General features: G+C 36.1%; 5 protein-coding genes across 10 annotated transcripts; 3 read left to right on the forward strand and 2 right to left on the reverse strand.

Moving 5' to 3' along the window:
* The first annotated feature begins 8,704 nt into the window (after positions 1–8,704).
* On the forward strand, positions 8,705–11,948 carry LOC107855500 (cyclin-B1-2). The gene is made up of 4 exons (XM_016700519.2): positions 8,705–8,995; positions 9,092–9,192; positions 10,751–10,848; positions 11,703–11,948. The coding sequence occupies exons 1-4, from the start codon at positions 8,870–8,872 to the stop codon at positions 11,801–11,803; spliced, it is 426 nt and encodes a 141-aa protein (XP_016556005.1). The 5' UTR covers positions 8,705–8,869; the 3' UTR covers positions 11,804–11,948.
* A 1,084-nt stretch (positions 11,949–13,032) lies between these two features.
* On the forward strand, positions 13,033–17,623 carry LOC107855494 (translation initiation factor eIF-2B subunit delta). 2 transcript variants are annotated; one of them, XM_016700511.2, is made up of 7 exons: positions 13,033–13,854; positions 13,947–14,069; positions 15,301–15,650; positions 16,000–16,744; positions 16,857–16,953; positions 17,045–17,099; positions 17,210–17,623. In XM_016700511.2, the coding sequence occupies exons 1-7, from the start codon at positions 13,392–13,394 to the stop codon at positions 17,270–17,272; spliced, it is 1,896 nt and encodes a 631-aa protein (XP_016555997.2). In that variant the 5' UTR covers positions 13,033–13,391; the 3' UTR covers positions 17,273–17,623. The 2 variants fall into 2 exon arrangements, with proteins under 2 accessions (XP_016555997.2, XP_016555998.2); XM_016700512.2 differs by having other exon boundaries at positions 13,140–13,734.
* A 2,167-nt stretch (positions 17,624–19,790) lies between these two features.
* LOC107855486 (nuclear matrix constituent protein 1) lies at positions 19,791–26,989 on the forward strand. The gene is made up of 8 exons (XM_016700501.2): positions 19,791–20,263; positions 21,155–21,364; positions 22,295–22,548; positions 22,665–22,935; positions 23,018–23,101; positions 23,522–25,560; positions 25,809–25,974; positions 26,349–26,989. Exons 1-8 carry the CDS (start codon positions 20,120–20,122, stop codon positions 26,637–26,639), a joined length of 3,459 nt encoding a protein of 1,152 aa, XP_016555987.2. The 5' UTR covers positions 19,791–20,119; the 3' UTR covers positions 26,640–26,989.
* Positions 26,990–27,464: 475 nt separating this feature from the next.
* On the reverse strand, positions 27,465–39,963 carry LOC107855498 (probable histone acetyltransferase HAC-like 1). 5 transcript variants are annotated; one of them, XM_047407430.1, is made up of 17 exons: positions 39,790–39,963; positions 37,758–37,975; positions 37,537–37,636; positions 37,083–37,308; positions 36,674–36,916; positions 34,056–35,365; positions 32,571–32,858; positions 32,213–32,485; positions 31,980–32,108; positions 31,487–31,687; positions 31,238–31,380; positions 30,210–30,513; positions 29,739–29,878; positions 29,135–29,213; positions 28,433–28,675; positions 28,063–28,277; positions 27,465–27,979 (listed from the first exon to the last, which is right to left on the reverse strand). In XM_047407430.1, exons 2-17 carry the CDS (start codon positions 37,952–37,954, stop codon positions 27,922–27,924), a joined length of 4,149 nt encoding a protein of 1,382 aa, XP_047263386.1. In that variant the 5' UTR covers positions 37,955–37,975; positions 39,790–39,963; the 3' UTR covers positions 27,465–27,921. The 5 variants fall into 5 exon arrangements, with proteins under 5 accessions (XP_047263386.1, XP_016556001.2, XP_047263384.1 ...); XM_016700515.2 differs by having other exon boundaries at positions 37,083–37,311; positions 39,790–39,962; XM_047407428.1 differs by having other exon boundaries at positions 39,701–39,795.
* Positions 39,964–63,919: 23,956 nt separating this feature from the next.
* Positions 63,920–66,521, reverse strand: LOC107855506 (cinnamoyl-CoA reductase-like SNL6). Its single transcript, XM_016700527.2, has 5 exons — positions 65,800–66,521; positions 65,366–65,535; positions 64,806–64,991; positions 64,488–64,641; positions 63,920–64,369 (listed from the first exon to the last, which is right to left on the reverse strand). Exons 1-5 carry the CDS (start codon positions 66,008–66,010, stop codon positions 64,062–64,064), a joined length of 1,029 nt encoding a protein of 342 aa, XP_016556013.1. The 5' UTR covers positions 66,011–66,521; the 3' UTR covers positions 63,920–64,061.
* Between the last annotated feature and the right edge of the window lie 5,568 nt (positions 66,522–72,089).

Raw genomic sequence — 72,089 nt, forward strand, 5'->3', positions numbered from 1 at the left:
ATTCTACCGAATCTACAATCAACTAATAACTAACATAGGGTGCTCTGCCGCCGTTATCACAATATCAAAGTACCAAATTATATTTAAACACAATCGCATATATTTTTCAAGTAAAATGCATACATACAGTGCACGTCCATCTATACCATAATTCTGTTCTTCCACCTAAAGTAGAAAAACAGAAATTAATGTTGAAATTAAGAATTAGATTCATGAACTTACCTTAAGCTTCAAGTGGTTGCTTCTGATGAGTCTCCTTTCCAATGTTTTAGATAGTGTTAAGGACAAAAAGATGTAGAAGTTGCTAGTAGTAGAATAATATGGCAAATTTGACCTGCTTGAAGTGTTACCTTAAGTTTTTATTAACCAATATGTTAAGTCAGCTAGTCAGACTACCCCATCAGTCACAATCATTCTTATTTAATTATCCCTAGCTTTCACTTGGGTCAAATTAACGCAAATATGTAATGAGTACTCTAAGTACTACTACTACTACATTTGACATAAACAATATAATATACATCTGCAAGTTATATATTTTAATATATAATTAATGACATCTCTGTACAAATACGAGTACCTAGTTTTGATCTCTAGAGTAAATCCTGGAAACGAAAGTGACAAATAAAAAATCATTAACTATCTACTCGTATTACTTGAAGATGTAAAAGAGAAGCAAACACAGAAGATATATTTATATATTTCTCTTTGGTTTTCCACCCGATATTCGATATTCATATTGAAATCCAATTAATTCATATTCACTTGTCTCTCAGCCAATTCCTAGGGGCAACTCTCCCAACACGATTTTTCCATGCTCATGCTCAAACTCTACACTTAATTAAGGATAAAGAGATCTCAATCATTCCACCACAACCCATATTGGTCAGAATTAAACGAATTAAATGAGAAACAATTAGTTTTCTTCTTTTTCATACTAATTAAAATTAGAGGTATTTACTTCCATTGATCACAAGTATATGTAAAAATCTGAGTTCGAAGCAACTCTTAGTAAGAGAAGGAAAATTATAGGCCTTTCCAGTACTCAGAAGATTTAGTAGGCCTTGGGACAATATCTTAAATGAAGTTCGATACAAAAAAAAAAAAGAGTATTTAATTTGAAGATTTGGAAACTTTATGAATTTCAATTGAAAAAATAGAAGTTAATTTTTGTGATTAGAAGTCATTTTGAGATATTCATTAGATTAAATATATTTTTCAGACTTCAATTAAAATAAAAATTTAACGCTTCACTGTAACTATGCGCTCCTTCTTATTTATATATATATTCAACACGTACGTCTGCCATATACTTGTATGATTGACTCTTTTATAAGCTAAGCAAGTGAAAATATCTAATTATAATGATTGTCAATAAGTTTAAACTCAAGAGTAGATACCATATTGAATTTTGTAATCACTTTTCATCTTGAAGCTTATAATTAACTTGTTACCATAATAAGGTCTTCTTGTAGAACTAGAACAAAAACATAACTAGTATGTATTTTGTAGGATATAGGATTTAATTTGATTATTTTCATAAAACCCCAACCTTGTACAACATAATTGGATTTAATTTGAAGCGTGGTTCAGAAAGCAGATCAGATGGGACAGGCTAGATTTGTTTAATTAGTTTAATTTGATTCTGGATTTTGTTGAATATTTAATTCTACTCTGCAAAATTTGACCAAATACTTCCCCAAATATTAACGTTGGAGCTGCTTAGGTTAGCCATCAATGGTTATTCTTTAAAAGATCCCTGCATACTCTACTAATTTACTCAGGTCAAATCATACAGTATTATTTTATGTTGCTCTATATATACATAGCTTTAGGTTTTACAGATGAATTTAAAATGTCTTACTCAGACCTATAAGAGATATTTATGTACTTTGTTTCAATTTGCTTGAGTCTTATATTTGTGTACTTTGTTTCAATTTGCTTGGTTTGATTCAGAGTATAAGAATCGAACTAACAAATGTACCGTATATACCGTACGTATTCAAACTAGACTGGAAATTCTAATTACTTTTTAAAATAAAAAATTTCAAAATTAAAAACTACATAAAAAATAATAATAAGTCTTAATAATTAATAATTATTTTTTAAAAAAAATCCTTCATATAAATAAATTAAAATGAAGGAAGTATATATCTTTTTTTCTTTTGGATTTTTAGAAAAATCCGCAGTCGCTATCCTTCGAATGTGCAATAGCTCAAAAACTACAATAGAGATGTGAACCACACGGCCAAGTTCTTGCAACGATTTCGACTGAGAAGGAACCAGGTAGGTGGGGGGATGCCCTAGCGTAAACATTCCTTTAAAATGTCACGCCTGCAACACCAACTCAGATGACTAAGAAAGGAGTAATTAAATGAAATTCGATCTCTAATCTCCCTCATGAGACATTCGTGCAATATTAATTCAACGTAACCACCTTGCAGGTTAGCATATTATTTTACTGGGGTTCACTATATAGATGATAGATACAAAGAAGTTGTACCCCCATATATCTAATTAGCTAGTAGAGAAGCACGAAACCCAAACTATACTTTTTACTTACAAGATTCAACAACTACTAGTACTAAAGTAGTAGTTATAGTACAATTCCAATTCCAAATATGTTCCTGTCATGTAATGCGATGACAAGGCTCAATAAAATTAGGAGGATATGCATGATTTACGGGCACCCAAGACACTGTAGAAATAATGGATGGTTAAGAAACTCAAAAAATTGATAAAATCATTCAATTAATAAAATATCCCCAAATCATAAAATAGTTTGAATATGCATGTTAATTCCTCATTTCAATTTATATAGACATATTTAAATGGATCGAAATTTAGAAGACCTTTAATTATAATTGTGGAGTTTTGGTCCTGAGCAAGACAAAGAGCTTGTGGCTATAGATTTTTTGTAATTTATGATCTTACACATATCATAATATTTATGTGATTCTATTCATTAAATGGTAAAATAAAAAGTTTAGATTAGATTAATTCCAAATTTTAAAAAATGTTTCTTTTACGTGTATAACAGATTAAAAATCAAATAGTCACATAAACTGAAATTAGTGGAGTATTTAGGATGATATGAATCAATTTTGCTTTATTTAGGTACACTAAAGATAATGATCATTACTTGACACGACATAGCAGCAACTTTGATCTTGATGCAGGATCTAATTCACCCTCTCTTACATTAAGCTAGCGTTTGATTCTAGATTTTGAAGATTTATCTTCACATATTTATTTGACCATGAAATTTGATAAGTCTGATCTTTAAATATTTTCAAGTTTTCAAAAATTAGCTCAGACCAGCTTTGGATTTTTGGAACTTTACCTACAAAACTTCAAAAAAAAATAAAAAAATTCAATACAAATGTACGCCTAACTCAACTTCAAATTTCAAAAATAACAATTTCACAAACTCAAATTTCAAGTTTCAATTTCAAGATGTTGGAGCAAACATTAGCTAAAATATGAGAAAATCTAGTGTACTAGTAGTACACAGAAACTAATAAGTATTATATAGCACCACATTAAATTGCAAGATCCAATTTAGTGCATTCATCGTATATATTACATATAGATATGTTTCTATATTTTGCAGTCCAAGGGAAATTTGTCAAATCAGTGACAAGAGTATATTATATTCACCACAGGGCATATCCCCATATCCATTCCTTCTCAAAATAAAAAGGAGTTCAAGGGGATTAAAAACTACTTCTAGATTAGTCAAGAATCAAGATAAATTTTGGAATCATTTCATCTAATTATTTGGATCATCCATATTACCTTCAATCTGTGACTATTATAGGAGTATAGTTTATCCGCCATTAATATCTAACCATGTTGTTTATTTTTATTTTTTATTTTTAAAAAAAGAGTTTGTTGCAATGGTTGGACGAACACATACATTGTTTATTGATGGATTTAAGTTAATCATATCAGTTTCCTTCTAAACTCCTCAATATTACACCACCGCCATATATATTCTAGCTAGTACAATGCCAAAGTTGTTGCTTCATTAGCTTGCACCATTATAAACTAAGTTAACTTATTTGTGCATCGTGCGGTTAGCGATCCAAGAGTTTATGAAATACAACAACAACGACATACCCAGTATATTCCCACATCGTGGGTCTGGGGAGGACAGAGCGTACGTAAATCATACCACTACCTCAGGTGAAATACTATTTTTAAAATATAAGTCGAGATTGAAAAAGATTTAAAACTAGCGTTGGAAACAAAGATGGAAAAATTCTGTCATTTATGCACTTGACCCATGAAAATATGGCCTTAAACTTAAAGACCCCAAAATCAAAAGGTTATAGGAAGAAGTGGACAAATAATCGCTTGAAGAATCGTTATTTAAGATAGTTTAAATTTTCAAATTATTTGAATTCTTGTCCTTTGAAATCAAACTTGAAATCTCAAGTTCTTTAGTTCTTTCAGTCTGAAATTTGAAACTTGCCAAATCAAATTTCAGATATCAGGTTTAAAGTTAAGAATGTTAGTTCGAACTTTGCATAGTTAAACTTAGATAATTTTCAACTTAAATTTTTTAATTAAAATTCAACTTTGAATTTTAAATCTCAGATTGTCAAGTCCAACTATTTGAGATACAATCATAATTCTTCTTGTATTTGTTATGAATTTTGTCATATAGCAATAAAAGAAATCCTTATCATATCCTGTTTTTTTTTCTTTGTGAATAAGTAGCATTAGAGAACTTGCGAACCAGTAGTATGAAGTTTGTCTTCATCTAACTTAACTTTAAATTCATTAAAAACCGGCTATGCTTTAAATAGACCGTCTAAAAGCCACAATATGTGCAAAACAAAAAGACCCTACCAACTAAGAAGCACAGCTACACCATAACAACTCTCTTATTCTAAGTTCGAGTGATCAAGAGCAAAAATATGTTTACCAAGAGCAAAATAAGTTGACGGATGTACTGGTAAGAGCGAATACAAGTATTACTATATAAATATTTTGGGAACCGCCTATATCCACAAGGATATTTTGGGCGCCGATAAAAATGGAGAATTAACTTGTCGTAGGGGCAGTATAGTGACACGTACTATTGTCAGTAGAGGCGGATTCAAGATTTAAAATTTATGGGTTCCTCATGTTAAATAAAACTAAAATCAAATAGTAGCTAAGGATATTTGAACTTGTAACCAAGAGGTCAATAAAAGAACTTGGAACCAAACTATGCCATCAAATTAAAAAAAATACCAAACTATGCCATATATTTTAAAAAATACCAAACTATGCTTAACCCACAAAAATTGTGAGTATGCACAAATATTTTAACGAAAGACAGCTCACAGTGTTAATTTTTTTTAAAAGTGCATAACTCACAATTTTTGTGAGTTATTCATTCTTATTTTAACATAACTCACATTTTTTTCTGAGTTATACATTCTTAATTTTTAACATAACTCACAATTTTTGTGAGTTATTCATTCTTATTTTAACATAACTCACAAAAATTGTGAGTTATGTATTTTATTTTAACATAACTCACAGTTTTTTCTGAGTTATGCATTCTTAATTTTTAACATAACTCATGATTTTTGTGAGTTATGCATTTTATTATAACATAACTCACAAAAATTGTGAGTTATGCCTTTTGTTTTAACATAACTCACAATTTTTGTGAGTTATGCATTCATTTGTGAGATAATGAAAAATGTTTCCAAAATTTTATTTAACATAACTCACTCTTTTTGTGAGTTATGCATCTGTTTTATCACAACTCACAAAAAAAGTGAGTTATATACTTTTTAAATTCTCCTATTTAAACACCCGTATGCATTCATTCTTTGTATATGGTTTTCAAATTCTTCTTCTTCTTCTTCAACTTCAATTTTTTTTTTTTTTCAATCATTTTCAAACTCAATTTATCTTTTCAAAACTTTATCAAATTTTAGAGAATGAATTCTGAACGTGTTAAAGTTGCACTTTTTTGAGATGACAAAATTATTCATGAGGGAAATACAACTTATTATAGTATCTCCCCCAAGTCCAACGGGAAGTATCCAATTTCAATTGGTTACAGAGAATTTTTAGAATCAATTTTTAGAAGAAAGAAAATAAAAAATAATGATTTTGATTTATTTATAGTCGGACAATATCCAAATTCCTTCTCATCTCAAGAAATGGTAAAGTATGGAAAATGAATTATTAGTGATGATGAGTAGTTGACTGAATTTCTAAGGGCTCCTTGTGACTATGCTAGTCAAATAAAACTAAACATTCTTCAAGTTTATGTTAAGAAGGAGCGTAAAAATCATCTTGTCCAGTCTCCGATACAAACAAATGTGCATACGCAAACGTGCATGTGACACACGTGCACCACTATCAAACAAATTTTATGTCACGCTTTCAGAGTCTTTTTGTACCTTTCATTCCTTCATTAAATAATCTACATAGCTCAGACAAAAATGTTTAACTAGATAGTTATCAGTACTGTTGTTCCTCCATCTTAGATTAAAGATATTTAAATTGTTTTAAAAGTTTTATTAGTGCAACTTATAAAAGGGATATCAAACTATGTGAGAGCACTTTGAGCTTTCAAAGAGTTGTTCACATCTCATCACATCAATACTTTTGTGACGGAGTCACTTAGAGTTGTTGTAAATGCTTGAAGAAGTTTCAAAAAAGCAAAATAACTTTCAAAAGTTCCATTCGTGTGAGTCCTATAACCTCAATCATATATATCATTAGTTAAGCCATTAGTCACAAGTAATTAATCAAGAAAAAAAAATCAAGCAATTAGTCACAAATAGAACAAAGACAAATCTAAATACTTGTTAAATGATTGTTGAAAAAAGAGGGGACCAGTGAAAAATCGTTCACTTTTTCTTGTTTTGAAGCAAAATCGACGGACACAATCAATGGACAAGGAGGTGGGGGGACCAGTGGAAATTGGGTAGGGTTCTTTAAAATTTGAATCTCAATCGCTAAAGTGAAGATTGGGAAAGAGAAAGGTTTTATTCTTTAACACATAACTCACAATTTTTGTGAGTTATGTTATAATAAAATGCATAACTCACAAAAATCGTGAGTTATGTTAAAAAATAAGAATGCATAACTCACAAAAATTGTGAGCTATGTTAAAATAAAATGCATAACTCATAAAAATCGTGAGTTATGCTAAAAAATAAGAATGCATAACTCACAAAACTGTGAGTTATGTTAAAATAAAATGCATAACTCACAATTTTTGTGAGTTATGTTAAAATAAGAATGAATAACACAAAAAATATGAGTTATGCACTTTTCAAAAAAATTTAACACCGTGAGCTACCTTCCGTTAAAATATTTGTGCAAATTGTGAGTTACACATAGTTTGGCATTTTTAAAAATATATGACATAGTTTGGTGTTTTTTTTAGTTTGATGGCATAGTTTGGTTCCAAGTTCTCAATAAAACTTATAAAAGTATCTCTACTCCACTAGATCAATAATACACTTTGCTTATGATTTTCAACTTACAGTTCTTATATATTTACTAGATTTCTCTCTATAAATATAAGATTCGCACGAAAGTTACTGAGTTTCAAAAACCCACACCTAGACTCCTAGATCCGCCCTTGACTGCCAATGTTTGTACAGTGGCTTGTCCACAAACTACTCACCTACAGACCTTGAAGCATGTATAATACTATATCTTTCGTTTTTACCAAAATTAAAAAAGGAGAAAAAATGGCAGAAGTTTTTCAGGGAAGGGTTAATTTATTTTTTTTCCCCTTATCCTAAACTTTAAAGGGGTCGTTTGGTAGGAATATAGATAATACATGGATTAGTAATATATGAATTAATAATGCAGGGATTAGTAACGAGGGATTATAGTGGTTTGATTATTTTTTATAAGTATTTGGTTTGTTGTATTAAAAATAAAATATACCATGACTTGTGTTTGATTTAAAACTCTAAAAAAATCTTCTTTACATTTATACCTTTGAATTTTTGTGGGATTTTTTGCTACATTAAATTAGTCAAGTTAAAAATTTAAATATTAATAAAAATTTGTTACTAATTTTCAAGTATGATGTGTTACTGCGAAAATCCTTAATAGCATGGTATGCTTTCAATATCTTTTTTATTGATCACATATGTCTTAAATTATAGATTTAAGGCTACATAAATATTTAAATACCTAAAAATTATCTTAAAAAAAATAATTGTTCAAGTCACCAATTCATGAACTATTTTTTTTTTATTTAAAAAGCCTCCTCCCCCACCAAGAAAAATTTAACCAAGTAAGTAAAGCAAACCAAATATGTTTAAACAAAAAAGAAGCAAACATTAATTATGAAATCATAAAATTACAGTGAATCAGATTTGAAAAAATAAATAGGACATTTATAATTAACTCAATATAGAGAGGATATTAAATTATAAAAGAAATTTAGAAAAAAAATTTGAGGAATAATTTGGTCATTTAGGGGTCTTATCCATGGATTATTAGTCTTTAGATAAGTTATCCCTTCATTTACTATGGATAAAATAATACCACCTATGTTGTATGAGCAATTTATGTATTAAGTTAAAAGAAGTAACCAAACAATGTATTAAATGGGATTAAATTTTAATCCAAGAATTATTCTAATTAATACGACCTACCAAACGGTCCTAAATTTATTAGAATGGCTATGTTTTAAATAGCATGTCTAAAAGCCACAATATGTGACCATAATAGTCCTTTAATTCCCCGAGAGGCCCAACTATACCATAGCAAAAGGTTATACGCTGTAAGCCCAGTATATTTTCTCTCTTTTCTTGTTCAGGAAGATTTGTTTTTCTTCGACTAATACTCTTGACAGAGCAAGAAGAAGAAGAAAGTAGTAAGAGCAATGGAAGATTCAAAGAAGATTGCACACGAAATCGGTGGAGTGAGAAACGATGCGTTTCGATTTGGGCTTCATGGTGTTAAGAGCGACATCGTCGGATCTCATCCTCTTGAGTCTTCCTATCACTCTGTAATCTCCTTTTTCCATTCTTTTGCATCATACATACATATGTTGTTTCTTCTACTTGTTTGGTTCTGATTCCGTAATCTCTACTTTGGGATGCAGGCGAAGGTTAAGGAACAGGAGATGAAGAGGAAGATACTTGCTAACACTTACGGGTCGGCTTTCCCTATGAAGTTAGAGCTCGATCGACAAATTCTTTCCAGGTTATTGTTTGTTACTCTAGATGTAGTCTTATTTTGGTTTGTATTGTATTCTCTGAAGAATGGAGGGTTTTGATTGCAAAAGCACCCTTTTTTTGTGCTTAGTTAGGGTTTTCCCCCCTATTTTCAGTTTTTTTTCTTATGTAAAAGTTGAATTGGACTTGAATAGAGAGAAACTAATTGATATGCTTCAATCTTTTTAAATTTTTTTGTATTATGGGCAAATTTATTGGGTCTTTTATGTTCATGGTTTGTGACATGTTATTACTTTGTTCTTTGGATTTCGAGTTTTAGACTAACTAAACTGAATTCCCTTGTTAAGTTGATTTGAGTTTATGTTGAGTTAGGAGCTCTCGTCCGTTGTATCGGTGGGGAAGTTTGTTTGTATTAATTGAGATGTATTTGCTGTTCTTCGAGCAATTAAGCATTGACTAAATGTTAAAGTGAGCTGGGTGTGTTTCTAGAAGCATCAACTGTTCGTTCATACTTCTCCTATGTTTCCAATGCTTATATTAGCTTCAAGTCCTTCCAACACGGATATAAGAATTAAGAAACATGCTTTCTTGTTTTATCCCACATTCATCATCATGAATATTGCACTAAGTTTTGATCACTTTTATGGGGTGGAATTAAGTTTCGCACTTTATTATTTTCTTGATAGTTGTTAAAATGGGAAAACAAGTTGACTTACTGATAGCCGTCTTCAATTTAACTAAACTAAATGGTCCTCTGTTATGGTTTAGGTGATATACCAAAGGCCACCTCTCTGCTCTAATGGCATTGCAAGAATTTCCCTTGCTAGTTGCCTCCATTACTATCGTACTTAAATGGCCGTTATGTTGGTTAAAAACTCAATTTGGTTTTCAACTTACACTTGTATAATTTACATATACAATTGTATGGAGAAAAGGAATAGGCTGTAGGTGTTCTAATCTGACCCATAAGATACGCCCCTGGGCATTACACTTAGTTCCCAGCCTTCTTCACTTGCGCCTCTATCCTGCAATCTTTCCTTCACACAATGTTTTCTAGCATGCGTAGTTCCCAGCCTCCCTCGCTTACCCCTCCACCCTGCAATCTTTTCTTCACACAATTATTTCTAGCATTCTTGTATATTTCAATATCTTCCACCTTGAGTATTTGGTTTTTCTTGATTGAGAATGAGGGCATTTGGTCAAATTGTATTCATCATTTATGCAGTAAGTGAGGGAATGAGGGAGATCTCAATTATGCTCAAATTAAATAGGAGGTCAATTTAGTTGCCAAACTGGCAGAGGCTACTAACTCAACCAGTAAAATACCAGTCGACAAAGGCCTTTAATTTCATCTTTTAAGTCTGTTAAGATTTCTTTTAGACTAGATACAGAAAGCTCATTAGCAGATTCTGTATGTAAAATTCTTTCTGGAAATTGTTTCTTTCTCTTTTTTGGTGTAGATGTTGAAACTTTACATTCTTTTTGGGTTCTGAACATTAGTACATCTGCAGGATCGTGTTTCTATTTGACCCAGAAGTTGTGGGTCTCCATTTTTCTGAATTTCTTTTCCCTTCTAAAATTTGCAGATTTCAGAGGCCACCAGGGGCAATACCATCTTCAATGGTTGGGTTAGAATCCCTAACCGGAGGGCTGGAGGACTTTGCTTTTGAGGACTACCTGAATGGTATTGAAATCCTTATGACATACTATCTCGTTAAAATTACTTTTAGTCTGCTGCTAACTTAATAACCTGTCAATTTATGATGAATCCTCATAATACCCCAACTAGTTTGGGACCAAGTTGTAGTAGTAGTTGTTGCTGCATGTTGACCATGCTTTTCCATGAAAGCTTTTGTTTGGTTGCCATTAGCTCACAAATATTGGAGTCGGTGTTGCTTATGTAATAAAGCTATTTCACTTTAATGCGAGCAAGTTTGAATGGACCAAAAAGAAAAAGAGTGTCATACAAAATAGAACATATGGAGTAGTATTTCTCATCTACGGCCGTTTTTGTAAATACACGAAGAAATGTTCTTGTTTTTCTTCGGACTAATCCAAGATAAGAGTTGCTTCTCCAGAAGTAGAAAGTAGACAATCTGTTCAGCCTGATTAGACCGGATACTGCTTAATTCAGATTATTTGACGTCGGATTGGATAAGAGCTGATTCTCTTGAAAATAATGTATTAACTTGTTTCATATATTTGCTCCCACTTGCTAGAACTTATTGATGCTACACGTAAAATTTCCATGGTTTTCACTAAGTGCATAAGAATACTAGTTTCCTTCTATTGCCGTCTAATTTGATAGCGTTAGTTTTAGGTTTCCGTATGTTTCTTGTGCCAATTGACTACTGGCAGTAAGTTCTGTTTCTATCCAGCTGTGCGTGAAGTTTTCAGAGACATATCTGAGATGTAGGTGAAAAAGGGGGTGCAATTGGATGCCATCAGTTGGTTTACTTGTGTTTTTAATTATGTCTGTGTAAATGTATATACTTGAGGTGTTTAACTTGGTATATGTTTCTTATCTGCTTCTTGCAGATCCTAAGGATTCTGAGAGCTTTCGTCCAGTTGACATGCATCATGGTGTGGAAGTGCGCCTTGGGCTTTCTAAGGCACCTGTGTGTCCCAGTTTCATTTGAATCATTTGCAATTGATTGAGAAACTGTAACTTGTGATGCTGCTGCTGCTTTGTACTTATTATCTCCTAGAAACCTTGTGTGTTGGGTATTTTTAATATTAGCTGGATTTGGAAACGCATGATTAATGTTCTTTTTTTCCTTATCAGTTTCTTGCAATTCTCTCTCTTTTGCTTTTATTACCCTGTCTTCTGCTAAGCCGACCATCAGCTCCAGCTCCTCTCCTTATCTTTCGATGTTTGATTTAAGAAGGCGCTTGTGATTGGATCACCAAGGATTGATCCTCCTCCTTACTAATATAACTTACACCTGGTATTTCTGTCAAATCATATGTACATGATTAGGGTAAAAGGAAGCAGCATAAGCAATATTTTTGATATAGAAAAGGATCATCTAAAGAACATGACGAAGAGAGAACTCTGTATGTTCTTCTACTCCAAACTCAACCTACCTACCTAGTAGATCTCTAGAAACTGGTCTTCCATGGTGTATCAACAATGGCATTAAGACTTATCTGGAAGTTGAAATTGATTCCAAACTTCTGGTAGACTGGATACTTCATGGAGCCTACTGAACAAGATTAACGGCATAGATGTTTCACCAGTTGGACAATTGGAGTGTTTAACATTGCTATAGAGAAGGGAATAAGGTCGCCGTCTGCCTTGCCAATTGGGGACTTCAGCGCGCCAACACCAGTTGGATCTCACATCACCAACTTCTACCAAGCTAGAGGAGAAGTGAATATGAACAGGATGAGTGTACCATCAATTAGAATGATTACCAGGAAAAGTTTCTTCTCCACGGACACAGACTTGTATAGATTACTAGTCTTTTGATGTTTCCTTGAAGTAGTTTTGTATAAGCAAGGTCTAATCCTCTTCTTTTTTTGTGAGCTGATTAGAAATCCTACTTTCTCATAGAGTGGTGATGTCCCCTTCTGAGTAGGTATAGGAGGTTTGTCTCCTTTGGTACAGTTGGTTTTTCAATTAATAAATAAAATTTGAGTTAAAAAAAATCTTTGGTTACAACACATTTAATCTAAAAAATGTGTGTACATGTGATGTGATCATATTGATATTACTTTTTACAGACGTGCAACAATAAATATAAACCTTTAAATACAAATTAGAATCGTGAATTCTATAAATTACATTAAAAAATAAAAAAAATAAAAAGACGAAACAAATATATTCGGCTTAAGGTTATCAATTGACTTCATAGTTGCCCTCGTTAATGAACAATTGATATGAAACAAAATAGGAATCTTAACATGCAATTATGACAAATGAAGTAAATAATTTATTTATAATAATGGCTCAAACTTCTTTTTTTGGTTATCGAATGGATATACATTGCAACTCGAAAGAGAGGGAAAGAGGAGTGTGAGATGGATGAAAAAAAGAGTTGATCTACAAAGCATCCACTGCTTAATAAAAAGGGAAAAATAATAAAAAAGTTACGCCGTTTTAACACTGCGCTGCCAATTCCCACTGTAAAATTGGCGCAGCGCACAAACCCCCCATTTCTGATTCTATCCCTTCAACTAAACCCTAGATTTCTCCTTCTTCCACCCCACCCCAATTACCCTTCCATGGATTCTCGCCGAGTTCCTCGAACCGTGAGCGACCCGAAAGTTCGTCAAGTCGGGTTCTTCGCCCCACCCGACCGGTCCCAATCGGGTCCTCAAATCCCGTATTCCTCTTCCCCTCCTATTTCCGAGATCTCCCCTTCAGGTAACTCTCTTTCCCCTGTTATGATCCCTCCTCCACGTCATCTCGCCGCCGCCGGTAATCTTCCTCCCCCGCCGTTGTCCCCTCTCCACCGTGATTCTATCCCTGTTGGTAGCTACAATCCATCGGAATTCTCTTCTCCTACTACCACTGAAGTACCTGATGATTCCTCATCCCCTGGATGGCATCGTAGGGGCAGTTCCGGTAAATTTGCTACATCTCTTCCCTCTGCAGGATTTGAGTTGCCTCCAGCTAAGCAGAACAGCTTTACGGCCTCTAGATTGACTACTGTATCCAAGGTGAATGCGCCTGTGGGATTATCAGGTCTCTCCTCTATCCTGTATGTCAATACTAGTACTTTTTTTTTCCTTCAATATTGCAGTCATTGATAAGATTATCTATGTTTTTGAATTTAGATAAGGATGGGGAAGTGCAAAAGGAACGAGCTACTAGTTCGAAACCATTGAAAGAGAAAACAACCAAGGCCGAGAGGCGTGCTCTCCAGGAAGCTCAAAGAGCTGCAAAAGCTGCTGCCAAAGGTTTAGTTTTTCCGAGATTAGATTTCTTGGCATTTTTTGTGAGGTTCCTTGTTTTTTACAGTGGACTATGGTGTGTTATTTTTCTTATAAATGAATAACCGATGTTTATATTCTGTGTTGATGCCAGTTGTTTGAAGTAGAGGATCTTAGTCCTTTGTGAATGTGTTAAATCTGTTTATATGCCAGCACGTGTTATAATTCGAAGTAATTGGTTTTAAGAAATTTACAGCTTATATCCTTGCTGGGGATATATGTTAACCTCTTGTTAATCATTGTTTTTTCTTTTCAATCTGTTAAATGTAAGTTTTTCCTTCTCGGAACATATGACACTTTTGGGAAATCAAAAGGTTCCAACGTGGTGGCATTTTGTCTGAGAAATATCTGGAGCACATCTATACAGGTTTCTCTTGCAGAGTATAGACAAAGCCCTGGAAATTTAAGTATCTTCCTTATGTTTGTTTATGGGGGGTTAAATGAGGGTAATAACTGAAGGCTGTTGTTTTGCATTGATATTGTTGATTCTACACGATGTCTCTACCTGCAGCTGCCAGCAAGCTGGCTTGTTTTTGTATTGGTATTCTTTGACAATTCTTGGAATGCCAGATGTATATACGTTAAAGTGCACTTTTTAGTAGGGATATCTTCTGAATATTTTTTGGATCTGCAGCTTGAAGAATTTGTTCTTTCCATATAGTTGCAGCCATGTGAAATTTGTTTTCCTCGTGTGATTTCACAGTTGTCAAATTATCAGATGCGTTGTTTCTTTTGTGGGAGAAAATATTTTGAGGGAGGGGGCAGTTGAAAGACAGATGTTAGTGTGTCTTGGACATTTCCTTCCATGTAAATAGACAGTTGGCTTCATGTTAGTGGTTGAGGGAGATCGTACACACACCATTTGTTACAGTATGGGGTACCTCTATGTACTGCTCTCCACAATCTTGATATTCTATGGCATCCAAATTCTCTTTTGGCATTTCTATGTGCCTTTGCTCTGCCTAGCATCCTCACTTGTCCGGATTACTTTTCCTTGCAGTATATTTTATATATTTTATCTCATTTGGATTCGACTCGTTGAAGTTGAAAATCATTCTTTGTGGGGGTGTGTGGTGTATCAAAAATATTACTGCAGGGAAATCGTTTTTCTTTTGTTCTTTGATTCAGATTGAGTCGTGTATCCATTCTACAGAATCATAGAACTTATTAATGGTTTGTCGTGATGATTATATGTCAGGTGAAGGAACTAAGACTGCCCCTGTTGCTTCTGAAAGTTCACACCCCGTAAAGATTGCCAAGGGTACTTCACAAAAGAAAGAAACCCCTCCTGCTGCAGCTGCTGAAAAAAAAGGCAGTGATCGTGCAACAGATAAAGATAGGAAAAAAGATGTTCCTCATCCGCGGATGCAATTTGATGATAAGAGTCGAGTGGAGAAGGCAAAGAAGCGCTCAGTAGTGAAGCAAACTGAAGCCAAAAACAGAGTTGAACTTTTTAGGCATTTGCCTCAGTATGAACATGGAACAAGACTTCCCGAGCTTGAATCAAAATTCTTCCAACTAGATCCAGTTCATCCTGCTGTTTTTAAGGTATACCCTGATTAGATTATTTTTCTCGTTCCATCTCTTTTTTTTTTTTTTGGGCATTTTGGGTTTGTGGTTAGGTCTTTAACTCATTATTGATGTTATGCTGCTTAAAGTAACCTGTAGTCCCCCAACCCAACACACAGACACACACACCCCCAAAAAAAAAAAAAAAAGAAAGGAGTCTGGGCAGTTGTACTTTGACCATCTTTGTTAAATCTGGAAAATGTAATAAGAACAGTGTGGCGTCAGGACTCCTGAAGAATCAAGGAGAGCTGCTGTAGATTCTTTCTTATGGTGACTAGGAGCTAGGATCCTGCTAATACTTTATCTTGGATTTTCTACTTGGTATTAGGTTGGGCTTAGATATTTGGCTGGAGATATATCTGGTGGGAATGCCCGCTGTATTGCTATGCTTCAAGCTTTCCAGGAGTCCATCAAAGACTACTCAACTCCCCCAGAGAAAGCTCTTATAAGAGACTTGACTGCAAAAGTTAATTGTTATGTTTCATTTTTGATCGAGTGCAGGCCCCTCTCAATCAGCATGGGGAATGCTATTAGGTTCCTTAAGACTAGGATTGCAAAATTGCCTTTGACTTTGTCAGAGTCAGAAGCTAAAGCCACTCTTGTAACAGATATAGATCGCTTCATAAGTGAAAAGATAATACTTGCAGACAAGGTGATAGTCAAGCATGCAGTAACTAAATTAAGAGATGGTGACGTTCTTCTCACTTATGGATCTTCCTCTGCTGTTGAAATGATTCTGTTACATGCTCATGAGCTTGGCAAGGATTTCCGTGTCATAGTAGTCGACTCACGTCCAAAGCTTGAAGGGAGATTACTACTTCGTCGGTTGGTGGGGAAGGGTATTAAGTGTACATACACTCATATAAATGCCATTTCTTATATCATGCATGAAGTTACTATAGTACTTTTGGGTGCTTCATCAGTTTTGTCCAATGGAACTGTTTATTCAAGGGTTGGAACAGCAAGCGTTGCCATGGTTGCTCATTCATTCCGGGTTCCAGTCTTGATATGTTGTGAAGCGTATAAATTTCATGAAAGGGTTCAACTTGACTCGATTTGCTCTAATGAACTTGGTATGCGTCTAAGCCCCATCCAATGTTTGATTGTTTGTTTTTAATGCTGATAGCTTCCTTCAGGAATGGCATACATGGAGTAGTTATCTGATGGTATCATGTGTCTGTGCAGGTGATCCAGAAACTATAGCTAAGGTTCCTGGTAGAATGGAAATCAACCACTTGGATGGGTGGGCTGACACTGATAATCTACAACTGCTAAATCTGATGTAAGTATCATTATGTCAGATATATGTATTCGGTTTTCATTGGCTAACCACTCAAGTTTGTAGAGCTTACTTCTTATTTCCATCCTTACAGTTACGATGCGACACCTTCAGATTATGTATCAATGATAATTACAGATTATGGCATGGTAAGTCATCAATACTTTTGTTTATATCCTTTCCTCCCTGGATAGTTGCTGAAGTAAATTACCTAAAACAAGTATCGAGTATAACTGGGGTTTCATCTCAATATATGCAGATCCCTCCGACAAGTGTTCCTGTAATAGTTCGAGAGTATCGGAGAGAATATTTATGGACATAGGAACAGTACTGAAAGCTGCAAAGATCTGATAGTTGCTTCAAGAGAAACAAAGGGAGACCTATGCACTAGTTTTTCGTCCCCCTGCTACGTGCACCTAAAAGATATAGAAAGGGACGTGGATTCTGACTACCTTTGCGTAACATCTGTTAAGTCTTTGGTTCATTTTTGGGATAATGATTTTGAGTTATGTGCCTCAGGTTTTGGGTTCTCTATTTTTAGCTGACCCCATGAAGAGTGCGATTTCTCCGCCTCTCAGGGCAATTTTTGGAATGCAATCTCTCGATGGAATTGTGAAATTGTGATCAGATTTTCATATGAATAACAATTCATTAAGTCAGTAATCTTCCTCCATTCCATCATGTTTGAGGGAATAACAGGAGTTTATTATTACTCCAGCAGGATGCCTAGTCATTATTTTTTTCTGCTAAAAAAGAAGCAACTAGATATACTTGTCCAGTAAACAGTAACTTGGTTGTACCAGACGTGTTCTTCGCAGGGTATGATAACATGGAGTAATTGTTTTAGGACATAACATCATCGTTAAAGGTTAAGATTGAAATGATTACGATTCAATTTTTGTAGAGGGTTATGTTTTAGGAAATAGGGGCCCTAGAAAATTAGGTAGGATGCGTCCATCAATTCCTAACAAGACAAACGTGAAATTTGAGTCTCGTTGCATCGTGGAAAATGAACTTTGGATTCGTCCCATGAGAGGTCATTAGGCAAAGAGAGGGAAAAAAACAGGATTCATTAGTGGACAAAACAATCACTATCATATCTTTGCTAGCTAATGGTGAGATTACTTTGGCTATCGTTTTTTAAATAGTATCTCCCTTTGATTCGTACGACGTTAAGAATCCAAAGTATTCCCGCGAGAACCTGTATGAGTGAGATGATAAGATTTTAATTAAAAGTCTGCCGTAATTAGTAAGCAAGTTAATTAGTCTATGTGTTAACTCCATCTTTATTTAATTTTAGCTGCTCAGAATATCAAAGCGTAACCATTTTGTTCTTAGGAGACCGTGTTGACCACGCAATTAAATGCTCTGAAACATTTGACATTATAAATTACTAGTCTCAAAAATACTCTCTCCCTTCGTTCTAAATTGAGATGACACATTAATTAAGAAAAATAATTAATAACATGCCTAGTTTATCATAGTACCTTTATTAAATGATGTTTATATTTTAATTTAAAGAAAAAATAATTAATACAAAGCGTAAAACCTAGGAAAAAAAATTCATCTCTTCTTGATTAATGTAAAAAGACAAGTAAAACGAGAAATCAAATTAAAAAATTTGGAACGGAGTGAGTATTAATTTGACACACAAATTAAGAAATATTATATATTATACATAATTTTACTATATTACCTCTTGAATATATTAAATTTAATACATTGAGAAATGCATTATCTAAGGATAAAATGATATTCTCTCTGTTTATTTTTACTTGTCATTATTTTGTATCTGGAAGTGAAACTGCATGAATTTTGATTAATATTTTAATATGTATAGTTTAATATTTTAAATTTAAAAATTAGATGATAAAAAACTATATGAAATGCTATAAGTTGCAATTTCTCATATTAATGTGATTAAAAAAATTATCTTAAAAATGCTGATCAAAATTCATGCAGGCTGACCTCGAGAAATGAAATAGTAACAAATAAAAGTGAAGGGAGGGAATAGAAAAGGATAAATTGTGCCTTGATTTTTCAAATTAGACAAATATTATTGCACATCTACTTTTTATTTTTAATGTACACCGTGAATAAATATTTTTGGACAAAGCAAGTAGTAACCTATTCTAAGATATTTCTTCCGACTTACTTGTCACTATTTTTACTTATCATTTGTGGCGAATCGATAATTTTTTTTCAAGTTTTATTATTATTATTATTAATTACTCATTTTTTGAATTATTTTCTAATATTTATTATTAGACATCAATTAATAGAAATAAGATGACAAAGTTAATATATCAATCATTATTTTTTTAATAGTTGCGTCATGTTAAAGTGTAACAAGTAAATTCAAATGGAAAAAAGTAATAAATTTCTCAATATTATGTTATCATGACCCCACCCCTACCCCCTCCTTAAACTCAATACAACCTCCATTTGAATTTACTTATTAATATATTTTTCTAATTTAATTTTTATTTTTATTTATTATTTTTTGACAAATAAAAAAAAAATTCTCATATTTTACTCTTAACTTTAATGATCTATTAGATCAAATTAAATCACATGACCAATAATGGATAATGCAACTGTTTCCAGAAAAAATTGAGATAAACTCACCCAATTCCCGATGCCTGACACCGTGGCATTCCTATACAGCATATTCCTCTTCGCACGCCAAATTCTTCCCTATTTGTCATAAAGCCCCTGAATTCCTCCCTATTTACTCCTTTAACCCCTCTACCCCAATTCCTAACAGTGCCCGTAACTACCCACTCGAGGTCAATTGCGTCACTACAACAACTCAAGACGCTTTCGAGTCATTATGGGGCTTATTGTTCATTCCCCGAAAAGTCCTCCATCAACGGTTATAAATACAGAAAGAAGAAGGTCGAAATTGTAAAATCACATAAAGGAATCATTGTCCAGCGTTATACAGTACATAAATAAATAGATAAAAAAACAAAAAATGAGAGGCTAATTGTGAAAAAGCGAGGGAGCCGGAGGAGCCTTTTGTAAAATTAGGCATTTCTCCGGCGAGGGTTTCGAATTCCGATCAAATTTATCGATTTCGCTAATTCTATAGTTTCTTAATTTTACTAAAATCTGCGATCTGTAAATTCTTTGAGCTTTTGGGAGGTCTTTTTCGAGAATCTTCTGGATGTCTACACCGCCTACTAAATTTTGGAGCGGCTGGCCGCTGACACCGAGGACCGAACCGGTTGATAAGGGCAAAGGCATCGCCTCTCTGGAAAATTTGGATCAGGAGGCGCTAAAGAAGAAGGTTTCCGAGCTTCAAAATGAGGTTAGCAAACTTAATATTACGTGTAATATGTTGTTGTTATTATTTTAATTCCTTCAAGATTGTTATTTTTTTGGGGGGTCATTATATAGGTAATAGATATTTTTTGTGAAAATTTGTAAGAATTGAGTTTGTTTATAGATCTTGCAAGAAACTGGTTATTCTAAGATTTTGTTAGTTTCTGTATTTTAGTGGGTGATTCCAAAAGTTAATTGAAGCGAGAGTGACTTTTCTAAGTAATTGTTTAGTTGGATTGAGAAGAAGAAACACAGAGTGAAGTATCGCGAGGTGATATAGTGAAGTATGGTCTCAGATTAAGAACTGTGAATTTGACTGAACTAATCCACATTTAGATGTAGGATTTCTGATCTCGGGGCTCTTCTTTTGCGTGTCATAGGTTAAGTAAAGTAATAGTAACTTCTTTACTTACAAAGAATGATCTTTGTAGTAATGTTGATGCTGTTTGTCAACCTATTATTGCGCTCACATTATTTCTCCACTTGTGAGATTACAGTGGGTATGTTGTTGTTGTTCAATTACGCTCCCATTATTAGGCTTTAATGTTTTTGGACTCTTAAGCATGGTTTAATGTTATGCTTGTGCATGAAAAAAAATCATTTTAGGCTGTGTATGTGTTCCATTTTACCCTAATTTGCCTGCACCCCTCAATCTACACAATCTGCCAAAATCAGAATAAATTAAGAAGCTGTGGTTGGGCCATAGACAAAAGATGCGGTTGCAGGGTAGAAGGAATAGTCATTGCTTCTTTTATTTTGGATTGTATGTTAATTTTTTTTCAATATATCAGCTGCAACGTACGTTGGTATACCTACAGTGGATGTTCAATTACGTTGACAAGGTGTTTACTTTTATTCTGCTTCATCCCCTCTGCAGCTTTTTGACTACCAATACAATATGGGTCTTCTCCTTCTTGAGAAGAAGGAATGGTCTTCTAAGTTTGAAGAAATTAAGCAAGCCTTAGAAGAATCAGATATTGCCTATAGAAGAGAACAAACAGCTCATGCAATTGCTATATCTGAAGTGGAGAAACGTGAAGAGAATTTAAGGAAGGCGCTTGGAGTCGAGAAGCAATGTGCACGAGAGGTACAAGTCTACTCTTTATTAAGCATCCATAGGTTTTAATATTCATTGTTCTTTTGAAGAGTTCGACAACTCATCCCCAATCCTTTCGGATCGATTAGCCAGTTCAGAAAAATAAATCGGCGACTCTTACCTAATTGCTTATTGCATTTGTTGCGGTGGGACATTTCATCAGGTTTTGGCTGGAACGCCAATATTCGGTTTCCTTTAGATAACTAGGTATATTATTCATGACACATTTCATCTTATGTGCTATTTAGAACGTCCCTAGTACTTGTTCCAAAGTACTAAGTAATAGTGATTAGTAGTATAGGGTATTAACAAAGCAATAATATGTAGAATGCCTTATAATTTACAATTTTGGGATGATGATGATGATGGTGATGATACAACAACAACAACAACAAACCCAGTGTATTCCCACTTTGTGGGGTCTGGGGGGGGTAAGATGTACGCAGTCCATACCTCTACCTCTGATGAAGTAGTGATGGTGATGATAATAATAATAATAATTTATTATATAACAACTTATAGTTTGGGAGACCATGTAATTATGGGCAGACGTATCAACTTTTATTTCGACCTCTATAATGATTTAGTGCATATAAATCCATGCTGGGATTTCTTTAAAGTAACAAAAACTATGACAGTCCAGATTGAACATGTGTGCATGGCTTGTAATGGTAGTGGTTGAATTTATTGATAACTTGCATTTTGTATGTTGAGCTTGCGACAAGTATCCTATTTGAATGTGAAAAAATCTGGGTTTCATTTCCTTTTAAATGACAACTTTTTAATGAATTATCTAAATGGGTTCCTCCACGTGTCTCTTAGATATAACTACCTAGTAAGGTTCTCTGTCTATTGAAGTTCTCAGTGTTGTGATGCCTGTTAGTTCTGGTGACTAACTTCTATATTGTTGGTCTGGTGCAGCTAGAGAAGGAGCTGCGTGAGATGCGTTCGGAGCATGCGGAGACCAAATATACTGCTGATTCAAAATTGGCAGAGGCAAATGCACTGGCTACTAGTATTGAAGAGAAATCATTAGAGATAGAAGCAAAGTTGCGTGCAGCTGATGCCAAGCTTGCTGAGGTGAACAGAAAGAGCTCTGAAGTTGAGAGGAAACTTAATGAAGTCTGTGCTCAAGAAAATGCACTTCGAAGAGAACGGTTATCTTTCATTGCAGAGTACGCTATTGGCTTTTTATGAGACTTTCTTATCCTATATTTCTCCTCTTATTGTGCCCATTTAAATTCACAGATTCTTGTTTGATGGTGACGCTAAATTACTCTTGTTGTCTCAGGCGTGAAGCTTATGAGACTAATTTATCCAGACAAAGAGAGGACTTACAAGAATGGGAAAGAAAACTACAGGCAGCAGAGGAGAGGTTGGCTGATGGACGAAGATTGCTTAACCAAAGAGAGCAGCGAGCCAATGACACTGATACAATTTTGAGCCAAAAGAAGAATGACCTTGAAGATGAACAGAGGAAAACTGTCATTGCAAACTCAGTTTTGAGGAAGAAAGAAGATGATATGAGCAGCCAAATAGAAAATCTTACTCATATGGAGAAGGCAAATTTCCTTTGAATTTTTCAATTGCCTATTGTGAAAGTGTATTATGGTATTTACCTTACAAGGCTTCCATTTGATACAGGAACTTGAAGATGTGAGAAAGAGCCTGGAGATAAAAGAGAGGGAGTTGCTAGATCTACAGGAGAAGCTGAATATTAAAGAGAGAGTGAGTACCTTTGTCCTTTTATATTATCTGTGTTTTTCTTGTATAGATGGTTGAAATTTATGACCTTTCTGTGTTATCTTGAGTTCACTTTCATCTGGCAATTATTTATTACCATGAAGCCATCAATCCTAGAAATTTTATCAGTTATCATCTTCTCTCTCTCCCCTTTTTTTTTTTTTTGAAATTGTTTGAAGACAAAGGGAAATTAGCAGATTTCTTTTAGTTGAAAATTTTCCCTTTGAATCTTATGAAGTTCTTTGTGTTGCCCTTTAAAAGCTTTCCTCTGCTTTACATTTTCTGTTTTCCCTCCATGTTGCACTTCTGAGTCTTTTGAGGAAACTTGAAAAAGAAAAGTCTAGTATCTAAGCTACCATAAAAGTTTGCCATTTACATTAGTCTTGTCCTTCGAATTGTAAACAGGATGGAATCCAAAATCTAATGGATGAACATCGAAGAGTCCTGCATTACAAGGAAGAGGAGTTTGAATTGGAACTGAGGCAGAGGCGGGCATCATTGGATGGGGAATTGAAAGGTAAGGTGCTTGAACTAGAGAAGAAGGAAGCTGAAGTTAATCACATGGACGAGAAGATTAAGAAACGAGAACAGGCCCTTGAAAAGAAAATGGAGAAAGTAAAGGAGAAGGAGAAGGATCATGAGTTGAAGTTAAAAGCGTTAAAGGAAAAGGAGAAGTCTTTGAAAAATGAGGAGAAAAGTTTGGGGACTGAAAGGAAGCAGATAGTTTCTGAGAGAGAGAATTTGCTGGCTCTGAAGGCTGAGCTTGAGAATGTAAAAGCTGACCTAGAAAAGCAACAGATCAAGATTAGTGAGGGTACAGAACAACTCAAAATAACTGAAGATGAGAGAATCAAACATGCTCGCCTACAATCAGAACTGAAGCAGGAGATAGACAAGTGTAGACTCCTCCAAGAGGATCTATTGAAGGAAGCTGAAGATTTGAAGCAGGAAAAAGAAAGGTTTGAGAGAGAATGGGAAGAACTGGATGAGAAAAGATCTGAGATCAAGATAGACTTGCAGGAACTTAATGAGCAGAGAAAGAATTTCGAAAAACTGAAGCGCACTGAAGAGGAAAGGATAAGCAAGGAGAAGCTGGAAACAGAAAATTTTGTCCAGAGGGAGTTGGAAGCCCTTAAAGTGGCAAGAGAAACCTTTGAAGCTACCATGGATCATGAGAAGTCAATATTAGCAGAGCAAACTCAAAGCGAGAAAAGCCTAATGCTTCATGCTTTTGAACAGCAGAAAAGAGAACTTGAAAGTGATATGCAGAGAAAGCAGGAGGAAATGGAGTCTACGCTGCATGTACGGGAGAAACTCTTTGAGGAAGAGAGGGAGAAGGAGCTCCGCAATATTGAGTATTTAAAGGAGATTGCCCATAGAGATATGGAAGAGATGAAATTAGAAAGAGTCCGGCTGGAGAAAGAAAAACAGGAAATTTCTGCCAACAAGGGGATTCTTGAAGTGCAACAGTTAGAGATGAAAAAGGATATTGATGTGCTTGTTGGATTAAGCAGGAAGTTGAAGGATCAGAGGTTAGCTTATATTAAGGAAAGGGACAGGTTTATTGATTTGGTTAAGCAGAAGAAGAGCTGCAGCTCGTGTGGAGAAGGAATTCGTGTGATTGAATTTTCTGACCTTCAAGCTCTAGCTGAAGCGGAGAGTTTTGAGGCCCCTCCTCTGCCAAGTGTTGCACAGGAATATTTGAAGGATGGTCTGCAAGGAGCTTCAGGAAGGACTAGTGATGATCTGTCCCCTGGAGCTCTTAATACAAACTCAATGGTTTCTGCTGGAACCATGTCCTGGCTTCGAAAATGCACATCCAAGATTCTCAAATTCTCACCAGGCAAAAACATTGGAAATGCTGCTCCTGATGGTCTGATTGATGAATCTTCTCCGTCGGAGAAGTGTGCAGGCATATCACCAAATAAACTATCAAACAAAGGAAATCCAGTGGATCTGGCTGTTTCCATGAATGTTCTGGATGATCAGAGGCTTCAACACGGTGATGGTCTTAGAGAGGTGGAAGTTGGTCAAGACACTGTTGAAGAAACTCAGCATTCGTTCATGAAAACTGGCCAGCGCAGACCTATCAAAAAAGGGCGTGGTAGAAGCGGTAAAACAGCCAAATCTGCAGATACAAGGACAGTTCTTGAAAAGGTTCCTAAAGAGGGAGAGAATATGCATGCCAATGGAAATGTGGAGACTTCAGTTAATCTGAATGAGGAGAGTCAGAGAGAATCTGATCTTTTGGGTGCAGCACCAAGAAACTCCAGAAAGCGTAGTCACTTGCATACATCACAGGGAACAGCTAGTGAGATCGATGGCACTAATAGTGAAGGAAAATCAGATACTGTAGCCAGCAATCGCAGGAAGAGGAGACAAAAGGCTACCCCTGGTGTGCAGGCTCATGCTGAAAGAAGATACAACCTGCGCCGACCTAGAAAGTAAGTTGTTTGAATTCCTTTTTGATAGCTGATCTGTATATACTTGTTCTACCCACATAGCTAAAATGAGTTGCAATGTGAAGTGGGACCTTAAGATATTATAGAACTTTTATTAAGAATCACATGGAAGTTTTTCAGCCCTCCACCCCCCTCAAAATATGTATGTTCCCCATGCATTCACATGCACAAGAGACAATGTTATTTACGACAATTCATGGCGGTTGACTTGCACTTTCTTTTATTCTCAGTGCTGCACCAGCAACATCCAATGGATCTTTGCCAGACCCAGTTTCAAAATCTCAGGAAGAGAATTGGAACTCCAGAGCTTCCATGGAAACTCCTCAGGTGAACAACAGTGAAGATGTAAAAGGCAGAGATTTCACCACCGGTCATCCTACGGTAGCTGAGAGCCCTGTTAGTACTCTCTCCCATTCGTGATGCACAATTTCACACCCATTCTCAAAGTTGTTGGTATAAGTTTCAGATATACTCAAGCTACATTGGGTGTTATGTTGCATATTTTGCTCTCTTTAATCCCTTGGAACACCTCCTTATACTGGATTTTACTACAATTTTCTTGTGAAAAGGTCATAAATATTATTAACAAAAGCAGCACAAGTGCTGTAAATCTGTGCAGAGCAAATTTTTACTACAATTTATGTTTGAAAATCACTAGTGTAGCAGCATTTGCCCCCAAAATGCATAAACTGGTAGTTTCATCTCTGATATATTTGTGATTTATGTTTTTTTGTAACCAGCTGTTAACATTTCTATATTTCTCCTGCCAGTTGAATGATGCAGTGGATAATCAAGGAAGTGTTGCTAACATGGCAAATGAGTTGGTAGAGCATACAGGTTTGAGTGAAGAGGTGAATGAAACACCAGAACGACCTTCAGCTTTGAGTGAAGAGGTGAATGAAACACCAGAACGACCTTCAGCTTTGAGTGTGAACGGGGACGAGGAGGAAGGGTGTGGTGACAGTGCTGATGATGGTGATGATAGTGACGAGGAGGAAGAGATTAAACATCCCGGTGAAGTCTCTGTAGGGAAGAAGATTTGGACTTTCATCACGACATAGTGGAGATCTAAATGACTCTAGTTTGTGGTCTCGCTTACTAGGCATCTTGACTGGTATTGTGTCTTTTGCAACTTGTAGAGTACTTTGATGATTTTAGAGTGATGTGCGGTGGTGTGTATCCTTCTCAAAATTTAGTCAACCAGGAATCAGTTTAGGGTTGGAAATTTGATTGTTCATATGATGGTTGGTCCTAGTTGGGGCGCACACGCATATTGGTTTTACAATTTTTAGTATCCATATGCTTATGTCCCCAAGTTAACCATTGCAGCTGTAACACTAGATTGTGCTTCTCTCCTGTATCTCTACATCATTGGAAGTCAACCATTAAATAGGTGGATAATATTCTTCAATCTTTTTGATTTTGATCTCTCCTTGGTGGTGAATATTGTGGTGGATTCTGTAGTAACATGTCTATGATGTTATTTTCTGTGTTGTTGCTAGTAAATGTTTTCCATAATAAGAAATTGGCTTCTCACTTGTGATTAGATTCTTTACCAGTATCTGAACTTTTTAAGTTAATTATAACCTATAATATATTAACTTTGGTTTTTATCAAGCATTCACCGATTTGCTAGTACTATTATTGGTCTACAATGTATGTTCATTTTTTCGTGTAGATTCATTCACTAATCCAACACCATTTTTTAATGATGTAATTCCAACAAAATAAGTGGGGTTTAAGAAGGGTTGTGTACACTTTCGGATAGACTCTCAGTGCAAAATAAAACATTTCCAAGCAGTTTGAAAAAGGGAGTTCAGAAATGAGAGCAATAAGAAGAAGAAAATAATGTGAAATAGGAGCGAGCAGCACACGATTCTTCAAAATGGGGTCAAAACGGCCTATTCGAACCAGCCAAGAGATTTTACTACCTAATAGGCACCCGAAGTATATGTTCAACAGCAAATTCTGCCACTGACGCTACTCTTCGACTATATTAACTAGTAGTATTACATTATCTACAAACGACAACTACACTTTTTGAGTAAATTAACTATTTTTACTATACTCATTTACAAAAACTGCTGGAGCTCCCACATAAGGGGTATATAGGATGGCAAGCTAATAAGTCCTAAACCATGTTACCCAACTACAGTTGCAACTCTTATGTACATTTTTAACATATATACTAGGATCTTGAGCAGGATTTCTGACAATCTTCACAAAAACTTGATGAGCCTGTGACACTGTACATCAGGTCAACGTTGTCAATTACCGAACCGGCTGTACACTTGCGATGAATTTACGCTACAAGAATCATGGTAATGTAATTTCATGTAGTCGCTAACCCCTTTCACCTCTCTGGCGCAATGAATTCCTTGCAGCATGCTCTTTCATGTCCCTGCATCATATTTGATGAAAAGTGGAGTTACATCAATTGTGAAGCAAAAAAATTGAGCAAAAGTTCAGGTGACTTAAACATACTTGCAACGGGGAACTAGGCAACTGGAATCTTGACATGTCTGTGAATGCCAATGCAGTAAGGACCAAGTTTTGCGACAAAATATGCATCCCCCTGAAACTCTGACATTGCACTGTCTTGCATGTTGAAATAATTTCCTAATTTTGAGGCACCCTGAGTACGAGCAGGGGGCTACACGGCATTGTGATGCATGCACCAGTATACCCATTAATTTGACCTGCCAACGCCAAATATCTTGTTAGATGAATTGAGCAATGCTGATCAGAACAATCAAAACCTAAGGCCGTTATGACTTGAAACACTGATAACTAATAAAACTGACTTATCAGTTTTATATGTAGTCTTGCAAATAAAAGATGTAGCGATGCACACCTTCAATGGTCTCTGCCCCTCAGATTGCTCCTTTCTGAAGCCAGAGTCGGTTTGGGACAGGTGAATGTTCTTGAAGAGATGATACAATATCATCATTGAGGAATGCTTGGCGCGACGGAGTGAATCAAATTGATAGTGATTTTTCTCGCAGAAGCTTAAAAAGGAATGCCTGTTCTCAAAAAAATCATTTTCAATGATGGCATCTCGGTCCTCAGTGTTAGCAGGTATATCGTCCACCACAACCTACAAGGTATCACCACACCATCCAATAAATAAAGGGTAAGTGAAAAAAGAATTTAATGTTGCAAAATTAGTCAACTAAACTTTCTATTCCTGAACTCCCATTCTATTCATTTCTCTTAGGTATTACTCTTCTCTCCTTTCCCGTTATTTCTATTTTTTTTTTTTTGATAACCGTGGTGTCGGGGCCAACTTGTGCGCACCTCAACTAATTCCATGGGATAACTGCCACCTCCCACCAGCAACAACGATTAGTTAACTCTGTCCACCAAGGCTAGAACAGATGGGAAGAAATCACCTAGTGTTAGTGTTGTCTCTATTGGAAATTGAACCTGAGACCTCATGTTGCTCAACCCAGCTTCATTAAACCACTAGGCCACACCCTTGGGTGCCTATCCCGTCATTTCTTTCAGACCCATCCCACGGTTGGTAAAGAACTTTTCAAGGCAAAAGAAAGTATACCTCAGAAAGTAAATGCTCTTCTCCAGTAATGGAAGTATGTGTTTTCTGCTCACTAAGGTTTTCCTTCAAAGCAAGACATCTGCAATAAGAAAAATATAAATTTCATATTACTAAAGATATTGGATATTATTATTATGATTCTCGCGGAAGTAGAGACCGTTTCTACACAGCAGAAGCAAATTCACCATTATTACAAGTCTTTCAACACGTTCATATACAAAACATATTGAATATTACTATTATGATTCGCACGGAAGTAACCAACCAGTTCTGCACCGACACCCCTATTATTGACTGGAGAAAGGGTATATGGAACTGAAAGGGCTCATGTGCGATGTTTAAAAAAAGGTGCAAGGGACGTAGCGAAAGTGAATGATTTTTTTATGACTAAATATCGGGTGTTAACTCCATCTATAAATGGACGGAAACGACGAAGTTTTAACTTCCTTTCTAATTACTGAAGCAGTATAACATGAGTAATACATAATAGCATTAGGATGAAGTAAAATATCAATCAGCTCATCTCCCATCCCCAAATTAAAAAATAGTTTCAAAAGAAAATTCTTCAAGGAATAAAGAGAAACAACAGAGGTGGAAATATCACCTCGCACATATATGAAAGTTTCGGCACTGCTCACAAGACCATCGGCTTCCTGATAATATTGCTTCATGGCAGTTTGTGCACACAACATGCAAGTTTACAATGATGAAATCTTCTTTCACCGGCAAGATTGTTTGCCCCAGCTGTCAATTCAAGGAATCAGAAAAAATCAATTTAATAATTCATTCACGCTATTGGAGAGCATTTGAGCTTTTCGAATGAACCCACACACATGCAGAGAGATTACTCGCTATACACGTAAAACAAATATTTGCCTTAGCATGTCACGTCAATAATCTGGCATGAAAATTAAGTAGACCAGGCAAAACACAAGACTCATCAAAAGTATTTTCTAGCTTGCGGTCTTCAGAAAAAGAAGAGAAGTGTGCAAACTGAGGACATAACTCTGAGCTAACAACAAAAGAAAGATCCTTCAGTTGAAGTATGCAAACTCGGGACATAATGGAACCGTACCTTTTGCATCACTAGAATATCTTTAGTTGCATCCGCAGAGAGATTGTCATGTCCAATTGCTTTTAACGTCCTCTTTGTCATTAGCTTTTTAACTTTATTAGGTGAATCACCTCTGCTCTGTTTGTCAATATTCTTAACTATATCTTCTGCAGCTCCTGACCAATAGTCTCCATCGAAATATGGTAAATGAGCAGCACTTATCCTGGCACTATTGCTTGTACTCGGCACAAAAAAGTGGTCATATAAATTAGTGTAGTTCACCACAATATCCTCTTCAGAGGCTTTCCTTAAAATTGACCTATACCTGCAGCCCAAAATAACAGAATACATTCAATTCCATTGAAATACTCTATTAGACCAAGTACCCTTGAAACCATTTGGTGAGTATGTAAAGCTAAAAGTTAATCTTGTCTTTGTAAGTGAAGAAAGATTGACCAGATTAAATGAATTTAAAGCAACAGCTGGAGAAAGGTAACAGCATTTACTAGAATTGGAAAAGGTGACTCCTTGCAGGACTGGTACTAGGCACAAGAGAACTTGACAGTGCCCGACAAGCACTATTTTGGAAGGGGTTGTGGAGTTGGAAAAAGGTCATAGCAGACTAAATACTCAAGATGAGAGTTGGTTAACTCAAGGTCACTACTTTCTACAGGACTGCTTTTGGAGAGTCATCAGGATCAGGTGGATTCAAGGACAAATTTGGTTCTGCAGGAGTTTGGGACAAACTAAAAAGAAAGAGGTAAAGTGGCAAAGCTTAGCAATCACACCTGCGTGCCCTAATGTGGAAGATTTGGCGGTGTGTCCGAGTAGACAAACTTCATGGTTGGATTTACGTAGCTTTGAAAGCAGAAAATTGATACATGTGAGAAATTGTTCCCTTTTTGTTATCAAAAATTTAAAAAGGGCAGCCCGGTGCACTAAAGCTCCTGCTATGCGCAGGGTACGAAAGAAAAATTTCACATTTGTCGATGCATATTTAAGACAACAAAGGATGCGGAAGAAAAAAAAGGAGAGCAATAGGGACATACCACAACCGAAGCTTCTCTGGTTTTGGTGTTTTCTGAGATTCAGGATGGCAATACAAGATGTAGTCTTCACCTCTTACAGGTGGGCAAGCCCATATGTAGCAGGTTGTAAAACCTCGTTTCTTGCAGTAATCCGTGTATCCAATCTGATGTGATGACAGAGAAAAAGCAAATGTTTCGTTAATCTAGTGATTCAACAGATAAAACTAAAATTTACATTTAAGGACAAGAAGGAGAGTATTTTGCACTTGCCAGTATTTCATGGTATACAAAAGTACGCAGAGCTTCCCCTTTCACAGTTTCTATATCAGGTCTAAAGAACTTGATAGAATCAAGATATGATATGTAGACACAACGCCTGTTTGGAGGGGCACATTCTGATCCAAACTCTTGGACATACATTCCAAAGAGGCAAACATCTACTCCTCCAATTTTCTGGAATAATAGAATCACCTATTTGGACATTAGGTCAGATTCACCTCAAAAAAATATAAATGTATTTTCAAAAAACATGAACAAAAGAAAAAGGTGTGGACAACAAAGTGTTAAAGGATTTCATTTAGAACTCCACAAAATCATAAACAGGGAAGTGCTGTTGAACTTTGAAAATATCAAGCTAAGATCGAACTTCATGATACAATAAAGCCAAAGTTCAAATGGAGATTATAGCTTTAATAAGGTAAAGGGTATTGTTAAGTCATCGCACAGGAAACTAGAAAGAATACTAAAAGTTCACTTTTCTCACCTTTGATTTGTACTGGAACTCTGGAGGATAATCTTCATTGTGAAAAAGATCCAAAAATTGCTGCTTTACTATCACCTTTCTGTTAACAGACAATACCACTCTGACAATTAGATCTGCTGCACCAGGTACCTGCTCAAATGTAAATATTAGAGAAGTGTTTGTTATGTGGGTGACACTAATCATATTGAAAGTTTGTTGGGGACAACTACATCCAACCTATTTTAGTAGCTTACCTCATCAGCATCCTGTCCTGACAATTTTGCTCTCTCATTTCTTTCTAGCTTGAGGCACCTGAACAGTCTCTGCTCAATGTGATCACTGAGCATAGTTCTTGGAAGATCTTGGGCTCCAATAGCAACTGGTAAAGGAACATGCTCTCCCGCTTCTATCTCCTTTAAACAACAGAATGGACATATGTACTTTGCTTGTCCTTCCAGATCTTTTTTAGCATTATAGAGAGCACATATTTGATGTTGCCAGCATTCGCACTTATCACATTGTACCCACTACAGATATCCCAAAGAGATAAATTTAGTAACAGCAGAAAAAACAAGTACTAACACTTCAAACAGAAAGTAATACTAAACTCACCGATTCTTCGTTTTGATCACTATTTTTTGCCTTTTGAAACTTATTTCTGCTAATTGATAGTCCTTGGGATGAGACATCAGCGCCCCGCGACTTCCTGAAACATTTTGTACAAAAACAGTGTCGTCCACCAGCTTCATCCACAGCCCAATGATAAACCAAGTTGCGCTTGATAAAAGTACAACATGATGAACAATATATAGGTGTTGGGACAAAAACAAGCCTATCTATGCCACATAATTGGCATACGTTCTCACAGATAGAATGTACTGTCATATTTCCAGTTGATCCCTGCAAAAAACGCAAGGGAAAACTAGCTGTCAAGCTAATTAACTAATTGACGAGCCAACATTAGAATATAAAGAGCCTCCACAGAAATACCCACGCGCACACAAATAAGAAAAAAAAAATAACTATCCCTCAGTTTCGAGCAAGTTGATGGGGGTTATATGAATCCTCGCTTACCATGTTACTCAATTTAACCTCATCTCTAGGCCGATATCATATAAAATATAAAATAAAAATAATAACAGAAATAAGCATAAGAAGTACTAGAAGTTCTTTATATTTTCTACTACGTATAAATCTCTAAAAGGCTAAACAACTCCTCTTAGAAAAGTATAAGACATCAAGTAAAAGTCCCAACGTGACTAATGCATTCCAGTGGGAGCTTGCTCATATTTCCAGTCCCAAGTCCGAACAAAGGAAAAGGTTGTGGTAGGTTGACAAGTCAATTCATGAAGAGTCCCCTCATATACAAAAAGTAAAATGATAAAAATAAATAGAAGTAAAAGAGTAACCAAAATAAAGAACTTAGGAAAAGAATTAAGGAGCTTAACACAAATACCTTTTAAGTTACCTGGACTCTCAAAAAAAAAAAAACAAATACCTTTATCCTGAACTTCAGTAAGTTTAAAAGAACTATTACATTTCTACACGCCCCACAACATGTGCAATCTTTCAGACCCCCTGTCCCCTACCCCAACTGATCAAAAAATCAGAACTCAGAAGTGTCCATTTTTGTGAATTTAATATGACAGTGACCAAACCTGGAAATGCTAAAAAATACCTTCAAGCTCTGCTCCTTTTACTTAGCTAACTCTGCACTATGTGCTAACGCAACCTTATAGTTTGAGAAGATTTGTGAACTCACTTGTGTGTGTGAGACCCTACTGTCTATCCTTATTTACATATCTCGACCAATGTGCTATATACCATTTAAGAACAATAAAGCTACTCCTAATTCATTATTGATACCTTATAACAGCACAACAAAGACGGCCAAAAAGAGAACAAGAAACCATTACACATAAATTGTACCGCTAAAATATCATCACAAAATAAACAAGTTGAAGAAAATTTTTCCCAACAGTCAGACTCAAACTATAATCTACCAAATTCTTATGAATTTTGTTACTGAAGTCTCTCTTTAGCTTTGTACGAGAGAAAAACACTGAACAAATATGGAGGCTATGTTATATGTCAAACCTGATGATATTGACTGAGGCTCTGGATATGATCCTTCAACTGCTCAATAGTGAAAAAGTCCGTCAATGAAATACCCAGCCTCCTTGGATCTTCCGATCCCATTCCCATCTGATAATCAGAGTTTTGTTCAGTTAAATTGCTTCTTGCAGATGAAGTGGTCTTGTTATACTTAAATGTCCTTTGTAACTCCTGTTGTTGGTCATCGGTAGGCTCTATAGGAAGAAAAGACAACCTATCTATGATCATCTGGGAAGAACTGTCAATCTCACTATAATCTGTTCCGCTAGTGCATGTATGCTCTGTCTTCTGCAGTCCACAATCATTAGTGAGCTCTGTAGAGGAAAAAGAACCATTGCCAACCTGCAAGATGTCGATGCTGCGATTACAAGATTCACCAGCTGTATTGCAGTCCTCGACACAGCTTGCAATTTCGTTACTGATCTCTGTTTTATTCTTCTTGCTGAAGATAGGACTTTCAAAGAACTGCCTTAATGATGAATATCCAGCAGCAGGGGACTGCTGATTGCTAGAATCATCATTAGAAGGCCAAGATTGAAGCACAGAGAGATTTTCCACCCTTTTCCGCTTTGATGGAGGCAAAGCAGCTTCATTGATATAAGAGCTAAAGCCACTATATTGCACATCTTGGAGCATCGCTACCACATTTTTATCTGACTTAACATCTGTAGAATGCAGCTCTCTGAAAGGCTTGCACATCCCACAGCCAGTATATTGGCAGTTTTGAAAATGAGATATCAGTCTCGAGTTCATATCACACGAACATCTCTTTCCATTGCATACAGTTGAATGCAAGTAATTCATAAAAGGAATTTGAATTCTCCCAGCATCCACCACTAAACTATGGTAATTGATGTAAAGAGCAAGAATGTCATGTAAAGACAAATCATCTGAATTTGACAGGTTTGCAGATCCGGTCGAATAAACATCACAGTCCAACCCATTTGAAGAACCATTGTGAAGTTGATGAAAATCTCGTAGCTGAATACTAGGTAACTGCTCTGGGAAAGGTTTGAGTACGCTAGGTAAACTCGATCTTTGACTTGATACATTGCTCATGGTAGCATCTTGCTCCAACAAGTAACCATATGATCTCAAATTGGGCAGCTGATAAGACATTGCAGTTGGTAAAGTGTTATCTTTAGAAAACCACTTAACTTCCGATTCTGAAGTCCAACGATTCAGATGAGACAAATCTACACTTTGTCCAAATAATGCTGGAATATTCTCATGATAAATATTCTGATTAGTCTCCTCCAAGTGTCTTCCATAGTTTCTGAGATTGAATTCAACTGAGAAAATCAAGTAAAAAAAAATGCAAGGATGATAAGTGACTACAAAACAAAACAAAAAACAAAGTCAAAGTCATGGAGAATGTAAGCTCGAAACTCCGAACAGAAGCAGAGCATTAAATTAAAAGGCAGCTTCCGCTAACTAGAGTTCGATTCAGCTTGGTATTTCCTGACTCAACTGATCTTAAATCCTGCTAGAGTAGAGAGCTCAAGCTGCACCCATCCCCAAGAACACATCAGTTTTTCTTTCAAATTTTAAATATTTACAAGTGCTATAACAATTAGCTTACCTTGTGTTCTTAAAATACTAGATTTACATTGCAAATGAAATTTTACACCTCTATTTCACCATTTTCTTGGTTTCTTAAGTACAAAGACTGGGAGATGAAGGGCAGAAAATTGTCATCTTGCTACTTGGCATAAAGTTCCCGGTGTCATGGTTTGCAAGTAGAAAATAAGAAAAGCATGCAGCTATCCTCTAACAACCAATACCATTCCAGAATTTTCTACCAAAAGTTAATCCCTCTGTCCCATTTTATGGGATATCATTTCACCAGGAAGAGCTATTAAAGTGAAGGCTGCAAATTAATTGGATTATAATTGAAGTAGGTCAAAACTGAAGATAAAGTAATAGCTGATAAATAATAGGTTTTTTACAATAAGTAATAGCTGATAAATATCAACTTTCAATGGTATAAAATGGATCTAAAACTCTAAAATTAGAGAAGTAAATTGTACCCAAAGGGTGTGGGGCCTAGTGGTCAATGAAGTGGGTTGAGAACCATGGTCTCAGGTTCAAATCCCAGAAAATCCCAGTAGAAACAAACACGCTGGGTGATTTCTTTCCATCTGTCCTAGCTTTGGTGGACAGATTTAACGGGTGCCTACAGCTGGTGGGGAAGTGTAAGGTATCTGTGGATTTAGTCAAGGTGCACGGCTGCACGCAAGCTGGCCCAGACAAATGGTTATAAAAAGACAAACTAAAGAAGTTAACTTCCTGACAATACGAAATTTCAATAGTAGAAAGTTGGTTCTAAATGGCACATTTCTGGGCAACAATATAAAGCAAAGTACTGATGAGTAAATAGGGCCGAGATTTGGACAAGCTTAAGTGCAAAGTAGAAAAAAGTAAAATGGAAAGAAGGTCAGAACGTTATGAGAATGAAAAAAGTAACAAAAGGTTAGAACGACTTCAGAAAATGATAGATTCTAGAAGTTATCACCACAACCAGTTATCCATATTAACATTTTCCATAGGTAGATTTAGGAATTAATACATTACACGAGTTCATAAGATATATAAATTACCTTCATCAGGATACTGAGGCTTAATTGGACTTATTGATACTGACTCAGGGAGTCTTGGCCAACCGCTATCTGAACACGTTAGTCCATCTTCGTAGGGTTCCTTCTTCGCATTCCATTCTCCTTCAGAACATACAGTAACAGATGAGAATGGCCCAGGAGAATCAACAATCTCTTTGGAAACATGTGACCCACTGACCGGGTTAAGTACTTCTCCCAATACACCTGGCCTGTTAGCTGAGAATCCTGTATCAAAAGTAATACCTTAGGATTTCAAATATCAAAGCATTAAATGTTACATGTAAATGCAAGAGCGAGGGAGGGAGAGAGAGGAACACTGGAAAGATATATCCATGTCAGTGTGCAAAGCTACTTGCCACTTTCAAAACTACAAAAGTTGTCAAAAACTCACCTGTTTGGAGCATGCTGCCAGGCATACAAAAAGCAGTTAAGAGATCATGCTGTACAGACTGCAAATCTGAACTGCAACAAACAGGTGAATCACCTATTGTATGGGAAATGGGTGTCAAGGTGGATGAAAGAAAGTCCGGTGCTTCATCCTGCCATGCTTGTGAATAATATGCTTCTTGCTGGAATAGGTTTTGATATTCACGTGAAGGTATCTTCCCCACTTGATCCTGCTGTTTTAATTCAAAAAAATGAGCTCAACTCAATAAAACAGTTCTGAGACTAAAAAGTAAACATTAGTCAACCAACAAGAGCAAACTCTTAGCTGGTGATGAAGAATTCATTCAAAAAGCTTTGCTCTATGAACAAACCTCAAAAGAAATTCCAACTAAGAATCATGTGACGAGAATTTGACATGTTTCTCGGACTAATATATAATAACTACCAAAGAAACAGACCTTACAAACCGCATCTACTGATGGCTGACTATTCATGCCAGCCAAATTGTTGAACATCTGCTTGCCCCTGTCCAAATTCCCTTTCCACATAAAACTCTTGCTGCAAATAGTTCTTCAAAGGTAAGAAAATTACGCAAGTGTATCATTCACATGATATCACACGTCCAAGTTTTCACAACTTGGTCCATGGAAAAATAAATAGTAATAAATTTAGAACTTACATTCTATTTCCAATCATTCCATTCACAGGAAACCTTCTTTGATCATTGGTCCACTCGATCTGATTATCATCTTGTTTCTCACAGGAGCGCTGTCGTGAACCTGTGGTGTTAAGCTGGAGAAGATCTGATTCCTCCTGGAACAAGTTGGTTCCTCCAGAACTAAATGGTAGCCCAACATTCACTCTGTTCAAATTCATCTGGTTTTCTACACATTCCTCCTACAGTGAAAATTGAAGCCAACAAAATTTAGGGGCTTTCTACACTTTACAGCTGATACAAATGTGTTTTCTGTTATTAGCAGAAATGATAAGGACGAAATAGAAATTTTTAGTTCAAATGCCAGCAACAGCACATTCAAGGAAGAACAAGTCTTCTCAACAGTTCTGCAGGGCATGATTCCATAAAACTCTTGAGTGTGTGTGCGCCCGCGCATATCCAAATAATATATATGTCTAGAACATTTAGATTTTGTCCAATCAGATTTACAATGAAGAGATTTGCTGTCAATCTAGTCTCAGCAACATGCTCTAGCCATAATGGTGATTGACTACATTAAATTGGTCCGGATAGAGTAGTCAGACATTTAATATGATCTTTAAGGATGTGTCACATCATTATCAGTTCCTTAATTTTCAACTTCACCTTGTACAACACTAATCCCATATTATAGAGTAGACAGTAATTTAACATAAATGGGTATTCAATTCTCAAGTCTAAAACTCCTGACTAATCTTGTCCCCTTCTATTACAACAAGTCACCTAATGTTATACTTAAGGTCCCTGTCCAACTTCACCAATAACTTGTAAAGTAACAGTATTAATTTTTCACTAGAAAGTGTAAAAGCAATAGAAGGGATTGGCAAAAAGTTGAACACAATAGAGGCAGGACGCAGAAAATTGTGCAACATAACATCACATTAAGTGATATTTTTAGCTGGTGCACAGGAGCACAGCCCATCTTCCCTTTACTAGTAGGGGATCAAGTAATTCCTATGCCCCCTCTACCCCACCCTGTTTCCTGTTCCTTCTCCTTTTGCCTGGAGAAAACCTCCTTTGAAATTCCGGACATCCTCTATACAGTGGCAGAGCCACAGCCAACGTCGGAAAATTTTTTCGAGAATATAGGTTAAATATAGATATTTATGATTATACACATGTTGTTGCATACCCTTGACAAGCTAGAGAAGCATAGTCTAGTGGTCAAGAGTGTGCATTTCCGCATCAACAACCCGGGTTCGAACCTTAGCAGGTGCTATTTTCTTTGTTTTTTAAACAGTTCTTTGCCCAAGGGAAAATATGAACACCCTTAACCAAAAGTCTGGCTCCACCACTGCCTATATAGGATTTCATTGGAAGCGCACAAAGTTCTGTTCAACAATTGTGGTGAGATTACCTTAAACAGTCTCCATCGGACATACATAGAACTAAACAATTAACTCCAATGTTATCTATCAAAAAAACTCTACCTGACAAAGTAGACAAAGTAGGGCTAAGGTCTGTGTACGCTTTATCCTCCCCAGACACCACTTGTGCAACTATACTAGGTATATTGTTGTTGTCATTGTTATCTATCCAAAAAGACTTGAATAGTTTAAGTAAATAGTATCCATTATTGATCCCATTACACTAAACAACTAATCACCAAGATATATTATTCAAGATAAAGAAAATTTAAACAGTTATATTCATGAAAAAAAACACAAAGCCTAAAATACAATCCTATTTTATGCTTGTAAGGCTGATCATCAACTTGCATGCCAATGCATAATTCATGTAATTAAATATTAATTCTTACCATTCACATGCAAATTAATCCACCTAATCACAATTCAAATCATTATCATACGTAAAGCAATTAAGTACGTAAAATTTTTAGGGCAAAAAAGAAAAGTTGACAAAAACTATGATATGCACACACATTATTCATAAAAATCATGCTTTACCATTAAAATTCATTAGATAAAGATTAGGTTTTTGGTACAATTAGGGAGACAGGAAGAAAGGTATTATTTAGGGTAAAAGAGAGACATACAATTTGATTTTCCTTCGGACAAATAGAAGTTGTTTTCGCTGCGGAAAAAAGGGAGGGTAAGTGCGCGGCAAGAAATTTAGGCTGAAACGGATACGAATTTGGGTTGGATTCGGATTTCAATTTTTTTTTTTTGGTTTTTTTTCGAAAATAGGGTTGAGCTTGGTTCAAGGTTCATTGCTAGAATAAACTTATGCTTTTATAGTTTTCAAAAGGCCAAACGTATTGATAAGACCTCAAACTTATTCCAAAAATTCACTTAGCTCCTTAAATTAAGGTATGTACCTATCAGACTCCTTAAGTGCTAAAATTGATACTTATCAGGCACAAAATGTTGATTTGGTTACACTCTCCTTAAGCCCATGAATGAGTCTCAAATGGTAATTTTTCTTCTTTTTTTTTTCTGTAAAAAAAATCACATTTTAACTTATTTAATATATTTTTAATAATATCAAATTTTAATTTTTAAAAAAAAAAAAACAGCCCCCCCTTTGACCTCCCGCCCCACCCCCCTCATTTTAAATTATTTAATATATTTTTAATAATAACAAATTTTAATTTAAAAAAAAAAAACAAACCCCCACTTGGACCTCTCGCCCCACCCCCACATTTTAACTTATTTAATATTTTTAATAATAACAAATTTTAATTTTAAAAAAAAAAAATCAGCCCCCCCTTCGACCTCCCACCCCACCCCCCATCCCCACAAAGACCCCAGCCATCTACTTCGTTCTTCATCTCTAATTTTTTTTCTTTTTAAATTCTTAACAATTAACAATTTTCAATTAAAAAGAAACAGTGAAAGCCATGAACTTTAGCATATTAATACATTTCTCTTTACAAACTTGATATATTTTTGCAGAGTAAATTTGATTCCGTCGAACTTCATTTTTTCCGACTAACTTGATATGAATCTAAAATTACTTTATTGATATTATTAAAGAATTCAAATTCTAAGAAACCCACAACACAAGGAGAAGAAAAATAACAATAAATATGAATTAGATTGCTAAAGAAATACAACAACAACAACAACAACAAAAAACCCAGTGTATTCCCACCTAGTGGGGTCTGAGGGGGTAAGATGTACGCAATCCATACCTCTACCTCTGATGAAGTAGAAAGGCTGTTTCCGATAAACCCCTGGCTCAAGACACGAGATACCACACAAACATATAGTAAAGCACAGAAGCAGATTACATAACATAAATACGGCATCCATAAGTAATATAAAACAGAGGAAAGCAGAGGAAAGCACACAGATTCGTAATAAAACATGGAACACGAAAGACGGAATCATAACAGGAATAAAACCCTCACCAAGTAATTCCCTACACTAGCGACCCAAACTGGCCCTAATCCTCTGCCGAAATTCGCGCTCTCCAGACCTTCCTATCTAGGGTCATGTCCTCGGTGAGCTGTAACTGTTTCATGTCCCGCCTAATCACCTCGCCCCAGTACTTCTTCGGCCTACCCCTACCCCGCCTAAAAAGAAAAAATATATATATATATATATATATATATATATATATATACTATTTTTCTATATATATAAATAAATCTCTCTCCCTTTCCTCCTTCTTCAGTCCCCCGCCCCCGCCCCCGCCCCCACCCCACGATTTCTCCTCCTCCTTCTTCTTCTTCTTCTTCTTCTTCTTCTTCTTCAAACAACCGCCCTTACCCCCACCCCCACCCCCACCCCACCCGTTCCTCCTTCTTCTTCTTCCTCCTTCCATGAAAAACAACTAACCTCCGCTCCACAAATTTCATTCCTCTTTCTTCTTCTTCTTTCTCCTCCTATGAACAACTAAACTTCGTCGCCGGAACAGAGACAACGACGGTGGATTGCTGCGACTGATTCTGGTCGCTAGTTTCAGCATTTTCTGGCGAAGAATTTCGTCGTTGGTGCTTCGGAGAAGTTTGTGGATCAGATTTTTTGGTTTAATTGAATAAAGTTAAAAATTTGTAGAATTTGTTTTCCTACTCAATTCCATGGTTATAATTAGCTTGTAAACTTGGTTGAAGGAATAAGGTTCTTTCTCATATTTTTTAAGTGTAGTGATTTTCGAGATTTGAAAAATTCGAAGGAAAAAAATAATAGTTAAGAATTTAAATGAATTTCTTTTTTCTATGATTTGATGCTCATTGAATTTTTTGGGTGTTGAAATTTAGCAAATTCTTGAAGAACGATACCTTAAAGATTTGGTTTTTATGTATTTTGGGGATTTAATTTGTTGATTTTTGATCTTTATAGAAAATATTATTTGTTGTTTAATTTATGTATTTTATTATTGTGTATTTGATAGAAGATTTTGGTGAATAGAAGTGAAAAAAAATAAAATAAAGGAAGAAGAAGAAATAGGGGTGGTGGGGTGTGAAGAAAAACAAGAAATGGGGGTGGTGAGGTGTGAGGAAGAAGGAGAAAAAAATAATATTTAAAAATATTAAAGTGGACCCTACTAAAAAAATGTATACTTTTTTCCACTAAAACGTGCCTTTATTTTTTTTTTGCCACGTCAGCTCTTAAGGGGGCAAAATAATACACTTTAAAGTTTATAAGGGGGTAAATAATTGGTCGATTAGTTTAGGGTCTAAAGTAAGTTTTGCTAACAAGTTAAGGGGTGTTTCGATGTATTATCTCTTTTTTCTTCTAGGATTAGAAGAAACGATCCCAAACCTTTTTGAAAAAAAAACTTCCCCCCCCCCCCCCCCCCCCCCATCCCCCGAACTTGTTCTCCCAACTCACGTTAACACTTAAACTTAACTTTCATTTATTTACCCCCCTTAACATCTTTAAAGTGAATTATTTCAACCCCTTAACAGCCCGTGTGTAAACAAGTGATGCTGAGCGCGTAAAAACTCATTTTTGTCTTTTAAAATTCTTTTCTCTTTCTTTTAAATACCAGTTTGAACCCCCCTAACGGTTATATCTATTTTTCTATAAAAGAAATCCTAATTTATCCTCCCCTTCTTCATCTTCAGTTCAAAATTTCTTCAAATCATGAAAGTGATGCGAAGAATAAAATTGTTTTCTCTTGATTTGTATTAAGCCGCATAAATTTAAAATTTAAAAACATAAAATCGAAATGATTTTAGCTTCGTCTATTTCCGTTTTAAGGTATAATATCATTCATTACTTTGTCTATGTTTTATTAGGAATTTCTTTCAAAATGAATTTCTGAATTACTCTGTGTCCTTTAATTTTATTTTTCCTAAATTACTCTTTATCTTATTTGTTGAAATGAATTTCTTGTAGCACACAATAATGAAGTCAGTTAACTTGAGTAAACTATGTATGGAGGAAAAAGATTCTGTTTTGAAGCAAGTTATTCATTGTAATCACGGAATTTTATTGCATTTGAAGACATCTTGGACTTCAAGTATTGGGCATGTCTTTATTATGGGGTAAGTATCAAATTTTGCATTTTCTCTTGTTATTTCGATAGAATTGATTAAGAGAAATGAGGTTAATATATTCTTTATTTGTCACCATTGAAGGGTCCAAGATCTTGCGGTTTTTGGCGTTAAAGGAATTCAGAAGACATTAATCTGAGGTCCAACTATGTGATTCCTAAACTAATTGAAAATCTAGGTGAGCTCGAGAATGTAGTTGAATCTTGTCGTTTCAATGAAGTTGAGAAATTGATTGGATTGAGCAAATCAATCAAGGAAGATTCAGAAGAAGTTGACAAGCCTAAAGAATCAAAACACGATGATAATGGGATTAAATGAAATTGGAGAAGTTGGAAGAAGAGATTCGAAAAATCAAGGAGAAAGAAAAGAATTGGAGACGAATAGCTGAAAGAAGGACTAGAAACAATACTCACTTCTTTGTTGTGTTTTTTTGTTATATATTGGTAATAGCTTTAATCTATTTGGTTGGGATGCTCTATATGAAAAATGGTTCAATGAGGTTACCTTAACACTAGGTTGTTATTATATGACGTGTTGCAAATTATTGTGTTAGAGTAGTGCAACTTCTTTTGTATTTGGATTCTCTTATATATATGAAGAAGAGAAAGGTTGCTAGATGAAGTGAATCATGTTTGTTTATCTTTTGTAATGGTGTAACTTACTTATTTTGCGTTTGTTTGAGTATTTATAGTTAAATTGATTCCATTTGAATCATTTAGTACCCAAAAAATAAGTGCAGGCAACAAATTGCAATCTGAAGTTGCAAAATGTCCAAATACTGTAGGCATAACCCATTATAAATGCAGTAACAACTGCTGATATTTCAACAGAAACATTAGCCAAAAAATGCAGTCACGACTGCTGATATTTCAACAGAAACATTAGCTAAAAAAATGCAGCCACAGTTGCTGATATTTCAACAGAAACATTAGCCAAAAACACAGTCACTACTGCATCATTGTTTTCAAAACATGTCAAATTAATGCAGTCACAGCTGCATAGTTGAAGTCACCACAATTGAACTACTAGCTAAGTTAAAATCACTACTGTTTCATTACACACCATCAATACAGAAAGAGAAAAACATAATTAGGCTTCTATTGGAAGGTTGTTGAACTTGTTTGGCTTAGATTATTCAGTTCAGTAACATTTGACCTTGTCCTTATCCTTTTCTGTGCTCTTATGTCTTCAAGTCCCTGTTGGGTCACAACTTTCTTTCCTTTTCATTTCACACCTGAGGTTGGTTTGTGATGTCCAAGATTTTCAGTCACTATGGTGGAGTTCATAGGCATTCCAGGCTGATAAAAATAAAAGAGAACAAATTTAACTAAAGACTTTAAAAAAGTTTACTTTAAATTAGACAAACATAATCAAGAAATTTTAACTTACATTGAGGACTTTAAAACCACTCTCTGTATGAAGCACCCCCATTCCAACCATCCTAGGTCTTTTATAAGCTATCCCTCTACCTTGGTTAGCACCAATGACACCTTCTCCTCTTGATGTACCAGTACAATCAACAACACCAGCTCATCTACCTCTACCAGTTTCACCTACAACTACAGCACCAGCTGCTCTACCTCTACCTACTCCACCAATAACTGCAGCACCAATTCCTCTACCTCTACCAACTCTACCAGCAACTGCAGCACCAGCTCCTCTACCTCTACCAGTTCCACCAACAACTGCAGCACCAGCTCCTCTACCTCTACCAGCTCTACAAAAAACTGTAGCACCAACTCCTCTACCTTTACCAGCTCTACCAACAACTGTAGCACCAGTTTTTCTACCTCTATCAATAGCTCTATCAACAACATAAGTTTCAGTTTCTTTTCCTCTATCAACACCCACAGTAGCAACAATTGCTGTAGGTGATCCTTTTCCTCTACCAGTAGCTGCTACTGCTGCAGCGGCCTACAATACATAAGAAAAAATATAATGAGAGAAAAGAATTAAAGTAAATAAAAGAGAATTAAAATACTAGTAAATTATAAGTCAAATGTTACCTTTGTAGATCCTTTTGGTCTTCCTATTCTTTTACTTGTGCTTGGTGCTGCTGAAGGAGAAGTCACACTAGTTCTAGTGGAACTTGAATTCAATAGACAACTCTTTTTATTATGACCCTTGTTGTGACATGTGTTGCAGGTCATCTCAACGCCCCTCTTTGATAACTTTCCAGTCCTGTTTTCATTGTGCTTTTTTTTTCTTGATTTACTGGGTCTGCCTGGAAGCTTTCTTATTGTAGGTGGTATAACAGAAAGATTGATTGACTTGGGCCACATTTTAATACCAGTAACAGGCTGAATGAAGTAACTATAAGTCTTGAGATAAGTTTCCTTAGTATACCAATGTGCAATATAGTTAATGGGTTCTAGCCTTCTAAAGTGTAGTGCAGCTATGGCATCACAACAAGGTATACCTTTTAACATCCAAGACCTACATGTACAAGTATTATCCCTCAAATTCACTATAAAAGTATTTCTCCATTTATCCTTAACTTCAAAATCAAATTTACCATTCCACTCAAGAGTACACTTCATTGTTTTTGATGTGTTATCTTGCAACACTTTTAGTCTTATAGGAGAAATACCAGTAATCCATATTTCAAAAAACTGTCTCAACTGTCCTGTTCTTCTCATCATCTTAACCCTTGTTTCCTCAAGCATTGATATGATAGTATTGTATCTTGCCCTTAGTATCCATGAGTTGAAGCTTTCAGCCATGTTATTGTCAACACTATCATAATAACTGTGATATTTGAAGTAAACCTTAAACCACCTTTCTATATTGTACCACAGAAGATCTCCACAAATTTTATCTCCTAACATCTCCATATGATCCAAATTTCTTCTCAATTCTTGCTCATATGTAGATTTGGCACACTTCAAAAAACAATTTCTTCTTTCAATACCTCTCCAATCCTTAGATCTGTTGGCTAGAATATGTCTAGCACACATTCTTTACTCTGCATTTGGCAGTAAATCTGAAATTGCACTGTCAAGACCCTTAAACAAAATAAAATATATTAGTTGACATAAGTATAAAATAGGTCCCAAAAAAAATTCAGAAAATGAATAAGAGAAAATATATGAGGTAACCTTCTGCATATCAGTAATAGTAGTCACTTCAGACCCATCTCCCAGCTCAAGATCATTTTTCAAAAGTCTAACAAACCATCTCTGAGTGAATTTGTTTTCAACTTCAACCACTGCCCAAGTTAGTGGTAGCATCTAGTTATTTCCATCCTTACAAACAGACACAAGTAATTGACCCTTACAAGCACCTTTCAAAAAACAACCATCAAACCTAATACATCTCCTGGCACCAGCTTTGAATGCTCTCTTCAAAGCATCAAAACATATGTAAAAAGATTGGAACTATTTTCTTCCGCCTTCAAAAGTTTCTTCACTAAGCCTCACTACACATGTACTACCTGAATTGGTCTTTAAAAGCTCATCCCTATAATCTAAAATTCTTTTAAACTCCTCCACATGATCACCCATAATTTGCTGCAACATAATGTTTCTAGCTTTTCTTGCTACAGTCCTCCCTATATATACCTCCAAATCATTTTTTACTAACTCTTGAATCTGAAAAACTCTAATTCCAGATTCTGATGTTATTCTATCCCTGTACCTTTCTGCCAAGTACTTAAAATTCACCAATTTATTCTTTGTTGTGGCATTACACTTGTGGACTGGAATGTACTTCTTAACTAGAAAATCTGTAGTCCTAGAATCAATCCTTGCAAACAACAACCATGGACAACCATCTACACACTTTACTCTAACCCTTTTTGATTCATTCACAAACTTATTTAGCTCTACATGTTCTTGAACATCATATCTAGTAAGAGCTTTTCTAAACTCTACAACATTTGTAAAACAAAGTCCAAGCTCCCAAACTATTAATTTACAAGTAGGATCAAACATAATCCTCTTATAATTTCTTCTTGTTCTCCTTGCTTTTCCTTCTCTTCTAGCAGGTTGTTCAACCTCAACATCCCCATAAATATCCTGATCAGAATCTATTTCAAAACTTACCTCATCATCTGAATCAATATATGGCTCATCTCTAGCTATCTTGCCCTCTAGACTATTTTTTTTCTTGGATAAAATCGCATCATATCCCACATCCACTCCCCTTTTACCTAAGCTAACACCTCTTGTTCTAGGCTCTTATTTTTTCTCTTTTTAGTTTCATCAGATCTCTTCTTTTTGGCAGCCCTCTTTTGTTCCCTCAGAATCGTTACCTCTTCATAAACATCACTACCATACTCATCATCTTCACCTTCATCAAAGAAATCACAATAATCTGATTTTTCGCTAACATCACTTTCACTTTCCCAATCTGATGGAATGACTGTGACATCTGTTGTAATAACAAAAGCAGTGTCACCTAAATTCTGATTAATACCAGCAGAAACACCATCCAAATTCTCACCAGTAGCAGAAACATCATTTACACTACCCAAATCATCACTTCTACTGCTACCACCACCACCACCTAAGTCCTCACCCCTAGCAGCAACACTATTAGCACCAAAGTCCCCACCAACAACAAAAAAATCACTGCCACAACTAGCTAAGTACTGAGCCCTAGAAGCACCATCACCATTACCCAAGTCCCCACCAATAGTAGAAACACCACCACCACCTAAGTCCTCACCCCTAGCAGCAACACCAACATCACCAAAGTCCCCATTACTAACAAAAAAATCACTACTACCCCCACCTAAGTTCTCACCCCTAGCAGCAACACCACTATCACCCAAGCCCCCACTAATAGTAAAAATACCCCCACCACAACCACCTAAGTCCTTACCAATAGAAGAAACATCATCATCACCACCTAGGTCTTTACCTCTATTTGCAGTACCACAACCACTCAAGTTTATAGTAAAAGTAGGTTCATGAGGTATTGCAGCTTCTACGAAGTCCTCTTCAAACCCTAAATCATCACAGTCCCCTAAGTCTTCACTTAACTCTTTATCAAAACCAGGACAAGATTCTCCTCCCACATGGGAGTCATATTCAATAGATGGGACCACATCTGCCACATCAACTAAATGTGTCAAATATAAATCAATAACATCTCCATTTCTAAGTAAAGGTAAAATACCCAAAATATCCCTATCATCTGTTACTATTACTAATTTTTTTCTTTTAGGAGGTATGAGATAAACAATACACGAGGAACAATTATACCCAATTTCCTTCACGATATCAATAAATTCAAAGTAAGAAAGTCTGTCTATATCCACATTGAAACAGTCAGTAACAGTACCTCCATGATACTTAATACTCGGTTTTTGTTGTAATTTACCTCCATGGTGAAACCTCAATGTAACATACACAAAATCCATGGTTAATTTGAAGAAAAATAAAAAAAATAGCAGCTTAGAATTATTCACGGCAAAAACCCTAATCTCAAAGTAAAACAACCCTAATAATTACTTGAGTAGTCAAATTTCAACACGGAGCAACCATGGATTTCATAAAAAGCCATAGAAATAACTTAATTTGAAGTGAAATCGAGTGAAACCGACTGAAATCGAGTGAAATCTACTGAAATCAAGTCAAATCAGCTGAAATAAAGAGGTTTTAGAGAGAGAAAAAACTAAAATAGGTTATTTTTTAGGTTTTTGGGTATTTGATTAGAGTGGGTCAAGTTATAAACGAGAAAGGGTTGGGTTATAACATAAACCAATCAAAGGGCGTGTGCTTAACAACACCCAACCTTGACTTGGGTTAGGCTGTTAAGGGGTTGAAATAATTCACTTTAAAGATGTTAAGGAGGTAAATAAACGAAAGTTAAGTTTAAGTGCTAAAGTGAGTTGGGAGGACAAGTTCAGGGGGGGAAATATGTCTTTTCTCATCCATTTTTGATTCTCAAATATATCATATGAAAATTTCCTTTTTTATTTAGCATTAGAAGAAATAATACAATCGTAATAAGTTAAATACGAATATCAGTAATTGTGTGTGATTAAAAATTGTGGAATATTTGAGAATTTCCTTTTTTATTTAGGATTAGAAGAAACAATATAATCACAATAAGTTAAATAAGAATGTTAGTAATTCTGCGTGATTAGTTGTGAAATATATGAGAATTTTCTTTTTTATTTGGGATTAAAGGAAATAATTATCACGACCCGAACCAGGGCCTGGCCGTGACGAGCATTTCCAACCATGGAGGCTCGAAACACCCCTATTCGTCTGGTAATCATGGACCTAATTCATATGATCAAAGTAATGCGAAAGAAACACAATCATTCGGAAACATGATCATAAATATGAAAGAAATAATAACGGGGAGATAAGGTTCCCCCAACATCAATTAACCTCTAAACAACTGTCTGCGAAAATCTCTAACAAATGACTGAGTCAAGTAACCGTATATAAACTGGAACAAGGCCCCCAGTAGACCCTAAAACTGAATATAAGATAAAAGGACTGCAGGACATAAGACCTTCCGAAACATAAAAGGCTCACCCCTTGTCTCTGCAACTCTGCCTGAATGATCTACTGATTCTCTTGACCCCTAGACTGGGCCTCCGAACCTGAGAGGTTGGAGAGGGGAGGGGGTCAGCACAAAAGTACTGGCACGCAGAGATATCAAAACAAAATATAATATTTTTACAAAATATAGTTGAGAGCCATTATAAAGCAATTTCGTATCAAATCATTTGAAAACACATGGGTGTAATGCAATAGTTTCTCCACAACAATGAAATGCAACTGAGCTAGGTGGAATATCCTACATAATTTACACCAACTGTCTAACCTTGGTTGCCGCCGAGATTAGAGTATAAGTGAGGGAGAGATACACAAGATCACATAGCATGGTGTCTCGACCCAATGGTAGTGCCCAAGATCACTTAGCCCGGGCTCCTACCTATAGTCCCAATTTGAGAATGACATAAAGTCAAGTACACAAGATCGCTTAGCCCGGTACCAAATCTCCGTGTCGGCAAACACATTTTCCAGCGATGAGCCCTTACTCTCAAACGCCTTCTTCGGGCATCCACCTTTGTCATGTAAAATCAATGCATTCAAATTTCATCTGATTCAATCACATATCTTGTTCTATAGGTTATCGTCATACCCGACTTGCAAGTCCTCAATATCACTTCCACATATGCATAACCATGTAAAAACCAAGGTGCTTCATCATTTACAAGTGGTGAACAATATTTATTTCAAATTTATGCTCTCTTTTGTTGATCACAATATGATATGGGGTATCAAGACATTATCATGGGAATTTGAAAGTAATTTATCATTCATATTTATCAAACTTCTACGGAAAATCTCAAATCACATATGCATGGTTTCAACCATTGAAGTATATAGGCAAACAATTACCATGACATAAAGAAAGATGACTTAGAAATTATATTGAAAGCAAGTTATTAGCATTTGATTGAAATCCCCATTTAAAAGCATGCATGTTTATAAAAACTACACCCATGAGATTTTAGGATAACCCCACGTACCTCTATTTCCAAGGATAATAGATGTTTCTTGAAGCTTGTGGATTGGTGATTCCAATATGTAATTATCTTTGAAAACCTACGGTCGAATCTTGAACTAGTTGGGTTTTTATTTTGAAACACTAAGGAGAATCTTTGAGCACTTTTGATGAAAGAAGATGTATTTTGGGGTCCTTGGAACTGAATTTCGTGTTTTAGGGCTAAGTAAGGGTGGAAAAGGATCACTTTGTCCCCAAAACGGAGTGTTTAAGTCACTAGAATTCTTTACATAGGCGCCGCCCATCCCATTGCCTATGTTCACATAGGCGCCGCCTAGGCTATCGCCTATGTTTATATAGGCGCTGACTAGGCTATTGCCTATGCTTTTAAGTGGCCATGGGCGATTGGTTAGGCGACGCATATCACTTTGAAAGGCCATAACTTCTTGCTCGGGTGTCGAATTTTAGCCAAATTGGTATTGTTGGAAAGCTAACTCGAATACCTATCATTTGATACATATTAGGCTTCCTAATTTGACATATACAGAGATTTATAGTCGATGGAAGCTGACATACTTTACAACATTCACTAAAACTTAGTCGATCGAAATAGTTTCAACTCGTCCATGAGTTAAAGGACCTCTATGGTCTAAATTCAAGCTTGAATGGATTCACATGCTACACAAATAATTAACATGCCGTATTGGCATAGGATTTTATGGCTTTGGGATTATCAACGCATCGAAATCATGGTCTTTATTGTATCCCGAAATGCGGGGCATTACATTATCCCCCCTTAGGATCATTCGTCCCGAATGATGATGCGGGACACAAACGGACACGATTTCAAGCATAATAAAGGACTAGGAAAGATAAGATAGGAATAGTACCTTCTGTCTCCTCCTCCATCGAAGTAAACAAATTAGGATATCTAATTCTCATGTCATCTTCTGACTCCCAAGTTGCTTCTTCGACTTTCTGATTCCTCGACAGTACCTTTACAGAGGCTATATCTTTGCTCCTCAGCTTTCAAAATTGGCGATCTAAAATTTCAACGGGCTCTTCTTCGTAAGACAAGGAGTCTGTCACCTTGATACCCTTTACTAGCAATACTATAGAATGATCTCCAATGCATTTCTTCAACATGGATACATGGAATACCGAATGAACGGAACCCAAACTTGCAGGAAATTTTAGCTCATAAGCAACTGTACCAATCTTTCTTAGAATCTGATGTGGCCCTACATAGAGAGGGCTTAATTTACCCCTTTCTCCAAACCGCATAACTTCTTTCATAGGAGAAACCTTGAAAAACACCCAATCACCAATTTCAAAATCTAGTTCTCTTCTCTGAACATCGGCATAGGACTTCTGACGACTCTGCGCAGTCTTGAGTCGTTCTCTAATGATCTTTACTTTCTCCATCGCCTGATGAACAAGATCAGACCCATACAACTGAGTCTCACCCACTTTATACCATCCTATCAGAGACATATATCTCCTCTCATACAAAGCCTCAAAAGGAGCCATCTTGATGCTGGCATGGTAACTATTATTGTAAGCGAATTCAACCAGTGGCAAGTGATCTACCCAACTACCTTTCAAATCAATGACGCATGCCCTCAACATATCTTTGAGCGTCTGAATGGTACACTCAACTTGCCCATCCATCTGATGGTGGAAAGCTGTGCTCAAATTCACTTGTGTACCTAAACCCTTCTGAAAAGATCTCCAAAACTGAGATGAAAATTGCGTACCTCTATCGGATATAATGGACACTGGTGCCCTATGCAATCGAACTATCTCCTCAATGTAAATCTTAGCATAAACCTCTCCCAAATAATTAGTCCTCACAGGCAAAAAGTGAGCTGACTTTCTCAACCGATCTACAATCACCCATATAGAATCATACTGGTTTTGGGATCTCGAAAGTCCCGTAATGAAGTCCATATTTATCATCTCCCACTTCCATAAAGGCAGGACTATCTCTTGGGAAGTACCACCTGGCCTCATGTGTTCTACCTTCACTTTTTGACAGTGCAAACACTTGGACACAAAATCAGCTACATCACGTTTCATGTTATTCCACCAATACAAGGTTTTCAGATCATGGTACATCTTAGTAGAGCCTGGGTGAATGACATACCTCAAAGTGTGCACCTCATTAAGGATTCTTTCCCGTAGCCCATCGACATTCGGAACGCACAACCTACCCTGAAATCTCAGAATACCATCACCACCAATTTCAAACGACATAACCTTTTGATGACCCATATCTTTCTTGATTTGCATCAAGATGGGATCTTCAACCTGCTTCTCCTTAACTTCAGCACAAAGGGATGACCTAGCTAACTCATGAACAATCACCCCTCCATATTTGGAATCTAAGAGTCACACTCCCAAATTTGCAAGGCGGTGAATATCCTTCACCATCTCTTTCTTTCCTTCTTCTACACAAGAAAGGCTGCCCATAGACAACCTGCTAAGGGCGTCAGCTATAATATTTGCCTTGCCCATATGGTAATGCAGACTCATATAATAATCTTTCAAAAGCTCCATCCAACACTTCTACCTGAGGTTCAATTCTTTCTGTGAAAAAACATACTGCAAACTCTTATGTTCAGTATAAATATCAACATGCACTCCATAGAGATAGTGCCTCCAAATTCTAAGTGCAAACACCACGACTGCTAACTCCAAGTCATGAGTGGGGTAATTGCGCTCACGCACTTTTAACTGCCTAGATGCATAAGCTATTACCTTACCACACTGCATCAATACACAACCAAGTCCCACATGGGATGCATCACAATAAACCACAAAATCATCTACACCCTCGAGAAGGGTCAAAACAGGAGCAGTAGTCAGCATGTCCTTCAAATTCACAAAACTATTTTCACACAAGTCAGACCATACAAACTTCATCTTTTTTTGAGTCAGTTTAGTAAGCGGAGCAGCTATGGAAGAAAAACTCTTTACGAACCTTCTATAATACCCCGTCAAACCCAAGAAGCTCTGAATATCGGTTGGAGTCGTGGGTCTGGGCCATTTTCTCACTGCTTCCACTATCTGGGGATCCAATCTTATCCCGTCACTGGACATAATATGCCCTAGGAAGGCAATAGTGTCTAACCAGAATTCACACTTAGAAAATTTGGCATACAGCTGATGATCCTTAAGGGTCTAAAGAATAATTCGGAGGTGATTGGCGTGATCCTCTTTACTCTTAGAATAAATCAGAATATCATCAATAAATACAATGACGAACAGGTCAAGAAACTGACGGAACACTCTATTCATAAGATCCATGAAGGCTGCAGGGGCGTTAGTCAACCCGAAGGACATGACTAGAAATTTGTAGTTACCATATTGGGTTCGGAAGGCTGTCTTGGGTATATCTGACTCCCTAACTTTCAACTGATGATAACCCGAACGAAGGTCTATTTTTTAAAAACACTTGGCACCCTGAAGTTGGTCATAAAGGTCGTCAATCCTAGGAAAAAGATATTTATTTTTAATCATGACCTTATTCAACTGACGGTACACCCCATGGGGAAACATTAGGATGAATAAAACCTTTGTCTAGGAGGTCTGCAAGCTGTTCCTTTAACTCTTTTAGTTCCGCGGGAGCCATTCTATATGGCGGAATAGAAATAGGACGAGTGTCTGGCAACACATCAATGCCAAAATCTATCTCCCTATCAGGGGGTATCCCTGGGAGATCTTTTGTAAAAACTTATGGGAATTCATTCACTACAGAGACTGACTGCAGAGGAAGGTTTTCAACTTTTGAATATTTTACTCAGATTAGATGATACATACAACCATTGGAGATAAGCTTTCGGGCTCTAAGATAAGAGATAAAGTGACCTCTAGGTTTCACAAAACTCCCTGCCCATATAATTGGTGTCTCATTCGGGAAAGAAAAAGTGACCTTTCGGGTTCTGCAATCAAGGGTGGCATAATACGAATGGAGCCAGTCCATCCCAAGAATGGCATCAAAATCTATCACATCCAGTTCTATAAGGTCTGCCACAGTTTTCTTACTATGAATAGACACGACACAATTTCTATACACCCTTCTAGTAATAACAGAGTCACCTACATGAGTAGAAATAGAGAAGGGTTCTACAATAAATTCGGGTTCTAACCCAAAACAACAGCCACATAAGGGGTCACATAAGATAAAGTAGACCCGGGATTAAGCAATACATAAATATCACGAGAAAAAATTCGTAACATACCGGTGACAACATCTGGTGAAGCTTCTACCTCCTGGCGGTTAGTCAAAGAATATAACCGATTGCAACCGCTCCCGCAGCAGAAGGGGCACCCTTAGGAAAAGGAGCTGTAGAGGCGGCTTGGGACTTAGCCCCCCCTCCCCCCCCCCCTCCCCCGTATTTCCTCTAGCAGAAGGATAATCTTTTTGAAGGTGACCCACTTTGCCACAAGTATAGCAGTTTCTCCCCTCAAACCAGCACTTCCCTTGATAATTCCTTCTGCAAACCTCACACCGCGGATAAGTACGATGTTGCTGGTCCACACTGCCCTGAGACTGTATACCTAGAACTTTTAGATCCATGAGGAGTCTAAAAACTCTAAGTTTGTTTGTCTGTCGGTGGTTTGGGTGTTGGGGCGCTGGCTGCTGACTGTGCATTATTCCAAAACTTTTTCTTCTTCGACCACTTATTACCCCAGTTACTACTCTGCAGCTCTGGTGCTGGTCCACAGATCTAGCTCTCTTAGCCTGTTTGTCTTTATCTCTAGATTCAGCAATCTTTTTCTTCTTCTCTTCCACCTGCTGCATATGAATGGTCAGTCGATCAAAGTCTAACTCCTTATTCAATATAGCCCCCTGGCACTCAAGTACCAGGTTATTAGCAAGGCCAGATGCAAATTTTCTCACCCGGGCTCTCATATTACTAGTCAACTCTGGTGCATAGCGGGCTAGTTTATTAAACTTCAAAGTGTACTCCTGGACACTCATACTGCCCTACTTTAGATTCATAAATTCTTCCGCTTTGGTCTCCCTCAACTCCAAAGAAAAGAATCGATCAAGAAAAGCTTCCACAAATTCACCCCAAACTGTGGGCTCAACACTTTCACCTTTTGCATCTTCCCAGTCGGCATACCACTGATTCGCAACGTCCTTGAGTTGATAGGTTGCTAGCTCCACCCCTTCAACCTCATCCACATGCATCACCTTAAAGATTTTTTCCATCTCATCCACGAACACCTGTGGATCTTCCTCCACCTTGGTGCCAGTGAACTTAGGTGGGTTCATCTTCATGAAATGTGCGACTCTAGTAGCCTCAGACGTAACGGATGCATACTCAACATCTTCCGATCGTTGAGCCTGGTTAGCTACCAACTGTGTCAGAATATGAATGGACCATCTGAATTTTACATTTGAAATATCTCCCTGAGTAGTTGGAGGACGGTTGGCATTAGTCCGCGGAGCCCGAGGTGGACTGGTCAGAACTGGAGGGACTCCCGGAGTAGGGATAAATTCTAGAGTGTGATCCCTGTTATGGTTCCGCATTCCATGGGTGGGACGAACCTCATCTGCCTGAGCATTTTGATCGATGATACGACGTGGAGGCATAACTGTGTTTCTGAAACACAAGTGATCATTGATTAGGGGACAATTCAGCCTCTGAAGCACGAACTAAATCACAAAGAAGGGAAACATTTCATAAATACCTAGTAGTCCCCTGCTTATAAGTATGGCGCACTACACACCCATAAATAGGACTCTACCCGACGTGATTTCATAGACACCCTGGGACCATGAACCGTGCTTTGATACTAAGTTTGTCACGATCCGAACTAGGGCCTGGCCGTGATGAGCATTTCAAACCATGGAGGCCCGAAACACCCCTATCCGTCTGGTAATCATGCACCTAATTCATATGATCAAAGTAATACGGAAGAAACACAATAATTCAGAAACATGGTCATAGATATGAAAGAAATAATAACGGGGAGATAAGGTCCCCCCAACATCAATTAACCTCTAAACAACTGTCTGCGAAAATCTCTAACAAATGACTAAGTCAAGTAACCGTATATAAACTGGGACAAGGCCCCCAGTAGACCCTAAAACTGAATATAAGATTAAAGGATTGCAGGACATAAGACCTTCCGAAACATAGAAGGATCATCCCTTGTCTCTGTAACTCTGTTTGAATGATCTACTGATTCTCTTGACCCCTAGACTGGGCCTCCGAACCTGAGAGGTTGGAGAGGAGAGGGGGTCAGCACAAAAGTACTGGCACACAGAGACTGTACTCCCTCACGCTCATATTCCCCTGACGAAGATTTAAAAACTGATCTGCACGGGCCTGACGAATCTCGAATGGAAGATAATGATCAAGAAATGCCTCTTTGAACTCCTTCCAAGTAGCTGGGGGTGCATCAATACCCCTAGATCGTTTCCAGTCCTCATACCAATATATAGCCTCCCCTTTAAATCTATACGCCGCTAACTCCACTGTCTCTCTACCCGTTACATGCATAACATCCAAGGCCCTTTGAATTTGATCGATAAAGTCCTGTGGGTCCTCGTTAAGATCTGATCCAGTAAAAGTGGGAGGATCCATCTTAAGAAAATCCTGTGTTCGAAGGCTAGCCGCCCTATCTATACCACTAGGACCTGCAGTAGGAATGGCTTGCCCTTGAGCTTGCCCAGCAACTATACGAGTCAAAAGTTGCACTGCATTTCTAAGATCTTGATCAATAGCATTAATAGGTGGCTCTGGGGATATAGTTCTCCTCCCCCTTATTTCTTCCGGACTGGGGGAAGTTTCTGATGCATGCTCAGCTGGAGCCTCACTTTGATTAGCTGGTTCAGTGGGTGACTTACTAGTCCCCTCTCCGGCAGCCATATCTACTTGCTTACCGGTATTCTTGCTTCTGGTAACCGGCATCATTACTATAATAAGAGAAACAAACTGATTCAGTGGTCAACTATGACTTCATATACAATATAGGCTCTATCGCACGATCTAAGACATAAATAAAAGAAACAATTTCCTAAATGTCCATAGCCTCCTGTTTATAGATGTGGTGCACAACACACTGATAAACAAGACTCTACGTAGACACGGCTTTGTAGACTCACTAGGACGAACCGTCTCTGATACCACTTTTGTCACGCCCCAAAATCCCATCGGGCCGGACTGGCACCCGAAGCCGAGAAGGCCCGGGAGAACCCGTTCAAATACCTGTACTTTCACTTACATGTCACCAAAAAAATTGGACAGCACTTCGTTGCATATAGAAAGGTCTAATTACCTGTATCAGCACAACACGCGCAAATATATATATATATATATATATATATAATACTTGGCCGTCGGGGCCACCACATATACAGATATAACATCACTATATAAACTTCCATGACTTTACCCTTCCTTATGTCTACAAAGCCTCTAGGATATACATGACATAACTAGGGTCGGGACAAACCCCTGCCCACATATGACTCATGTACAATAACAAAACATAAGGAACCGACTCGGAAAGCTCCGAAGCAAACTGGAGCTCACCAACAATAGCTGTATGACCTGGCTCCTACTTGTGCGGTGTATGAGCTGAGGTACCTGTGCCTGCAGCATGAAATGCAGGTCCCCCGTGAGGGACGTCAGTACGAAATATGTACTGAGTATGTAAAGCTGTAAATAATCACATATGATATAGGAGCTTAATAGAAATCAGAAACAAGTGAATAAGTCGTAATAGGAGTGGACCATACTTACTAGAACTTGTGACAACCTGTACATTGTATTTATTCAATCACTTTACCTTCGTTCTTATCATCTTTGTAATCATTACTGTACTGTACTGTGACCATTAGGATGCCTCCAGTACATATCAACTGGGATCGACCCGTGCTAGGCTTATGCCCCTGGGATACCACCCATAAACACATGAAATAGGGATCGACCCATGCTAGGCTTATGCCCGTGGGATACCACCCGATAAGAGAGAACTCCCATCACTTAGTTCCATTAATCTTTGAGATTGTTATTTCGGTCGCCACCACATTTTTTATACTTTGACACAATGATACATCAATAGGAACCAAGTAATACACCTTCTATACAATAACGATGTAATAAAGACTCATTGGTACATCAACAATGTGTTTCAGAATCATCAATATCACAACAATGAAATAGGAGCCTTTTGGTATATCAATGAAACATTTTGACACTTTATAGAATGGAAACTACTTCGTTGGTAACGTAGAACAATACATGTTTTTGGACAACCTCGGAATCTTACTTGATGGAACATTGGTGTTTTCATGCCAAAGAACATTGTTAGAGTATGCTTTACATACCTCGTTGTAGATTCGGATACCAATTCAACACAACTTCCCGCCTTTACAAATCACTTATCTACAATGAAATGTTTGGCATCTAGTATTAGCAACCCAACACCACAATTCTCTTCCATAATTCCATACTACCAATATTTGCAAAACATTCCAAAAACCAACTTGAACAATAGGTTTATGTGTGTATATATATATAATCATCATTTCAATACCACATCATCAATACCACATCATCACCCCAAATTCCTTCACAATTTAACATAATCCAACCATGCACAAGAATAATCCAACATCATTTCCAATCATCTTTCAACAACAATCAAATAACATACTTCTTATGCTCACATGCATATATATATATATACATATCCATATAAATAACACCAACATAATTTACATCCTTACCAAAAAAAATGGCCCTTTTGATTTCGAAGTCCTGTTGGCACAAATAAGGGGTGCTTCTCGAAGCCCTTGAGACGGTGAACACAACTACGGAATCAATTTGGATTTTCTACGGTTGAATCACGAGATAATTGGAGTTGAAATTTGGCTAGGGTTTCTTAGTTTTCAATAATGGATGATAAATAATGGATATGAAGCTAAGTATATGTATATAATGACCAATTTTCGTTCAAGAGGTGATGGAAAATGACCATATTGCCCTTAAAAATTTAAGTAAATCCGAATCTGTCCATGGTGGACTGTTTTGATAGGCTAAAGTAAATCGGCCATAACTCTTTGCTCCGATATCGGATTTGGGTGAAATTGGTATCGTTAGAAAGATAATTCAAAGGTATTTCATTTCATATAAATTAAGCCACCCAGTTCGTCCTGTACAAGTAGTTATGATCGTTTGAAGTTGACCCTAAAAATCTATTTTGAGAGGCTGAAGTAAAACGAGTATAACTCCTTACGCAGATGTTGGATTTGGATGAAACCAATTGCATTGGAAAGAAGACTCAGAGATCTTTCTTTTGATATGTGGTAGCTCTCCCAGTTCATTATATTTAGGGAGTTATGATCGTTCAAAGTTGACCCAAAAAACTGGCAGGCCTCAGTAGTTTTCCTGCACATTTACTGTTCACATCCCGGCCACCGTTTTAAAGTTTCGAACGAGCTCGCTTATATCCGAAACTTATCCGTTTTTGGAAATCTTTATATCGTTGGAAATCTTATTCAATAACCTTCGTATGGAACCATCGACGGAAAAATTCCGGTATAAATAAAGTCGATTCCTATACACCTATAATCAAACTACACACTTGAAACCATCTCAAAATAATCAATACTCATACTTAAACTCATATATACCTAACTTAGGATCAATACATATACTCCAACACATATAACAATGACTAATGCACGTAATTAAGTACGGGGTGTTACAGGGTGTTCCTTGCATATTCTTGTGCCCTCGGGGTGACCAAGTCTTGAGTCTTTAAGTGATGGTCTCCAATCATGTCTTCAAAAATTAGGGTGGCCATTTGACTTGTATCATCCTCCCCTTCTTGAAAAGGATTTGACCTCGAATCCAAAACTTGCAAGAACGAAGAGAAGACAAACAAGCACCACATCCTCATGTCATAAGGGTTATAGTTAGTACAATAAACAACATCAACATGCCAAGGAGGTACACACTTGAGATATAGCCACACATCCTTGGCTTTAATCACGACTTGTACTAGTTCCACCAAACAAGGCTCTTTGATTTAAGGATAGTAGTTGAAAAAGTTGATGGCAAGTCTAGGCATTGATAACTCAAGTCTTATCACAAACACACTTTACAACTTTTATCTTTACTTCTTTTAAATCTATTTGCACTTTTTATTGGATTAAGTATGAGAAGAGATGAAGAACAATATGAACACAACAATAATATTTCAATAACACATCAACAACACACAAACAACGTCCTCCAATCTTCAATAACAAGGCATAACACACGGCCAACTTCAAATCACAACACACGACCACTTCAAGTTCACAACAACAAGGTCAATATTATAAGCTCAATTTTAGATCTAGAGACCTTTTGTGTTAGTGAGAAAGAAACTAACAGAAGAAATAGCTAGACAAAGAAAAATCTACTAGATCTAGTACAAATCTCGGCCAAGACAACTTCACAAGAACAACAACTTTTGGCCAAGAACAAAAAAATGGATAGATTTCACCTTTTTTCTGGAATTTTCAGTTTTTTTTTCAACATTTTTTTTTATTTTCAAGTTTACGAGCCCAAGATTGATCTTGTGGGAACAAGATCAATCCATGCTCTGATACCAAATGATACGAGAATGACAATGGAAACACAAAACAAACACCCAAAATAGTCCACTAGTCAAGAAAACCGTGAACCCTTTAGATGACCCCTCTCGGATTCAATGAACAACAACAAGACCACAATGTATTCTGGTGTTTAACACCCAAAAACAGTCAACAACAAATTATGTTAACAACAATAAGATGAAGAATAACAATAATGGAACAAGAAAAAGTCACGGTTTGGATTACAAGAACACAAACAAACGATTACAACATAAACAAAATGGATAGATAGTTAGACCTTGGTTGGTATAATCTTAAGAATCCAAGAATATGGTACTCTTGGACCCTTAACACTACACACAATGGTTAACCTAACTCCTACATTGACACAAGAGGAACTTTACCTCCTATAAACACCAACGTATCAAGCCAACATTGCAACACAAGTGATATCAACACTTGTTGCCCTCATTTCGGTGTAGTGGCTATTCCAAGCCCTACAACTAAAGGTGTTTCATGTTTCAAGTCTTACATCAATAAACAACTGAGTCCTAAAAACCCTATCTTAGCTTGTTTTATTTATATTACATTACAAAAGAAGACAAATGACTGCACTACCCTTAATGAGAGGAGTGGCCAAGGAGTGCATTTTGGGCAAAGTGAAGTGACAAAAATGCCCTCAACGAAGATGGCCCAAAACCGTGAGCTATTAAGCCTCCAAAATCGTGAATCCTCGAGTCTCCAATGCTCCAAGCAATCTTTCACTCACGGCCTTGATGAATGATATGCTCAAGGGTAGGCTCAAAATGGGTGTTTCTTGCATATTCTTGTGCCTTCGGGGTGACCAAGTCTTGAGCCTTCAAGTGATGGTCTCCAATTATGTCTTCAAAAATTCGAGTGGCCATTTGACTTGTATCATACAATTCCTTAAATTTGTCCGAAAAATTATTCAGACACTTAAACGTAGGCTTATTCCAATTAAATGCAGTATTACATATAATTTCGTTCCAATCAGACACAAAAAATTAAAAAATCATTCAATAAATAAAATGGGTTTAGTTAATTGTCTAACGTGGAAACAAATGTGCCACATAATAAAAAGAATATGTCACATATTTAACTACAGACATTTTATTTATTCAATGAATTTCCAGTTTGTTGTATTTGAATGGAACAAAATTGTATATAATATTGTGTTCAATTGAAAGAAAGCCAAATTTAAGTGTCTAAATGAAATTTACTAGCAACTTTAAGGGTCATACATGTATTTAGCCTTTTATATATGATTTACTTGATAACTTAACATTATTAATTGTATAAATTGAGTTAAAATAAGTTTTTTCTTATACTATAAAGTGGTGTCATCATATGTCAACCATAATGAAAGGATTTAAACGTATAACTAAATACATAATTTTTGAACAAATAGTAATATAGTATAACTTAATTGATTATAACATGTCATTTATTGTACATCATTATAATTTTCATTTCATGCTTATTCTAGATATAGTTTACTGTTTATTGTTATTACTCTCTTCGTCCCATTTTATGTGTCGTCATTTTCTTTTTGGTCCATCCCAAAATGAATGTCACATTTCCTTATTTGGTAATTATTTAATGACATCATTCCCATTTTATCCTTAGTGGGTCCCACTTATTAAGAAAAGACAACTACTCCCTCCGTCCCAAATTGAGATGGTATAGTACAACAACAACAACAACAACAAACCCAGTGTATTCCCACTTTGTGGGGTCTGGGGGGGGTAAGATGTACGCAGTCCATACCTCTACCTCTGATGAAGTAGAAAGGCTGTTTCCGAAAGACCCCCGGCTCAAGTTACGAGATATCAAACAAACACATAGTACAGCACAGAAGCAGATGACATAACATAGATACTGCCGCCATAAGGAATATAAAACAGAGTAAAGCAGGAATGCAGGAATATAAAGCAGAGGAAAGCACACAGATTCGTAACAAACATAGAACACGGAACACGGAACAGAACATTGAATACGGAATCATACCAGGAATACACCCCCACCAATTACCTCCCTACATTAGCGACCCGAACAGGCCCTAATCCTCTGCCGTAATTCGCGTCTTCCAGACCTTCCTATCTAGGGTCATGTCCTCGGTAAGCTGTATAGTGCTCCTATTAAATGATGTTTACATTTTAATTTGAAGAAAAAGTAGCCAATACAAATGATAAAATATGAAAAAAAAAATTGTTTATTCTTGATTAATGAAGAAGGACAAGTAAAATGGGAAATTAAATTAGGAAATTTGGAACGGGTAATTTGAGATGGAGGGAGTACAAAGTAAACATTCAGAGGGGCAATTTTATAAATTTTATAAAGTCATCACTTATTTCTTAAATTTCGTATCCGATCAAATGGCGACATATAAAATGGGATGAATGCTGTACAATTCTTTAGGTGATCTAAATTTCTTACGGTTAACCACGTGGGCGAAGCTAATGAGTATGAAGTTCATTGCACCTCTTTCGTTAAAATATTATATTATACAAATAAACTATACACAAATTTGATCGATTTTTTCCTTGTTTTTAGTAGTGTTTATTGGTGACCCGGTTAGTTTTTAAGTCTTTTTCACTTTAATAAACTTACTAGCTATTTAAAAGATTAAAAAAGAGCTACATCTATAGATAAGGTACAATTTTAGCTAGAAACTCCAAATAGGTACATTCTTGTTTTTGTACTAACACAGCAAAAGAAACTACGTCTCTGTTTGCAAGATAGGTGTTGTGAGATTATGTTATTGTTGTTTGCAAGACAGGCGTTGAGATGCGCGGAATAGTAGTCTACTGAGCTTTGACTTTGTAATTGTGGGATCATTATCCGCTGCTACAGGAAGAGGGGTTTGATCCCCAGACAACTGACCATGCATATTCAAGCCATTTTCAAGTTGTATGGCCTCTTCCAATGTTCCAACTATTTTTCCAAAGCATATGTATCTTCCACAGGCTCCATAGTCCATATCTTCATAAACGTAGACATGTGCTTCTGCCACTTTACTAACATCTTCAGTTGCTAGAATCCCTTGTCGTAGCATCAAATCGCCACCTATAATTAAACATTGCTTCTGAGTTAGTAAACGAATTGATCAATCACCTGCGTCTTCAATCTGTAACTAAAGTGAGTTCCGAGTGATATGTTACATATAAAAAGTAGTATTTATTACCTTTGAGGTATGGGAGAGAAGTTTCAAGGTGAGCATTTGGGAAAGATGGTGCCATGAGAAGTCCAGGACATAAAGTAACAAGTTTCACCCTCATCTCCCTTGCTTTCCTCCATGCAGCCTGTTCTGCACTGGTCTTGGCCAATGCTAGCCAAAGCTGCTTTTCCATGAAAACATTTAATTAACCGCACGAGAAGAGGAATGAAAATTGCTCTTCTTTGAATAGACGAATCCAGAATCTAGAGTCAGTAAGATGTATACATTTCACTTCTATTCGTATTCCCTCTGCCTTTTAGACGAAAATGAAGAATGAACGTATACCTTGTTTTCTCTGCAGAATGCCTCGTCACTCCAAGAAGTCTCATCTATGAGGTTTGGCAAGTCGTTGCCTTTCCAGATGCATGCTAGTAGAGAGGATGTGAAAAGGCATCTTTTAACAAATGCTGCCCTGCCACAAGCTTCTATGACATTCTTTGCTGCTTCAGCTTCAAGAAATGCCATTCGTTCCTGAACCACATCGACTTGTCCGTAAATCTTAGATTTACATAGGATGAATTTTGTGTAGTAGATATTAAAAACTTTACTCAAAACAGAGCTGCACTAGGACTCGCAATTAAAGAAGATATCAACCCTAAGAGTCGAGAAAGATGAAGTCCTAATAAAGTTGTGGTCCTTGTGGACAGTGAATATAATGTACCATTCCTAGTTAATTTCTCTTGCCCTTCTTTTCATGATTGGCAACTACCAAATAGAGTGACAGGACTAGTAGTTAATAAAGACCTCAAGTTCTATGTAGTGATTAATATGAAAATATTTACATAATCAAAAGTTATAGGTAGTCCTTTATAAACTTATAATTCAAGAGAAAGAATATGGCGAACCGTGTATCCAGAGATCCCTCGCGGATCAATGAAAGATGATGTGTGGAAAACAACATGGCAACCTCTAAAAGCATTGCAGAGGCCATCTAAATCATCCATTCTTGCCACCACGATACTCTCCAGTTGTTTCATTTCTTCCCTAATCAGTTCCTCCATGTCCTCAAGATTAGCTGCTCATACAGGAGTAACTTGTAACTTTTAGCAACAAGAAGCAAAGACAAAAGAAGGAAGCTTCAAATTCTGTGATCAGTGACGGCATCAGGATTTTCACCGAAAAGTATAAAAATATATAAGAGTATAAAAATATACATAAAAGCGAACTTTCTACCTAGCTACATAGTATATTGAATCTCCTCGAAGTCGAAGACCTCCACTGCCTGTTATATAGACACAAGTAGACAACTAATTAAGGAAAAAGGGTTGCTAGCTAGTACCTTGGTTTTCAATAATAACTCGAACAAGGTAACCACATGCCAAAAGCTTCATGATCAATTGAGAACCAAAGTAGGAGTTTCCACTGGTAACACAAACAATTTTCCTGTCTCTTGCATTTAAACTAGAGCTAAAATCTCTAGCAAAGAACACTCCATGTTCAATACTCCTCTGCTTTGGTAGCCCCAACGCTAAGGATATCGCCACATCCATCACTCTCTGCAGCTCAGAATCTGAAGTTTGTCTTCTATTCAGAGCCTTAAGGTACCTGCCACTTAGGTTGATATAGTTAAAGAGATTGGCCTTCTTATACTTATACAGCTCTATAGACTATAGGTCCATGCAACATATATCATTCACTAAAAAGAAACCAATTCAAAACTCTTTAAGCTACGTACAAAAAGATAAGATACCACTCCCTCCCTCCCAATATGTGGCACATTTGGAAATTCCGGGGTCATTCAGGTTTTTCTCTGACCGAAATTTTTTGTATATGCATTTTAAATACTTTAAGTTGTTGATTTGTTATTTATAGTGTTTTTTTTTTTTTTTGCGTAGTTTCTAAATATATAAATTTTATTTATAAAAACATAAAGCTTACATTTAGAAGCTTTCATCTCAAAATCTCAATTATGCCATAAAAATTAAAATAAACGATGTAAAATTTTAATTAAGTCACATAAATAGAAACCGACAAAATAGTTACTTGCTAAATAAAAAGGGTAAAGATGGAAGGAAATATGAGATGATGTGCTTTTCATGGAAGTACTAGTGAGGGTTTTTATGGCTTTTAGTGTCAACTAGAATGTTAGGTAGTGTTTGTGGAGATGAGTGCACCACAATATTTGCTATTTATATGCTATCGATAACTCAAGCACTATAAATAGTAAAGACCAAGGTCATCGATAGACACTCAAACTTATTATTAAAATTTATTTAGACATTTAAATTAAGGTATGCTTCTATCAGACCACTAAATCCCCTATATTTTGTTTCAATTGGGCCTTTTTTGTCCTATCAGCAAAAAACATAAAGTGTGTGTCACACACACGTGATGCGTGGCAAAATGAACTACTTGGAAGCTGATACGTGGTATTGTGGATCCAATAATTATTAAAAATTAATCATAATTTTTTTAAAAAAAATTATATACAAATGGTATTGAGGAAATTATTAAAAAATAATTCTAAAATTATTTAAAAAATAAAAAAAATTGATTATTTCAAAAAAAATTATAAATTTTTTAAAAAATGAAATAAATTATTAAAAAATTATTTTTTAAAAAAAATTAATTATTAGGAAAAATTATAAATTTTTTTAAAAATGAAAATAAAAAATGGAGAGGATATAAATTATGAAAAAATAATTATAAAATTATTTGAAAAATAAAAATAAAAACTGATCATTTAAAAAACAAATTATAAAACTTTTTAAAAAATGAAAATAAAAAATGGCATTGAGGATATAAATTATGAAAAAATAATTATAAAATTATTTGAAAAATAAAAATAAAAAAACTGATTTTTTTTTAAAAAAATATTTTTTTAAAAAATGAAATAAATTATTAAAAAATTATTTAAAAATAAAAAAAATAATTATTAAAAAAATTATAAAACTTTGAAAAAAATGAAAATAAAAAATGGCATTGAGGATCCAAATTATTAAAAAATAATTATAAAATTATTTAAAAAATAAAAGCCTAATTATAAAAAAAAAATTAGAAAATTATTTTAAAAATAAAAAACTAATTATTAAAAATAAATTATAAAAATTTTTAAAAAATAAAAACAAAACTCCCCCACCTACCCCCAGCCCCCCAGCGTATTGTTTTATTAAAAATAAAATTGGGACCCCCTAATGCTTTTTGTTTTATTATAAAGGGCCTTTAGTGTTTAAAAAAAAAATTGTTATTAAAAAAATTTTGGGGCCCTCAAGGCCACTTGACATCTTTTTATTTATAAATTAGTAAAAAAAATGATCCTCACGCGCCTCCTACGATGGCACTGCACGCGCAGTGCCATATAGGCAAAAAAGGCCCAATTGGAACAAAATGTGAGGGGGTTTAGGTGCCTGATAGGAACATGCCTTAGTTTAGGTATCTAAGTGAATTTTGGCAACAAGTTTAAGTGCATATCGATGCCTTTGACCAATAGTAAAATAGGCATTAGATGTCAGGTAAAATTTTAGATGTGTTATGATATATATCAATTATAGTGAATGTCTATCAAGATCTATTTGATGTCTATCAGGATTTGATGTATTTGTCTTTTAGTGTGAAACTAGGGGCAAATTTTTCTATAAATAGAAGGGCTTCCTTCATTGTAAATCATCCCTCAAGAGAAAAAATAAGAATTACTCTCTCTATTCTCTCTACTCTTGTTCTTTATTCTTTCTTGTTTTATAACACGTTATCAGCACGAGACTCTACCATCTCAAATTTGAAGGCTAAGGCTAAGGTATTATTATTTTTCTTCCCTTTTTCCATATGGCTAACAATCTTACGAAGTGTGAGTTCGTTGCCCTTCAAAGTTTGGGCAAGAACTATATTTCATGTGTATTGGATGCTGAAATTCAACTAGATGCTATGGGTCTTGGAGACGCCATAAAGAATAAAAATACAGCATTTAGTCAAAATCGTGCTAGGGCTATGATTTTCTTGCGTCATCATCTTGACGAAGTACTAAAAATTGAATACCTTACTACTAAGTATCCACTCGTATTGTGGAATAACCTAAAAGAAAGGTTTGACCACTTAAAGATGGTCATTCTCCTGAAAGCACGATATGAGTGGATGCATCTAAGATTTCAAGACTATAAGTCTGTTCATGAGTACAATTCTGCCATGTTCAGAATTTTTTCTCAATTGAAACTATGTGGAGAGATGGTCAATGATAATGATATGATGGAAAAAATGCTCTCCACTTTTCATGCCTCGGATGTGCTATTACAACAGCAATATGAGAAAAAGGTTTCAAGAAGTATACTGAACTGAGTTCTCATCTTCTCGTGGCTGAACAAAACAATGATTTGTTGATGAAAAATCACGAGAACCGACCAACTGAATCTGCACCATTCCCTGAGGTGAATGATGTGCACGCTCACTATGCTATGTGTGGAAAAGGTCGCGGCCCCGGCCCTGGTCGTGGACGTGGTCGTGGCCGTGGTCATGATGACCAAGAAAGAAACAATGTTCCGGGTGTTAATCATTCATCAAACAAAAAGAGAAAAAATGAGAAACGTGAAGCAGTTACTTATTTTTGATGTGGCGGAAAATGACATTATTCACGTGATTGTCGTGTCGTGCTCTCAAGCACTTGATTGATCTTTATCAAGCATTACTAAAGAAGAAAGAGAGAAATCCCAAAGCTAACTTTCTCTCTGAAAATAATGTTAACATCACATGTTTGGATATAGCAGATTTTTTCGAACACCTTGAAGGAAAGATTAATCACTTGATTGGTGATGGTTCCGTAAACATGGAAGAATAAATAATTTTTTATTTTATTTTATTTTTATTGATAAAAGTTAGTAAATAAAATTCATGTAAAAGTAATTGGTTGCATGGGTATTAATTTTTGATTAGTATTGATTAGTTTAATCATATTATTGTTGTTTATTATTGTATTGAATTGAATTTTAATTTTGCCATTATTTATTGAAGGGAGGGGGTGCATGGATTTTTGGAAGCACTGAAAGTATAAGTTTTATATTCTTTTTATAATATAATAATATTAGTTGCATGTTTGACCAAAAGACATTACAAATAAGTTTTATATTCTTTTTATAATATAATAATATTAGTTGCATGTTTGACCAAAAGACATTACAAATGCTAAAAATGTCAGGACAAACTATTGCTTTTAATTATTATTGTTTCTGGAAAAGCGCCGAAGCACGTACTAATTATTTACAATTATTGAAAAAATAAAATGTATCTTTTTTTTTTTTCAGTGAAATATTATGAGCATAAAAGTTGTGAGATTTTGAGTTTGGCATATTTTTTTTTAGTAAAGTGTGATTAATAATTTTTTTTAGTATAAGTTTTTACTTTGTACAAAAATTTAATATATATTTTATTTGGTGTATGTCATTTTATTTGAAGATATGAATAAATTTCAAGAAGATATTTGTTTGATTGATTCTGGCACTACACATACGATATTTAAAGACAAGAAATATTTCTCTCCTCTAAACATGGACAAGATTAATGTTACTACAATTTCTGGTAGTGCTAATTTGATTGAAGGCTTCGAAAAAGCCATTATAATCTTGCCCAATGGAACTAAACTCATCATAAATAATGTCATGTTTTCTCCTAAGTCTCGGGGAAATTTGATGAGTTTTAAAGATATCCGCGAAATGATTATCATATCAAGACAATTGATGAGATGAATCTTGAATATCTTGGTATCACCAAGAATGTCTCTGGACAGACATGTGTTATTGAAAAGTTCCCTGCTTTATCTTCTGGCCTGTATTGGACAAAGATTTGTGCAATTGAGGCACATTCTATAGTAAACCGGTTTATTGATTCCAATACTTTCGTACTTTGGCATGATCGTCTGGGACATCCATGATCAATAATAATGAGACGAATCATAGAAAATTCAAATGGGCATCCATTAAAGAACTTGAAGGTTCTTTCGAATGGTGAATTTTTATGCAATGCTTGTTATCAAGGCAAGCTGATTGTGAGGTCATCGCCAACAAAAGTTGAGATTGAGTCCCCTGCTCTCTTGGAACGCATACATGGGGATATTTGTGGACCCATTCACCCACCTAGTGGGTCATTTAGATACTTTATGGTCCTAATAGATGTTTCATCTAGATGGTCTCATGTATGCCTATTGTCATCTCACAACTTGGCATTTACAAAATTGTTGGCACAAATAATACGATTACGGACACAGTTTTTCGATAATCAAATTAAGTCTATTCGCCTTAATAATGCTGCAGAATTTTCATCCCAAGCATTTAATAACTATTGCTTATCGATTGGGATAAGAGTGGAACATCCTGTACCCCATATTCACACTCAAAATGGCCTTGCTGAGTTATTAATTAAACGTCTGCAATTGATAGCAAGACAAATGCTTATGAAAACTAAGTTGCTCACTTCTGTTTGGGGTCATGCAATTTTGCATGCTGCAATACTTGTTCGTCTTAGACTGACAAACTATCATAAATTTTCTCCGTTGCAATTGATTTTGGGTTAAGAGCCTAATATATCTCACTTGAGAACTTTTGGGTGCGGTGTATATGTGCCTATAGCACCACCAAACCGTACCAAGATGACCCCAAAGAAGGTTAGGAATTTATGTTGGGTTTGAATCACCCTCTATTATTCGCTATCTTGAATCATTAACGGGAGATATGTTCACTGCTCGATTTGCAGATTATCGGTTTGATGAGATAGTTTTTCCAAAATTAGTAGGAGAAGATAGTGACATCAAAAGAAAAATTTTGATCCACGTGTTTCTATGTGTGAGCAAGAAGTACAAAAGATTATTCATCTGCAGAGAATTGCAAATCAAATGCCGGACGCATTTACAGATTTGAAAAGGATCACTAAATCACATATTTCTGCAGAGAATGTCCCAATTCGAATTGATGTCTCTAAAGGACCATCCACTAGTGTCATAGCTAATGAATCTAAAGCACATTTGAAGCGTGGTAGACCATTAGGTTCTAAGGATCGAAATCCTAGAAAAAAAATGAAATGGTCAAGATGATACTACGAAAGATCCTCATATGAAAGCTTAAGATTTGAGCAATGTTGATATCTCTGAAGGGATCAATGAGCCTGAGACTCAAGAAAATGAGGAACTATCCATAAATTCAAGTGATGTTGAAACTAATTTGAATCGATCTGAAACAGTAGTGGGTCATGTCTTTGCATATAATGTTGCAACGAAAATCATGCAAGATAGTGAGGATCTTGAACCTCGGTCTGTCACAGAATGTCGACAAAGAAATGACTGGCCAAAATGACAAGAAGCAATTCAATCTGAATTGAATTCACTTGCCAAACGTGTAGTTTTTGGACCTATAACTCAAACAACTAATGGTGTTAAACTTGCTGGCTATAAATGGGTCATTGTACGACAAAGAAATGATAAAAATAAAATACAAAGGTATAAAGCACGCCTTGTTTCACAAGGATTTTCACAACGGTCTGGTGTCGATTATGATGAGACATATTCACCAGTTATAGACACAATAACATTGCGTTATCTTATTAGTTTCACTATCCATGAGAGACTTGAAATGCATTTGATAGATGTGGTAACAA

The sequence above is a fragment of the Capsicum annuum genome, chromosome 2 (assembly GCF_002878395.1).
Source record: "Capsicum annuum cultivar UCD-10X-F1 chromosome 2, UCD10Xv1.1, whole genome shotgun sequence".
NCBI lineage: Eukaryota > Viridiplantae > Streptophyta > Magnoliopsida > Solanales > Solanaceae > Capsicum > Capsicum annuum.

Coding starts and splice junctions, on each gene's coding strand:
- LOC107855498 (XM_047407427.1), bottom strand. Junction 37,637..37,757: donor GGAATGATTGGAAATAGAAT/GTAAGTTCTAAA, acceptor AACTATTTGCAG/CAAGAGTTTTATGTGGAAAG. Junction 27,980..28,062: donor TGCCTAGTTCCCCGTTGCAA/GTATGTTTAAGT, acceptor AATATGATGCAG/GGACATGAAAGAGCATGCTG.
- LOC107855506 (XM_016700527.2), bottom strand. CDS start 66,010: ATGGATGTGGCGATATCCTTAGCGTTGGGGCTACCAAAGCAGAGGAGT. Junction 65,536..65,799: donor AGTTATTATTGAAAACCAAG/GTACTAGCTAGC, acceptor CTGTATGAGCAG/CTAATCTTGAGGACATGGAG. Junction 64,370..64,487: donor TTCTCTCCCATACCTCAAAG/GTAATAAATACT, acceptor GTTTAATTATAG/GTGGCGATTTGATGCTACGA.
- LOC107855494 (XM_016700511.2), top strand. CDS start 13,392: ATGGATTCTCGCCGAGTTCCTCGAACCGTGAGCGACCCGAAAGTTCGT. Junction 13,855..13,946: donor TGCGCCTGTGGGATTATCAG/GTCTCTCCTCTA, acceptor TTTTGAATTTAG/ATAAGGATGGGGAAGTGCAA. Junction 15,651..15,999: donor TTCATCCTGCTGTTTTTAAG/GTATACCCTGAT, acceptor ACTTGGTATTAG/GTTGGGCTTAGATATTTGGC.
- LOC107855486 (XM_016700501.2), top strand. CDS start 20,120: ATGTCTACACCGCCTACTAAATTTTGGAGCGGCTGGCCGCTGACACCG. Junction 22,936..23,017: donor ATCTTACTCATATGGAGAAG/GCAAATTTCCTT, acceptor CATTTGATACAG/GAACTTGAAGATGTGAGAAA. Junction 23,102..23,521: donor AGCTGAATATTAAAGAGAGA/GTGAGTACCTTT, acceptor AATTGTAAACAG/GATGGAATCCAAAATCTAAT.
- LOC107855500 (XM_016700519.2), top strand. CDS start 8,870: ATGGAAGATTCAAAGAAGATTGCACACGAAATCGGTGGAGTGAGAAAC. Junction 8,996..9,091: donor TTGAGTCTTCCTATCACTCT/GTAATCTCCTTT, acceptor TTTGGGATGCAG/GCGAAGGTTAAGGAACAGGA. Junction 10,849..11,702: donor TTTTGAGGACTACCTGAATG/GTATTGAAATCC, acceptor TGCTTCTTGCAG/ATCCTAAGGATTCTGAGAGC.